Source organism: Acinonyx jubatus, chromosome C2 (genome assembly GCF_027475565.1).
Source record: "Acinonyx jubatus isolate Ajub_Pintada_27869175 chromosome C2, VMU_Ajub_asm_v1.0, whole genome shotgun sequence".
Taxonomy (NCBI): domain Eukaryota; kingdom Metazoa; phylum Chordata; class Mammalia; order Carnivora; family Felidae; genus Acinonyx; species Acinonyx jubatus.
The window spans coordinates 14,009,569-14,079,432 of NC_069384.1; the positions used below are offsets into that span (position 1 = coordinate 14,009,569).

At 39.1% G+C, this 69,864-nt stretch overlaps 12 protein-coding genes across 12 annotated transcripts; all 12 read left to right on the forward strand.

The window, feature by feature from the left end:
• Nucleotides 1–10,276: 10,276 nt before the first annotated feature.
• On the forward strand, nt 10,277–10,914 carry LOC113594426 (keratin-associated protein 6-2-like). The gene has a single exon (XM_027041793.2). The coding sequence runs from the start codon at nt 10,357–10,359 to the stop codon at nt 10,642–10,644; it is 288 nt and encodes a 95-aa protein (XP_026897594.1). The 5' UTR covers nt 10,277–10,356; the 3' UTR covers nt 10,645–10,914.
• Nucleotides 10,915–14,272: 3,358 nt separating this feature from the next.
• Nucleotides 14,273–14,851, forward strand: LOC113597238 (keratin-associated protein 21-1-like). Its single transcript, XM_027052996.2, has one exon. The coding sequence runs from the start codon at nt 14,312–14,314 to the stop codon at nt 14,555–14,557; it is 246 nt and encodes an 81-aa protein (XP_026908797.1). The 5' UTR covers nt 14,273–14,311; the 3' UTR covers nt 14,558–14,851.
• A 7,092-nt stretch (nt 14,852–21,943) lies between these two features.
• Nucleotides 21,944–23,716, forward strand: LOC128315037 (keratin-associated protein 21-1-like). The gene has a single exon (XM_053220371.1). The coding sequence runs from the start codon at nt 21,985–21,987 to the stop codon at nt 22,354–22,356; it is 372 nt and encodes a 123-aa protein (XP_053076346.1). The 5' UTR covers nt 21,944–21,984; the 3' UTR covers nt 22,357–23,716.
• Nucleotides 23,717–25,415: 1,699 nt separating this feature from the next.
• On the forward strand, nt 25,416–26,364 carry LOC128315038 (keratin-associated protein 21-1-like). The gene has a single exon (XM_053220372.1). It carries the CDS (start codon nt 25,959–25,961, stop codon nt 26,304–26,306), a length of 348 nt encoding a protein of 115 aa, XP_053076347.1. The 5' UTR covers nt 25,416–25,958; the 3' UTR covers nt 26,307–26,364.
• Nucleotides 26,365–30,000: 3,636 nt separating this feature from the next.
• LOC128315039 (keratin-associated protein 21-1-like) lies at nt 30,001–30,993 on the forward strand. Its single transcript, XM_053220373.1, has one exon. It carries the CDS (start codon nt 30,039–30,041, stop codon nt 30,258–30,260), a length of 222 nt encoding a protein of 73 aa, XP_053076348.1. The 5' UTR covers nt 30,001–30,038; the 3' UTR covers nt 30,261–30,993.
• A 3,121-nt stretch (nt 30,994–34,114) lies between these two features.
• Nucleotides 34,115–34,758, forward strand: LOC128315040 (keratin-associated protein 21-1-like). The gene has a single exon (XM_053220374.1). The coding sequence runs from the start codon at nt 34,213–34,215 to the stop codon at nt 34,444–34,446; it is 234 nt and encodes a 77-aa protein (XP_053076349.1). The 5' UTR covers nt 34,115–34,212; the 3' UTR covers nt 34,447–34,758.
• Nucleotides 34,759–37,768: 3,010 nt separating this feature from the next.
• LOC128315041 (keratin-associated protein 6-2-like) lies at nt 37,769–38,483 on the forward strand. The gene has a single exon (XM_053220375.1). It carries the CDS (start codon nt 37,940–37,942, stop codon nt 38,183–38,185), a length of 246 nt encoding a protein of 81 aa, XP_053076350.1. The 5' UTR covers nt 37,769–37,939; the 3' UTR covers nt 38,186–38,483.
• A 3,585-nt stretch (nt 38,484–42,068) lies between these two features.
• On the forward strand, nt 42,069–42,672 carry LOC128315042 (keratin-associated protein 21-1-like). Its single transcript, XM_053220376.1, has one exon. The coding sequence runs from the start codon at nt 42,162–42,164 to the stop codon at nt 42,393–42,395; it is 234 nt and encodes a 77-aa protein (XP_053076351.1). The 5' UTR covers nt 42,069–42,161; the 3' UTR covers nt 42,396–42,672.
• Nucleotides 42,673–45,906: 3,234 nt separating this feature from the next.
• Nucleotides 45,907–46,454, forward strand: LOC113597832 (keratin-associated protein 21-1-like). The gene has a single exon (XM_027054866.2). It carries the CDS (start codon nt 45,927–45,929, stop codon nt 46,146–46,148), a length of 222 nt encoding a protein of 73 aa, XP_026910667.2. The 5' UTR covers nt 45,907–45,926; the 3' UTR covers nt 46,149–46,454.
• Nucleotides 46,455–55,058: 8,604 nt separating this feature from the next.
• LOC113597209 (keratin-associated protein 21-1-like) lies at nt 55,059–55,946 on the forward strand. The gene has a single exon (XM_027052960.2). The coding sequence runs from the start codon at nt 55,066–55,068 to the stop codon at nt 55,438–55,440; it is 375 nt and encodes a 124-aa protein (XP_026908761.2). The 5' UTR covers nt 55,059–55,065; the 3' UTR covers nt 55,441–55,946.
• Nucleotides 55,947–59,088: 3,142 nt separating this feature from the next.
• On the forward strand, nt 59,089–59,376 carry LOC128315043 (keratin-associated protein 6-2-like). Its single transcript, XM_053220377.1, has one exon. The coding sequence runs from the start codon at nt 59,089–59,091 to the stop codon at nt 59,290–59,292; it is 204 nt and encodes a 67-aa protein (XP_053076352.1). The 3' UTR covers nt 59,293–59,376.
• A 7,436-nt stretch (nt 59,377–66,812) lies between these two features.
• Nucleotides 66,813–68,330, forward strand: LOC128315044 (keratin-associated protein 6-2-like). Its single transcript, XM_053220378.1, has one exon. The coding sequence runs from the start codon at nt 66,851–66,853 to the stop codon at nt 67,118–67,120; it is 270 nt and encodes an 89-aa protein (XP_053076353.1). The 5' UTR covers nt 66,813–66,850; the 3' UTR covers nt 67,121–68,330.
• The last annotated feature ends 1,534 nt before the right edge of the window (nt 68,331–69,864 follow it).

The following is a 69,864-nucleotide window of genomic DNA, read 5'->3' on the forward strand; positions in this document are numbered from 1 at the left end:
TTTGTTCACTGTTTAATGTCATGTGCTCTTGGGCACAGGGATACCTACTGAGGGAGGCTAGCCTCTCACAGAGCCTAGACCCCAACCTCTCCCATGCCTGTGCCCAGGCTCCCATGGAGGGAGGGGCAGAAGGTGGCAGCAGCCACTGGGTGGGACTGGGACAGTAGAAAACTGAGGAGGCATTTGGGGAGGGAGTAGGTGGTGGGAGGTGGGACTTCATATGAGAAGACACCACAAGTCCCTAGTCCCATTGTTCCAGCAGAGTTCACTTACAAACCACAAATTCAAAGACAGAAGTAGTAAGGACCTGTGTAGGTTGGCCTGACTGTGCTTCATATATAGCGTGTACTCAGTCCATGTGGGATAAATTGAATTGATTTGTTTAGTGACTATCTCGTGAAGAATCCAATTAAACTTGTGTCGGTAAACATCATCATTCTAGACTTGTCTGGGGAGAAGGCAGGCCAGACTTTGCCATGGGATGGGATCATAAAATTTTAAAGGATCACATGTGTATTGGAGATTTTGGGGGTAGGGTAGGAATGGCCACAGATACTCATGCTGGAAGTCCAAGCTTCAAGATGGCTTTTACTTTCTGGCTTAATTCTGTATGGTCACAATTAAAGTTAATATACTTTTACATAGGCTTAAATCCAGAATTAAAGCACTTATCAACAGCCATATTCATTCTCTCCTACATCCAAGTCTTCTGTGCGGGAAGAAGAATAGTAAGCAATTCTGATGTCAAGGGCCAAACCTTGAGGAATAGGTAATAATCGTACTTTGTTCATTGAGGGATGGAAGGCTCAGTGCAAACAGAGTAGTTTGAAGTTTGAAGTATAGTTAAAGTTGACTTGCATTTGGTGTATACAAATCTGTGAGGGTCAAAACACAATGTATGAAATGACCTACTAATATAAAATAGAAAGTTTATGGAGGTTGACAATTTATGAAATACAAATATTGGCATTTTGATTTTTAATGAGATCTAATTTATTGGATTCTGACTTTCTTTCAAGGTCAAACGTAAGCAGTATAGAATTTGAAGTCAAATAAGTAAGTTATATCTCTATCATTATACAAGTATGTGATTCTGGCCAAGTCACTTAAAATTTTTTTTAATGTTTATTTATTATTGAGAGACAGAGAGAGACAGAGCATGAGCATGGGAGAGGCAGAGAGAGGAGGAGACACAGAATCCAAAGCAGGCTCCAGGCTGTGAGCTGTTAGCACAGAGCCTGATGTGGGGCTCAAACCCACAAACCGCGAGATCATGACCTGAGCTGAAGTCGGACGCTTAACCGACTGAGCCACCCAGGCGCCCTCCCCAAGTCACTTTTTTAAATGTGAACACAGTAATATTGTTTTGTATAAAATGAGAATAATGATAGTAAGAATAGTCTTGCCTAACATGGATTAACACACACGTACATAACATACAAGCCCATATGTACACATGCACATACAATGTAAAAGTCACTGAATTTAATTAGAGGACAAAACGTCTATGTAAGGTCATGAGTCACATGAAAGATAGGTTTTTAGTAGAACTGGAGTGATGAAAAAGAAGTCAATTTTATTCCAGGCTCATTATTAACTGGAGATAAACCCTGGTTAAGAGCAAACCTAAGACTTCCTGACAGAATTGGAATGCCTAGTGAAATGAGCTCATTTGAAGCAAATTATTATGTGACTGAGTAGGCAGACTTCATGTTTCTCATCCACCTCTGACTGTATGTAAAGTTCTGAGACCATGAGTACCATTCAGGCTTGCAGAACCATCCTGCACCTGCTCTCCCCCTCTCATATACTTACACCTCATTGACATTTTCACCCTCTAAACGCCAGGGACTGCTACGGTTCTGGAGACTCCTGGAGAGGCTGCGGATGCAGCTGTGACTATGGCCGTGTCTGTGGGCACGGATATGGGATATGGGTCTGGCTATGGCTGTGGCCCAACGGGTCAAGCCCTGGTTCTGGCTGCAGTTGCCACAGCTCCCATTCATTTTGCTGCAGGAGATGCTTATTCCTTGCTGTTAGAAAATCACTACCGGAGCATCCTTTGCTGCTAAAGTGGCAGTAGGAAATCTGTTCCAAGGAGTAGTCATTGACGACTTTTATTCCTGTGAATGTTTTTGCCCTAGATGGGCTTTAAGGTCGATGGAAGAAAGAAGATAAAATTCCAATTGTTTTCTGAAATTTAACTCTTCCATCTCATGGTTTCTTTCCACACCATAGCCTTGGCCACAAGTACTAATGCTCCACATTTGGGCAAATCAGTTCCCCAGTGAAATGCTTCTTTGAATCTAGTAAGTCTGTCACCAGTTTTACTTTAAGTCATCAGTGAGTACAGATTTTGAAAGTTCCCTGTCTTTTTTTTTTCCCCTTTCCTGTGATGTTATGGGGTTTTCCAAACAGTTCTCAAATTTTTTTCTTCAATAATTTACTGTTAGTGATTAATCACATCTACAGTAACAAAAACCTCACCCACTTGTGTCTACATATGCACAGAAATCAGAGTTGTGTTTATGGAGAATGAAACTGGTAGTGTCTTGTTGAATCGTCTGGAAGAGGGAACAATACGAGTTGAGCGAATGCAGGGTAGATGTCACGTAGGTCTGAGTGGAGTATCGACACAAGTAAAGGGGAAGAAGTGATAGACTTCTGAACCCATCTGGAGGTCAAATCTCTGAATTCTGGGTATAATGAGGGGGAAGATAGAAGGAAGAGAAGCTTAGTGGAAATGTATGCTTAGAATATCTAGATTCGTGTGCCACTTGTATGGCACGAGTCGGTTGAGCATCTGACTCTTGATCTCAGCTCAGGTCATGATCTCAAGGTTCATGAGATTGACCCCAGTGTTGGGCTCTGTGCTGACAGTGCAGAGCCTCCCTGAGATTCTCTGTCTCCCCCTCTCTCTCTGCCCCTACTCACCTTGCATGTGCTCTCTCTCTCTCTCTCAAAAATAAATAAACATTAAAAAAGTTAAAAAAATATATAGTCTTCTGGATACTCAGCAGTGTAGAAAGGAGTTGTTATCTAGTTTAGAGACTAAGGAAAGAGATGAAAAGCTTGTATTAATGGTAGATATTGTGGATAATCTATCTATCTATTTATCTATCTATCTATCTATCTATCTATCTATCTATCTATGTATCTATCATCATCATCATCTATCATCTATCTTTCTATCATCTATTTATCTATCATCTATCTATCTATCATCTATCATCTATGTATCTATACCATCATCATCATCTATCTGTCTATCACCTATCTATTTATCATCTAAATGGACCCACTTCTCAGTGAATTCATAATCTCATGTAGGAGAAATATGGTAAGATTGACAATAGAATGAAGTGATTATTTTTATGGTTATATGCTATAGGAGATATACAATACAATGTGGTTATTTAGTAGTGTGAGAGTCAGGATTGTTCCAAGCAGAGGGGACGCTTGAGTTGAGGCCTGAGGCACGAATAGGACTTGGCCAGGCAGAAAGGAGAGCAGGACGAGCAATCTTCATATGCATTTATGATCACTGCTGGGGGAAGTGTAATCATGAAGCAGATCTGGAGAGGAATTCCCAGGCTTTCCCTCCTCTCCTAAGAGCATCTAGACAGCAGACATACATGAACAGGAGAGGGCAGGGCCAGGAAGAGCATAGGCTGATGAGCCTACCAGCAGAAGACTAAGAAGACGTGGCTGATACTCATCTGCTGTGTGACTTCAGACTAGTGACATAATCACTCTGATCCTCAGCTTTTTTCTGCAAACACTTGCATGTCAGGTAGATGCTCTATTCATTCCATAAGCATATGATAATGCATTGAGATAACGTGTAAAGACACTTTACAAAATACAATGTAGATGGACTGGTTAGCAGAGATTTTCCATTGTTTAATGAGAGTTTAGAGAAGAAGATTTTTTGTGATTAGAAGCTAGAAAAAATTGTATTATGAGGGGGAATTTATATTCATCACAGATTATGGGAATCTCTAGAATGTGTTTCACATGGATATTGAGGATTCACTGTTTAATAAATCTTTAATCTTGACTGAAATCTCTTATTATAAGATGATACTTAATCAAGCTATCTAAACAGACATAGTCCTAAAAATTAAGTACATTTCTGGGGCGCCCGGGGTGGCTCAGGCGGTTAAGCTGTCGACTTCTGTTCAGGTGATGATCTCACAGTTCCTGGGTTGGAGCCCTGTGTCAGGCTCTGTGCTGACAGCTTGGAGCCTGGAGCCTGCTTCAGATTCTGTGTCTCCCTCTCACTCTGCCCTTCTCCTGCTCACACTGTGTCTCTCTCAAAGATAAATAAACATTAAAAAAAAATTAAGTACATTTCTACTATGGACTGATCTTTTGACTCTTCTGGAATTTCAAAAAAACCCACATCACCTTTTTATATGGTATGTACTTAAACATGTTCCCAAAGGATATGCTTTGTAAATACAATATTGAATCGTTCTCTAATTGCTGAACTTGAAAATATGCATGATATCATATCCAATGATATTATGTTGACACTGTAGTTTTAGTAACAAATTACCATACAAAATAGTTAATTCAGGGTGTAAAAATGCCCCTAGGAGAGTAATTTATGTCCCTAGGGGTTTTGCTGTTTCATCATGAAGATGTTTTTAATTACAGCATATATATATATATATATATATATATATATATATATATATATATACATACACACACACACACACACACACACACACACATATATATATATATATATATATATATATATATTAGAACCTATTCCAAACTACAAAGTTATTATGTTAAGTGCAGACACAATCAGCATTTCTGCACAAATAAGTATAGATATTTGAAAAACAATTATTTTATGAGAGCTTAAAACTATGATGTGAGAAAAATAAGATGAAGGGAATAAAATTTATTGAGAACAATTCCTACCTAAAGCACTGAATAGGCATGAAACAAAGAAAACAATTCTGTAATGTGCTCAGACCCAATTTTAGAAAGAAGAAACTAGTGTTCAGAGGATTTAAGCATATATCCAAATCTTTTAAAGCTTATATGTGGCACACCAATATTTGAACATATGTTTGAATTAATCCATCCATTTTTTTTTATTGGAGAGATATTAAGTACAAATTACTGAAAGGCACTGTACTCAGAGCTGGTCATTCAGGGATGCACAGAATAGAGATTGTCTTTTTCATCACGGATCAGTATCCAGCATTGTGAATGGAAAGGTATTGAAAATAATGCAATATAGATGGAACAATGTTTCAATAACCTAGGGGTATTTTTGCATGAAAGAAGGTGTTGGCAGTGACCCTGAAAAGAAAATGGTCTATTCTAAAGAATTTGTGAAGCACAATTTATAATTTTGAATTTCAAGGATGAAAGATAAGGAAAGAAACTGAAGGTAAGTGGAATGGAATGTATTTTCTTTAAGTTTATTATTAAGGTGAAACATAGAGAGTGATCAGATTAGACCAGTGGAAAATATTCAAAAAAGAAAAAATGAAGGCTTATTGACTGAAGAAAAAATATTTATTAATAGAAGTTCTCAAAAAGTGAAATTGACAGTTTTGTAAAGATCCCTGTTGAAGGTTGTCAATGAAGTTCTGAATCGCCACTCTTCCCCTTGCCCTTGATGTTCGAGTATTCAATACAATGAATGATCTTTCATAGTTTGTACTCCTTTCCAACTTGGATTTAATAGTTGTTATAGTAAATTTAAATTTTGTATTCTGTTTGATTCTGAAAATGGTGATTTAAGTAAAATCTAGACAAGTAAGATAAGCTAAAAACTCTTCCACAAACAAACAAACAAACTAAATCCCACTTTTTTGTAAGATTAGCCAAAATATCTTCCACAAACAAAACCCCACTTTTTATGACTATATATATATATATATATATATATATATATATATTTAAAAGTGTGTTTGTTTATTTGGAGAGGGAGAGGGAGAGAGGGAGAGAGGGAGAGAGGGAGAGAGAGAGAGAGAGAGACTGTGAGCCCATGCATAAAAGCCAGTGGGGAAGGGGCAGAGAGAGAGAAAGAGAGATTGAGAGAGAGAAAGAGAATCCCAAACAGGCTTCGTGCTGTCAGCACAGATCCTGACACGGGGTTGAACTCACAAACCATGAGATCATGACCTGAGCTGAAGCCACACACTTAACTGACTGAGACATCCAGGCACCCCTATGATTGCATATTGTTTATAGAAAGGTCAGATGTTTGATATAGAATGAGAAGAAAGGGTATATTTGGATTTATACACTTACAGGTATAGAAGCTTATGAGTAGATGCATAACTATAAACCAGAGTTTCTAGATCCCAGTACTATTGATATTTTGGACCAGCTATTTCATTGTTGTTGGGGCTGTTCTGTGCCCTGAAGAATTTGCGGCATCCCCAGTTTCTACCACTACATGCCAGTAGCATCCAACCACACCCAAGCCTTGACAGTTGACCACCTGTCTAGATATTGTCAATTGTCTCCAAGATTCCAAGAGGCAAAATCACTCACAGGTTGACAACTACTGATACGGATGCGCTAATAGGTTTATAGTTTGTTTCTCTTGTGGTGTGGAAAGTGGATGAGTAGAGACAGTAGAGACAGTTAAAATGTAGGATGGCCCAGAGAGAACCACTAGATCTCCTTCTTTTGAGGAGTCTCTTTATATGTGCAGATGCTTAATCCTGGGATAAGAATGTGTGACCATCTTTGCAAATTCCCAGTTCCCAAGACAGCACCTTGGCTGTGGCATGTGCTTACTTAGTGTCTGTGGAATTCAGCTAAGTTGCTGAAGGAATGTTTCGCAAACAAAGCAGTCAACACAAATGCATAAGTTATTTACAAACTATTGTAATTTTAGAACTATGTGCAGAGATGAGAAAAACTCAATTAGAAAAATAATGGGATTCTGGTTAGGTCAAGTGAAAATTTAATATATTTCCCCTGGAAGATGGGATGCAGGTAAATATATTTGTAGTTCTGTTCTTTGGATTAAATATAGTGTTAGAATTTTTAGGGCTACAGAGTTTCTGGGACTAAAAAGCTGGGAGGGACTATGTATGCAAGGACCAAAGCACTGGAGGTCCTGATATTGTTTCTTTAACCCTCCACATCCTGCAGGTAGGGTGTGTGGTCTTCCTAAGTTTGCTTCAAGAACCAGTTGTCTTTATAATTTACATATATATATTTTAAAAGTTTATTTATTTATTTTGAAAGAGAGAGAGATAAAGCGTAAGTGGGAGAGGGGCAGAGAGAGATGAGAGCGAGAATCCCAAGCAGGCTCCACACTGTCAGCACAGAGTCTGAAGTGGGGCTTGAACTCACGAACCAAACCAGGAGATCAAGACTTGAGTGGAAATCAGACGCTTAACCAACTGAGCCACCCAGGTGACCCTAGAGTTTATATTCTTTTAAATGGAAGTTTATGGAGTTTAAATGCAAGTCCTTCTGAGATGGCAATTGAATGCAAGTGCAAAAGGAGGCAATAGAATAGGTATTTTCCCATTTGCTTGATTCCAACAAGATGTACCTACATGAGAAGTGTCATTGACAGTGGACTACCCCGTGGAAGAAACAAGGTGAGAAGGAAAGGCTGGGTAAGACATGATGCTGAGTCCTGCAGAGCACCTCATTTTCTGCTATGTTCTAAATCTTTTTCTGAAATGTCAAGAACTTGGAGTAAGTGTCCTTCTGATCACTTGCCACTAACCAAACCTAACCAGATCACCGTATGGAAAATCATACAGGATAACAAGTCTGAGGAAGGGGCCAGGGAGGGAAAAAAGGAGTCTGAGGAATTCTGAAAATCAGTATTCAACTCTAGTCTTTACTGTATTATGGATAGGGATGAATTTTGTAATTTTTTGGTGATAGAGATGCAGAATTGAGGTTCCTTGAAAGGTATATTTTTCCCATGAATTCTTTGCTTATCCCAGTCACTTTTAGGATATCAGGATATTTTGCTGTGGAGTGCTGAGTTGTGTTGCACATGGAATTTTGTAATTGAGGTAATGTATGGATGGTATTGAGGTTATACACACACACACACACACACACACACACACACACGTATGTATGTGTATGTATCTATACATCTACATGTATGTATATACGTATCTGATCCAAGTGCTAATTATAGGTGTCTTCTTGAAAAATGACAGTGGTTCAGATGAGGCTATGAAAATCAATCAAAAAATTAGAGAAAATAGGGAAAGAAGTCATACATAGTAGACATTTCTGGAACGTGGTAGAAATTTGAAGGCTAAAAATAAACAAGCAAGTGCTATTTTCTGTATCCTGGTCATTAAAAAAAATTATTGATTTACTTTGAGAGAAAGAGAGAGAGACAGTGTGAGTCGGGGAGGGGCAGAGAGAGAGGAGAAAGAGAATCCCAAGCAGGCTCCGTGCTGTCAGAGCAGAGCCCGACTCGGGGTTTCATCTCATGAAACATGAGATCATGACCTGAGCCGAAATCAAGAGTCAGACACTTAACCAACTGAGCCATTTAGGTGCCCCAATCCTGGTCATCTTTTGATCTTCAGTAGAAAGACTATTTATTCAGTGTGGCATCAAAACACCTTGCTACATTTCTTTCTCTCAGATGTGGCTGCGATTTGGGTTTATACTTTAACTTCCACTGATCCTTAAATCTGTCTTGTATAAAATGTGGACCAAACACCAGCTCTGCCCAAAGGTTCCAACATTGAAGGGACAGTGCTTCCTCTAGAATATCATTAGTAAAAAAAAAAAAAAAGTAGTTTCAAGAAATCTTGGCAAGTGCTATGACATATGTCTGCATATAGGAGCAAAGAGGAAGATCATTCAATCCAGACAGTAGCAGCAAGGAAAAGCTTTGTGTAGGAAGTGATTACAGACCTGAGTGTAAAGGAAAGTTTTATTAACTGAGGATTAAGGGTAGCCAGAAAATATTACTGGCATTAGAAAGGACACACACTTTCCTCTTTTGTATGTTGAGAAGGCAAGTATGATAGAGTAATTTGGAAGAAAGGGGACATACATATTGTATTTCAAAATCACAATGAGCATTTTTGTAAAAGACTGAGACCTTCTGTCAACCAGGTAATCTTGGGAACTTTGAATGAGTAGAGTGGAATCTACATATAAATAGGGGTAAAAGTTGATTTGTGTGCTACTTTATGTCATGACAGTGTCAGGAATTGAGAGCAGGCTCTTGCTGTAGGTATCTTAAAGTTATTCACTCTTCTGCTTCTGAACTAAATGTGCAATGAACAATAGTGGTAGGAGAAGGAAAAACTGGTTTATTAAATTGAAGGAAGGCACTGGTACCTCATGATATGAAACTCTGATAAGATCTGCACTGGAAAAAAAAGTTTCGTTTTTGGTTTAACTGAGGCATTCTGTTTTCTCATCCAAATAAACTGCAAGACACTTACGTAGCCACAGAAAATGAGACAGAAAAGGAGGGCTGCCCTACTCCCCAGGACCTCAGTTTGCCTGGTATATGGAAGAAGAACATATAAGAAGATACACGCATATATAGCACAGTTCTCCAAACTTATTAATAGTCAGTGTCCCAGTGAAAGTGAATGAATTATCAGATGTTGAACTGCTTCTTGGGATCTGAGGAGGATTGAACAAAAGGGTGGAGGAATGGAAGTTGAGGGTGAGTGGGAAAAGCCTGGCAGAAAGTAGCAAGGATTCCAGAAAGGAGATAGGAGTTATTTTCTTCCCTATTGGCAGAGGCAGCTAGCTATTTTACAAAAGAGAAGAGATCAGGAGTTACAGGTGCACCTGGGTGGCTCAGTTGGTTAAGTGTCTGACTTGGGCTCAGGTCATAATCTCAAGGTTTGTGAGTTCTAGCTTTGGGCTCTGTGATGACAGTGTAGAGGCTACTTCAGATTCTTTCTCTCCCTCTCTCTGCTTTCTCCTGCTTTCTCATTCTTTCTCAAAAATAAATGAATAAACTTAAAAAAAAAAGAGGGGCAGAATTTTTCTATTCCCCTCAGCCTTGTTATATATATTGAAGGATAGGAGGTTGTGAAGATGAGTATCAGTTTTATGGACAGCACATGATTCTAGTGAGACGATTCTTTGGCAGAGTGAATTAAAATGCTGTTCTTTAAAAAAAACAAGAGTGTCCAAAAATAATGAGCTCATTTTTTCCAAGCCATTATTGATTGTTCACGGTGCCTGGCACACCACAGCTACTTACATATTTGTTGGGAACGTCAAGGGATGAATGGCATGCTCTGCCAATCATTGACAGTATATAAAGGTCCAAGGCTAGTAGCAGACACACAGTTCACCACATCCTCTTGCAACCCACGTGAATTCTCTTCTCTTGACAACAACATGTGTTGCAACTACGGCAGCTCCTGTGGCTATGGCTGTGGATATGGCCCCTATTATGGCTGTGGTTATGGAACAGGCTATGGCTGTGGCTATGGTAGGGGATGTGGCTGTGGATATGGCTCCTGGTATGGCTGTGGCTCTGGCTGTGGATATGGCTCAGGTTACGGCTGTGGCTATGGCTCCTGCTGTGGCTATGCCACCAGATATGGCTGTGGCTGTGGCTATGGCTCTGGTTGCTGTGGCTACTGGCCATTTTGCTATAGAAGATGTTATTCTTCTTGCTGCTAGAACATCACTGTCCAAGCCACATTTGCTTCTGAAATGACACACCTTAATAGAGGGCTGAGTCAAGCATCCATACCCCAAGATTTCTATATGCAAGAAATTGTATGCTTCACAGAGGCTTTGACCACTGGTCAGCTATTGTAGGATGGCATCTTGAGGCTGTATAGTATCATCTTACTTTTTTTCATATATTGGTCTTTACTTCCTTAATCTGGATTCTGCATTGTGACCGTGGCAACAATCCTAACACCCCGCAGTTGGGCAAATCCTTTATTCTCAATAAAATGGTTCTTTGCCTCTAACACGTCTCTGTGTTCTTGCTTGTGAATTACTCCTTTTTTCAGGTGTTATGGCTTCTCTTGAAAATTGGGCTGACAGTGTTTCATGAACCTGGGGCTCTTCCTTGATATAATACAAGCATTTCTACTCATATGTGAATCAGAGAAAATGTCTTCTTCACCTTTCTCATATTCCTCTTGCTAAGGTCCTCAAAACCCAACACAAATCACATAGTATTTCAGAACTGTCACCTGGATATCACAGTGTATCTAGAATGGAGGTGGAGGGGAAAGATAAGGAGGAATGACATCTCTTCAGGAGGTTGTGACACAAGCTCAAGGGAGAGGAGGTGTGGCCTGAGTACTTAAAGGATGAATGGAGTGGAAGAGAGAGTTTCCAGGATTAATGAGAAATTAGAAATGGACTCAGGTGTCTAATGAACTAAGGAAAGGATAATTTAGAAGAAAGATGTGGTATTGTATCCTCTGTAATTTAATGGAAGTCCGGATGTATTTGTTGGCATATATTGAGAGTGAGGAAATTGATTTCAGTCACTTAACTCACAAATAGTTCAGAATGTTTATTAAAGGGAACTATCCTACATGCTGAAGATACAGGAGCAAAATTGTAGACAGGATTCCTGCTGTCAGAGCATTTCCATTCTAGTAAGTGAAAATTAAAAAAAAAAGAATTAATTTGGATAAATTTATAGAGATAATTCCTATGGAGGGAATAAAACAGCATCCTTGGGAAGAGAGTGCAGGATGAAGTATTGGAGAGTTAGTTCAAGGAGGTATTTTGACATTTTGTGTAAAATGAATTAATGCCCGTTGAAAGAAATACTAGAATGAACAGCTGTAGGTATAAAGAGGAAAGAGAAATTCATTAAGTTTTGGGTATGATCAGTGGTGCCACAATTTTTGGTAGAAAAGAGCAATGATCTAGTGCTTTAAATGAGCTCTCTTTGTTTGGGGCACATATAAGAATGAGATTAATAGTCCCAGTTGATTTTCTGAGTTTGAGGGCTGACTACTTTGTTAGGTTCTGACTTTAGTGTTCTATCCCTGTGTGACTTTCCAAATCTCTAACATTTGACCCTACATCAGAAAATGTCTTTTCAGACTCAATTTCCACCAATAGAAAAAATGACTCATTGTCTCATCTCCATGACAAGGGTCACTGCACAAAGTTTGGATCTGAGGAAATTGGAGCTAGGAGACTAAAACACGGCCAATTCCAAGGAAGATGGCTCTGTCATCAAGGACAGCCCTGAAGTGAGGTTATGCCCAGGATATAATGTGTCTTGCTGATGAATAAATAAGGCTTCTTTTAAGGGTTGAATAGTTTTCATAGATAGGATATTTGTAAGTCATTTCTGGGGACTGACTGTGCTCTGGGTTAATCTGAGGTGGGTACCACTTACAAACAGCAGAAAGGAATGCTAATAATTACAGTTTGTTAAAAATTTACTCATTGTTTCATTATGTTCTTGTCTTTGAAGGCTTTCTGAAAGAGGGAAGAATATCAAATTAGGCATGTGTATAATAATTTACAAATCCAGTAAAGGGTTAATCACTTATTAGGTATATAAGATAATTTATACAACAGGAAAAATGTGTTCATAAACCGACAACTATCTCCAAATGTGAAATTTGAGGCTCACTCAAAGAACATTTGTGACTCTCAGCTTGAATGGATTAAGAACATTGTGATAATACATTGAATTATCTTATAACTACTAAATGCACACCAACGTTTGAACACATTTTTGTTTTAATTCATTTTTTAATTGGGGAAATATTGACTGATTTCAAATTATGTGCCAGGAACTCTACCTACTGGTGATACTGATGATTTCTTCTGCCGTAATGGATCTGTATCCAGAGATCTGAATGGAAAGGTACTAGAAATAATGCAATTAAGCTAGAAAACTTTTCCAATAGTTCAGGAGTATTGTGACAAGAAAGAGGGTGTTAGAAAAACAAGTGTGTATTCTAGGGATTTTGTGCATTAGAGTTTATAGCTGTGAATTTCAAGCATGGTAGAAAAGTAGAGAAAATTAAGTCAAAGAACAATTGTAATGGATATAGTTTCCTTAAACTTCCTGTAAGGGATGAATCACAGCAGAGTGATCAGATAGACCAGTGACCAGTATTAGAAAAAGTAATAGGAAATACTGTCAAGTGAAGGAAAAATGTCTACTAAGGAAGGATCACAGGAAAGGAAATCAGCAGTTTTATGAAATTCCCAGTTGAAAGCATTTAATAAAAGACTGGATGTCACACATTTCTTTGTTGGGAAATTTTAGTGTGGAGTAGAGGGAATAATCTTCCTGAATTTGTACTCTCTTCCAGCTTGGATTTTATAGTTGTCACATTAAAAAGTAATGCAAATTTTGGATTCTGCCAGATTCATAAAATGGTGATTGATGTAAAGCCTAGACAATGAAGATAAGCAAAAACATCCGAAGAAACAACCATACAAACAAAAAACAGAGACACCTTCCTCTCTCCCTTCCCTCCTTCCTTCCCTCCTTCCTGCCCTCCTTCCTGCCCTTCCTCCCTCCTTCTTTCCTTCCTTCCTTCCTTCCTTCCTTCCTTCCTTCCTTCCTTTCTTTCTTTCTTTCTTTCTTTCTTTCTTTCTTCCTGTTTTTTTCTTGACTTCATGTCTGGTGATGGAATGCTTCTATATTTGGTTTACCTGAAGAGAAAGGAAATATTTGGAATTAGACACCAATAAATAGAGAAGCTATAGATGCAAGGTTATAAACCAAGGTTTCTAGATCTCAACACTACTGGCATAGTATAGCAGATATTTCATTGTTGTTGGGGTTTGTTCTGTGGCTGGGATTAGAGTCTTCCCTCATTTCTCCCACATGCAGCTAGTAGGTATCTGCAGTAGGTATCTGGATGTCAGAATCCTGGCAAGATGTTGCAATGTTTCCAGGAAGGAGATGAAGTATTTCTTTCCTTATGGGCAGAGGTAGATATTTTGGGAGTGTGGAAAGATCAAGGAGGACAAAACTTTCCAAAATTTCCCTCAGCCTTATTATATAAAGTATGTTAAAAGATAGGATGTTGTAAACATGATTCCAGTTTTACCTAAAGCAAATGATTCTCTTGAAATATTTTTTTTTGGCAGAGTGAATTAAAATGCTGTTCTTTAAATAAAACTGGAGTCTCCATATTAATGAGCTCACCTTACCCAAGACATTATTGTTTGTTGACAGTGACTGGAACAACACAGTTGCTTACATATTTGTTGGGTAAGTCAGGGGATGAGTGACATGCTCTGCTAATTACTGACAGTATATAAGGGTCCAAAGCAAGTAGAAGGCACGCACTTCACCACATCCTCTCACAACCCACGTGAATTCTCTTCTCTTGGCAAGATGTGTTGTAACTACAGCAACTCCTGTGGCTATGGCTGTGGATGTGGCTATGGCTGTGGATGCAGTCCCTATTATGGCTGTGGTTATGGCCTCCGTTATGGCTGTGGTTATGGCTCAGGATATGGCTGTGGCTATGGCTCCTGCTGTGGTTATGGCACTGGATATGGCTGTGGCTATGGCTATGGCTCCAACTTCTGTGGCTACCGGCCATTTTGGTATAGAAGATGTTATTCCTCTTGCTGGTAGAACATCACTGTCCAAGCCCCACTTGCTTCTGAAATGACATGCCTTAATAGAGGGCTGATTCATGGATCCATTCCCAAGATTTATATTTCCAAGTAATTGCATGCTTCATAGGAGTTTTGACCTCAGGTGAACATTTGTGGATGACATCTTCTGGCTTGAGGCTGTGTAGTATTATCTGACTATTTTCCAAATGTTAGTCTTTACTCCCCCAATCTAGATTCTGTGTTGTGACTGTGGCAATGATCCATTCATCCCACATTTAACAAATCCCATATTCTCAATAAAAATGGTTCTGTGTTTTTGTTTGTGAATTACTCCTTTTTTGAGATGTTGTATCCTCTCTTGATAATTGGACTGATGACATATTTCATGAATATGAAGGCTCTTCCTTGACATAATACAAGCATTTCTTCTCTTATGTGCATCAGAGAAAATGACTTCTCCAACTATTTCTTGTATCCCTAACACCACAACACAAATCACACAATATAAGAACTGTGTCCTTGAAATCACACTGTATTTACAATAGAGTTGAACAGGTAAGGGGGAGTTACAACACCTCTTCAGGAGATTGTGACACAAGTCGAAGGGAGAGGAGGTGTGGCCTGAGTGCTTCAAGGATGAATGGAATGGAAGAGAGAGTTTCTAGGATTAATGAGAAATTATAAGCAGCCTCAGCTGAGGTATAAAGAACTAAGGAAATGCAAAGTAAAAGAAAAATGTGGTATTGATCATCTGCATTATGAAGGAAGTCCAAATATATCTGTTGGCATATATTGAGTTTGAGTAAATTGATTTAAGTCCATTAATTGACAAATCGTTTTGAATGTTTTTGAAAGGGAACTGTCTTACACCCTGAAGGCACGGTAGAAAAGTTATAGGTGAATTTCTTGCTCTCAGAGTGGTTCCATTCTAGTAGGTTAATTAAAAAAAAAAGAAGAAGAAGAATTAATCAGATAAATTTAGAGAGATAATTTCTATGGTGTGAATAAAACACCATCCTTGGGAAGAGAGTGCAGATTTAAGTTTTGCAGAATTAATTTAAGGAGGTTTTCTGACATTTTGATCAAATGAACTGATGTCACTTTCAAGAAAATACTAGAAAGGACAGTTGTAAATGTAAAGGGGAAAGAGAAAATCATGAGTTTTGGGTATGATCAGTGGTGCCACAATTTTTAGTGCAAAAGAACAAAGGCTAGTGCTTTAAGTGGGCTCACTGATGGGGCAGATATAAAATGAGATTAATAGTTCCACTTGATTTTCTGAGTTTGAAGGAGTACTACTTTGTTGTACTACTTTGTTGTAGACCTCCAACATTTAGGTCCTACAACAAAAAATGTCTTTCAGACACAATTTCAACCAGCAGAATAAAAGACTCACTGTCTCATCTCCATGACAAGGGTCACTGCACAAAATCTGGGTCTGAGAACCCTTGCTCCTGGAGACTCCACGACATGGCCAATTCCAAGGAAGATGGCTCTGCCATCAGGGTCAGTCCTGGAGGGAAACTACACCCAGGATATAATGTGTCTTACTGACGAGGAAAGAGATGTTCTTTCAAGAGCTGGACAATTCTCACAGATGGGACATCTGTAAGTCATTTCTGGGGACTGACTGTGTTCTGGATAAATCAGAGGTGAGAAAATTGTATACACAGGGAGAGTCAATTCCAATCATTACAGTTTGTTGAACATAGAACTTACGGTTTCAGGAGGTTCATTTTCATTGAACACTACCTGAAAGAGGGCAGAATAGTATTTATTAGGCACGTATCTCATACTTTCCATTTCTAGTAAAGGGTTAATCATTTATTAGGTATGTGAGATAACTTGTATATCTGGAGAAATGACTTTGAAAACTAACAGATATCTTCCAAAGGTGAAATTTGTGACTGTTTTAGCCATGAACATTTGGAACTTTCGGCTTGAATGAATTGAGAACATTATGACCTATATCCACATTCTTATAGATTCTAAGTGATACCAACGTTTGAACATGGTTTTGTTTTAATATGTCTGTTTGTTATTGGCAGAAATATTGAGTTGAGATTATGTGCCAGGCACTATGCTTAGAACTAACTGATGATTCAAGGACACACAGAAGAAAAGATCTTTTTCTGCCATTAAACATCAGTGTCCCAAGCTCTTAATGGAAGTGTATAGAAATAAGGCAATAAAGATAGGAAGTGTTTTTCAATAGTTTGTGGGCATTGTGACCAGAGAGTGGCTGTTTAAAAAGTATCATGCCTATTCCAGGGAACTCATGCATTGGAATTTATGGTTTTGAATTTCAATAATGATGGAAAAGTAGGAAAATTAAAGGTAAAGAACATTTGTAAGGGGATATATATGTGTTATATTTGTTGTTAGAGATGACACATAGTGGAGTGATCAGATAACCCATGAGCAATATTAGAAAAAAAAAACAGTAGGAAATATTCTCAACCGGAGGAAAAATATCTAATAATGAAACTTCTCCGAAAAGGAAATCAGTTTTATTAAAATCTCCGTGGAAGTCATTCAATAAAGGACTGAATGACACTCGTTTCTTGATGTTGAAATTTGAGTGTGGAGTAGAAGAAATGATACCAGATTTGTACTCATTTCCAACTAGGATTTCATAGTTGTCACAGTGAAAAGTAATTTAAATTTTGGAATCTGCCTGGATGTGAACATAGTGACCTAGACAATGAAGATAAGCAAAAACATCACAAACAAACAAACAAACAATATCCCCCCTCCCCACCACTGTATGTCTGGTGAGTGAAAGGTTGGAGTTTCAGTTTAGTTGAGAAGAAAGGGAATATTTGGACTTAGACACTAGTAAAGAGAGAATCTCATTTATAGATGTGAGGCTACAAAGGTAGGTTTCTCGATCTCAGCACTTTTGCCAATAGAATTGAGGAATTTCAATGATGTTGAGGGCTCTTCTGTGTCCTGAAATGGGCATCATCCTAGGTTTTACCACACAGAGCCAGTAGGTATCTGCAGCAGGTATGTGGGTGCAAGAAGCCTGGTAAAATGTTGCAATGATTCCAGAAAGGAGATGAATTTTTCTTTCCTTATGGACAGAGGTAGATGTTTCACAAGTGTGGAGAGATCAAGAAGGAGAAAATTTTCCTAAAATCCCCTCAGCCTTCTTATTAAATGATTGAAGAGTGTGAACATGGAGTTTGGTTTTACTTAGAGTCCATGATTCTACCGAGAAATGTTTTTTGGCAGAATGAAATAAAATGCTGTTTTTAATAAACCTGGAGTCTCCTTAATAATGAGCTCACGTTGCCCAAGACATTGTTGATTGTTGACAGTGACCGGCACAGCACAGTTGCTTACTTATTTGTTGGGTAAGTCAGGGGATGAGTGACATGCTCTGCTAATTACTGACAGTATATAAGGGTCCAAAGCAAGTAGAAGACACGCACTTCACCACATCCTCTCACAACCCACGTGAATTCTCTTCTCTTGGCAAGATGTGTTGCAACTACGGCAACTCCTGTGGCTATGGCTGCGGATATGGCTATGGTTATGGATGTGGTCCCTATTATGGCTGTGGTTATGGCCTGCATTATGGCTGTGGCTATGGATCCTGCTGTGGCTATGGCACCAGATATGGCTGTGGCTATGGCTATGGCTCCAACTTCTGTGGCTACCGGCCATTTTTCTATAGATGATGTTATTCATCTTGCTGCTAGAACATCACTGTCCAAACCCCACTTGCTTCTGAAATGACACGTCTTAAGAGAAGGCTCATTCAAGGATCTATACCCCAAGATTTATATATCGGGAACACTTCATGTGTCATAGAAGATTTGACCTCCAGTAACATTTGTATCATGGCATCTTGTGGTTGAGGCTATGGAGTATCATCTAACAGTTTTCCAAAAAGTGTTGGTCTTACTCCCTTAATATGGATTCTGTGTTGTTACTGTGGCAAGGATCTGAACATCCCACATTTGAGCAAATCCCTTATTCTCAATAAAAATGTTTCATTCCTTCTATCAAATGTCTCTAGTCTCTTTTGAGAAAGCCTCATATCTTGAGGTGTTATGGCCTGTCTTGAAAATTGGGCTGACAATATATTTCATGTACCTGGGTCTCTTTCTTGATATCATACAAGCATTTCTTCTCTTACATGCATTGATATAATGTCTTCTCCACCTAGGTCTCATATCCCTAACACTCCAACACAAATCACACAGTATTCCAGAACTGTGCCCTGGAAATCACACTGTAGGTAGAATGCACGTGGAGGGAAAAGACGAGGATGAGGAGGGATGGCATCTCCTGGGAGGTTGTGACAGAAGCGAAAGGGGAAGGTGGTGTGGCCTAAGCACTTAAAGAATGAAAGTGATGGAGAGAGAGTTTCTGGTATTCATGAGAAATTGGAAGCTGCCTCAGCTGAAGTGTAAAGAACCAAGGAAAAGTTACTTTAGAAGCAAAGCGTGGTATCATATCATCTGAATTGGATGGATTTGCTGATATATTTGTTGGCATAAAATGAGTTTGAAGAAATTGATTTAAGTCACTTAATTGACAAATCCTTTTGAATGTGTTTGAAAGAGAACCATCCAAGACACTGAATACACAGTAGAAAAATTGTAGATGAATTTCCTACCCTCAGAGTGTGTACATTTTGTTGGTGTTAATAAATATGTTACAAATTAATTATGACAAATTTAGACACATAATTCGCTTGGAGCGAATAAAACAGCTTCCTGGGGAAGAGAATGAAGGTTCATTAAATATTGGAGAGATAGTTCGGGGTGGTACTTTGATGTTTGGTGTCAAACGAACTGATCAAGTTGAAAGAATGGCCAGAAAGGGCAGTACTAAGGAGAAAGGGGAAGAGGAATTCATTATGTGTTGGGTATGATCAATGGTGCCACAATTTTCAGTTGAAAAGAGGAAGGAGTAGGGCTTTAATGGTGTCCTTTAGTGTCTTCCCTGGTGCGTATACAAGAATGGGATGAGAAGCCCAGTCCTTTCTGAGTTTGAGAACCTTGCGTTTGTTGGGGTCTGACTTCAGTGTCCTTTCCTCGGGTGCCATTCCAGAACTCTCACCTTTAGATCCTATGATAGAAAATGTATTTCAGACTCAAATTCAACCAGCAGTGAAAAACCAATCACTGACTCATATGCATGGCAAAGGTGAGTGCACAAAGTCTGAGTGTGAGGATCCTAAGCCAGGACTCTAAACCATGTCAAAATCCAAGGAGGATGGCCTTGCCATTGAGGTCAGCCCTGGATGGAGGCTATGCCCCGTATAGTAAGTGTCCTGCTGATGAAGAATTAAGTCTTCTCTCAAGGGATGGAATTATCACACATGGGATAGTCTAAATCTGATGTGATGACTGAGTGTGCTCTGAGTTAGTCTAGGATGGGTACATCGTACAAACAGGGAAAAGAATTCTAATTAATACAGTTTGTTGAAAATCTATTCATTGTTTCATTATCTTCCTTGTCTTTGAAGGCTTCTGAAGGAGGGAAGAATATCATCAATTAGGCACGTATATCATAATTTACATATCTAGTAAAGGTCAGGTTATTTATAAGGCATAGAGGAACATATGGAACAATGCTTTCAGAAACAGACAACTATATTAATTAATTAATTAATTAATTAATTAGAAAATTTTTCATTTATTTATTTACTTTTTGAGAGACAGTGTCCGCGTGGGAGGGGCAGAGTGAGACGGTGACACAAATTGTGAATCAGGCTTCAGGCTCCTGGCTGTCAGCATAGAGCCCTACATGGGGCTCGAACTTACAAACCGTAAGATCATCAGATGAGCTGACGTTGGACTCTTAACCAACTGAGCCACCTGGGAACCCCCAAACAACTATCTTTAAAGTGTGAAATTTGAGACTCTCTTAGTCCAAGAATATTGGAGATTTTCAGGTTGAATGGAATGAGAATATTGCAATAATATATTGAATTATTTTATAACTTCTAAATGGCACACCAACATTTGAACACATTTTTGTCTTAATGCATTTTTTAATTGGAGAAATATTGACAGAATTCGAATTCTGTGCGAGGCTGTACGTCATCTGGAAAGAGGGGTGCACAGAATAAAAGACTTTTTTTTCTGCCATTATGCATCTGTATTCAGAAACCTGAATGGAAAGGGACTAGAAATAATGCAATAGAGCTAGAAAACTTTTTCAATAGGTCAGGAGTATTGTGACAAGAAAGGGGGTGTTAGAAAAGCAAAGTGTGTATTCTAGGGATTTTGTGCATTAGAGCTTATAGTTGTGAATTTCAAGAATGGTAGAAGAGTAGCAAAAATTAAGCTACAGAACAATTGTAGTGGGTATATTTTCCTTAAACTTCTTGTAAGGGATGAATCATAGCAGAGGGATCACATACCCCAGTCTAAAAGTCGTAGGAAATACTGTCAACTGAAGGAAAAATGTCTACTAAGGAAACATCACAAGAAAGGAAATCAGCAGTTTTATGAAATCCCAGTTGAAATCATTCAGGAAAAGAAAGGATGTCCTACATTTCTTTGATGGGAAATTTTAGTGAGGAGTAGAAGGAGTGATCTTCCTGAGTTTGTACTCCCTTCCAGCTTGGATTTTTTAGTTGTCATAGTAAAAAGTAATGCAAAGTTTGGATTCTGCCAGATTAATACAATGGTGATTGGTGTAAAGCCTAGACAACCAAGATAAGCAAAAACATCCCAAGAAACAACCATACAAACAAAAAACACAGACACCTTCCTCCCTCCCTCCCTTCCTTTGTTCCTTCCTTCCTTCCTTCCTTCCTTCCTTCCTTCCTTCCTTTCTTTTTGACTTCATGTCTGGTAATGAAATGATTGGATAAAGGGTTTAGTTGAGAAAAAAAGGAAGTATTTGCAATTAGACACCAATAAAGTGAGAATATATAGATGTGACATTCAAACCAAGGTTTCTAAATCTCAACACTATTGGCATTGTACAGCAGAAATTCCAGTGTTGTTGGGCTTTGTTCTGATGGCTGAATTAGCATCTTCCCTCGTTTATCACACATGGAGCTAGTAGGTATCTGCAGTAGGTATCTGGGTGTGAGCAGGCAGACAAAAATTTGCAATGATTCCAGAAAGAGGATGAGAGTTATTTCCTTCCCTATGGGGACAGCCATAGATAGCCTAGGTAGATAGCCTAGGAAAGAGGAGAGATCAATAGGACAAAATTTTCCTAAATGTCCCTCAATGATGATACATAAGGTAAATTAAATGACAACAAGTTGTGAAGGTGGGTACCAGTTTTACGTATGGCCCATGATTCTAGTGAGAGAATTCTTTGGCACAGCAGATTAAAATGCTGTTCTTTAAATGTAACTGGAGACTCCAACAGAATGAAGTCACATTTCCCAAGACTTTTATTGATTGTTGACAGTGAGTGGCATACCAGAAGTGCTTACATATTTGTTGGGTATGTCAGGGGATGAATGGTATGTTCTGCCAATTACTGACAGTATATAAAGGTCCAAGGCTAGTAGAAGACACACAGTTCACCACATCCTCTCGCAACCCACGTGAAATCTCTTCTCTTGACAAGATGTGTTGCAACTACAGCAACTCCTGTGGCTATGGCTATGGCTGTGGCTATGGCCCCTATTACAGCTGGAGTTATGGACCTGGCTATGGCTGTGGATATGGCTCCTGGTATGGCTGTGGCTCTGTTTGTGGATACGGCTGTGGATATGGCTCCTGCTGTGGCTACGGCCCCAGATATGGCTGTGGTTGTGGCTATGGCTCCGGCTGCTATGGTTACCGGCCATTTTGCTATAGAAGATGTTATTCTTCTTGCTGCTAGAACATCACCCCATTGTCCTCTAAATAAGACACATCTAATGAGAGGGCTGAGTCAAGGATTCATACCTCACATTTTCTATATCCACGAAATTGCATGCTTCACAGAGGCTCTCACCTCCAAGCAACATTTCTAGAATGGGATCTTGTGCCTCAAGGCTGTGTGGTTTCATCTGACTCTTTTCTAAATGTTGGTCTTTATTCCCCTACTCTGGATTCTGTCATCTGACTGTGGCAACTAGCCTAACACCCCACAGTTGGGGAAATTCCTTATTCTCAATAAAAATGATTCTTTGATTCTAATATATCTCTGTGTTCTTGCTTGTGAATTACTCCTTTTTCTGGAGTATTATGACTCCTCTTGAAAATCTAGGTGACAATATGTTTCATGAACATGAGGGCTCTTCCTTCATATAATGCAAAAGTATCTTATCTTATGTGCATCAGAGAAAATGCCTTTTCTGCCTGTGCCTTGCACCCCTCATGCCCAGGCCCTCACACCTCAACACAAATCACAGATATTTCAGAACTTTCATCTGGAAATCACACTCTATGTAGAATGGAGGTGGAGAGGAAAGACAAGGAGGGATGTTACCTCTTAGGAGGTTGTGACACATGCTACAGGGAGAGGAGGTGTGGCCTGAGTACTTCAAGGATGAATGGAATGGAAGCAGGAGTTTCCACATTAACGAGAAATTAGAAATGGACTCGGGTATCCAATGAACTAAGGAAAGGAAAATTTAGAAGAAAGATGTGGTATTGTATCATCTGTAATTTAATGGAAGTCAGGATGTATTTGTTGGCATATATTGAGAGTGAGGATATTGATTTGTGAGTCACTTAACTCACAAATAGTTTAGAATGTTCTTGAAAGGGAACTATCCTACACTCTGAAGATACAGGAGGAAAATTTGGAGTACTTTCTTGCTCTCAGAGTGTTGACATTCTCATGGCAATATTTAAAAATAAGTAGGAATTAGTTGAAATTAATTTGGAGAGATCATCCCTATGGAGGCAATAAAACATCTTACTGGGGAAGAGATTGCAGGCTGAAGGATTGAGAAGATAGTTCAAGGAGGTATTTTGACATTTTGTGTCAAATGCACTGATGCCATTTGAAAGAAATACTAGAAAGAACAGTTGTAAGTATAAAGGGGAAAGAGGAATTCATGAAGGTTGGGGTTTGATTGGTGGTGCCACAATTTGTAGTGGAAAAAAGCAAGGGATAGTTTGGGAGTTGCGAGGTTACTATTGTGTTGGGTTCTTACCAAAGTGTCTTTTCCTCATGTGCCTTCTAGAACTCTAACAGTTAAAGCGTACATCAGAAAAAAGTCTCTTCAGACTCAGTTTCTGCCAGCAGAAAAAATGACTCACTGTCTCATCTCCATGACAAAAGTCACTGAAGAAAGTCTGAGTCTGAGGACACTGAGCTAAAAGCCTCCATCCACAACATGGCCAATTCCAAGGAAGATAACCCTGCCATCAAGGTCAGCCCTGGCATGAGGCTGTGCCCAGGATATTAAGTGTCCTGCTGTGGAAGAAACAGAGCTTCTGTCAAGGGTTTGAAGTTTTCAATATGGAACACCCTAAGTGTGTTCTGAGGACTGCCTGTGCTCTGGGTTAGTCAAGGGTGGGTAAATCCTACAGACAGGGGAAGGAATTCCAATAATTACAGTTTGTTAAAAATCTACTCATTGTTCCATTATGTTCCTTGTCTTTGAAGGCTTTCTGAAGTAGGGAAGAACATCATTAGTTAGGCGTGTATATCACAATTTACATATCCATAAAGGGTCGAAAATTTTTTAGGTATATAAGATAACTTACACATATGTGACAAGGTGTTCATAAACGGACAAATATCCTCAAAATGTGATATTTGAGTCTCACTAGTTAAAATCTTTTGAGACTTTCAGGATGGAAAGAGTAGAATGGAATGAGAACATGGTGATAATATATTGAATCATCTTATAACTTCTAATGGCACACCAACATTTGAACACGATTTTGTTTTAATGCATTTCTTTACTGGGGAAATATTGACTGAATTCAAATTATGTGCCCGGCTCTACTTCATCTGGAAAGAGGGGTGCACAGAAGAGGAGATTATTTTTCTGCCATTATGGATCCTTATTCAGAACTGAATGGAAAGTTCAGGTTAGAAACACTGCAAGAAAGCTGGAAAACTTTTGCAATAGTTCAGGAGTATTGTGACAAGAAAGGGGTTGTTAGAAAAGCAACGTGTGTATTCTAGGTATTTTGTGCATTAGAGTTTATAGCTGTGAATTTCAAGAATGGTAGAAAAGTAGAGAAAATTAAGCCAAAGAACAATTGTAGTGGGTATATTTTCCTTAAACTTCTGGTAAGGGATGAATTAGAGCAGAGTGATCAGATAGAGTAGTCTAAAAGTCATAGGAAATACTGTCAACTGAAGGAAAAATCTCTAGAAAGGAAAGATCATAGGAAAGGAAGTCAGCAGTTTTATGAAATTCCCAGGTGAAAGCATTGAGTAAAAGACTGGATGTCACTCATTTCTTTGATGGGAAATTTTAGCATGGAGTAGAAGGAATGATCTTCCTGAGTTTGTACTCCCTTGCAGCTTGGATTTTAGAGTTGTCACAGTAAAAAGTAATACAAATTTTGGATTCTGCCAGATTCATAAAATGGTGATTGATGTAAAGAGTAGACAACGAATATGAGCAGAAACATCCTAAGAAACAACCATACAAACAAAAAACAGAGACACCTCCCTTCCTTCCTTCCTTCCTTCCTTCCTTCCTTCCTTCCTTCCTTCCTTCCTTCCTTTCTCTCTTTCTCTCTTTCTCTCTTTCTTTCTTTCTTTCTTTCTTTCTTTCTTTCTTTCTTTCTCTATTTCTTTGTCTCTTTCTTTCATTCTTTCTAATTTCTTCCTTCCTTCCTTCCTTCCTTCCTTCCTTCCTTCCTTCCTTCCTTCCTTTCTTCCTTCTTTCCTTGCTTGTTTTCTTTTTGACTTTATGTCTGGCGATGGAATGATTGATTAATGGGTTTAGTTGAGAAAAAAAGGAAGAATTTGGAATTAGACACCAACAAAGAGAGAATATATAGATGTGAGGTTACAAACCAAGGTTTCTAGATCTCAACACTATTGGCATTGTACAGCAGAAGTTTCAGTGTTGTTGGGCTTTGTTCTGATGACCGGAATTAGCATCTTCTCTCATTTATGACACTTGGAGCTAGTAGGTATCTGCAGTAGGTATCTGGGTGTGAGCAGGCAGACAAAAATTTGCAATGATTCCAGAAAGGAGATGGGAGTTATTTCCTTCCCTATGGGGACAGGTAGATAGTTTAGAAAAGAAGAGATATCAAGAGGACAAAATTTTCCTAAATGTCCCTCAATGATGATACATAAGGTAAATTAAATGACAACAAGTTGTGAAGGTGGGTACCAGTTTTACATATGGCACATGATTCTAGTGAGAGAATTCTTTGGCAGAGCAAATTAAAATGCCATTCTTTAAATATAACTGGAGACTCCAACAGAATGAAGTCACATTTCCCAAGACTTTTATTGATTGTTGACAGTGAGTGGCATACCAGAAGTGCTTACATATTTGTTGGGTATGTCAGGGGATGAATGGTATGTTCTGCCAATTACTGACAGTATATAAAGGTCCAAGGCTAGTAGAAGACACACAGTTCACCACATCCTCTCGCAACCCACGTGAAATCTCTTCTCTTGACAAGATGTGTTGCAACTACGGCAACTCCTGTGGCTATGGCTGTGGCTATGGCTATGGCTGTGGCTATGGGCCCTATTATGGCTGTAGTTATGGACCTGGCTATGGCTGTGCATATGGCTGTGGATACGGCTCCTGCTGTGGCTATGGCACCAGATATGGCTGTGGCTGTGGCTATGGCTCTGGTTGCTGTGGCTACCGGCCATTTTGGTATAGAAGATGTTATTCTTCTTGCTGCTAGAACATCACTGTCCAAGACACATTTGCTTCTGAAGTGGCACGGCTTAAGGGAGGGCTGATTCATTGAAATATACCCCAAGATTTCTATATCCAATGAATTGCATGCTTTCTGTAATTGTGACCTCTAGTTAGCATTTGTATGAAGGCTTCCTGTGGCTGAAGGCTATGTGGTATCTTCTGACTATTTTCCAAATGTTAGTCTTCACTTCCCTAATCTGGGTTCTTTGTTGAGTCTGTGGCAACATATCTAAAATCCCACAGTGAGGCAAATCCCTTATTCTCAATAAAAATGTTTCATTTTTTTCCTAAGTAATCTCTGTGTTCTGGCTAAAGAATGACTCCTTTTTGAGGTGTATGGCATCTTTGGAACTTGGGCAACAATGTATTTCATGAACCTGGGTCTCTTCCTAGATATAATATAAACCTTTCTTCTCTTATGTGCATCGGAGATAATGTCTTCTCATATTTCTTGTATCCATAACACCACAACATAAATCAAACTGTGTAAGAACTATGTCCTTGAGGTAACTCTGTATCTAGAATGGAGCTGAAGGCTGGAGGGGTAAGAGGAAGAGTTAGGACACCTCTTCGGGAAGTTGTGACACAAGCTCAAGGGGGAGGAAGTATGGCCTGAGTGCTTCGAGGATGAATGGGGTTGAAGAGAGAAATTTTGGGATTCATGAGAAATTGGGAGCTGCCTCTGTTGAGATGTAAAAAATTAAGGAAATGAGAAGCAAAAGAAAAACGTGATATTGTATTATCTGCATTTTGATGGAAGTGCAAATACATTTGTTGGCATATACTGAGTTTGAGTAAATTGATTTAAGTCAATTAATTGACAAGTCATTTTGAATGTTTTTGAAAGGGAACTGTCTTACATCCTGAATGCAGAGTAGAAAAATTATAGGTGAATTTCTTGCTGTCAGATGGTTTCATTCTAGTAGGTTAATAAAAAAAAGAGAATAATTAATTCAGATAAATTTAGAGAGATAATTCCTATGGTGTGAATAAAACAGCATCCTTGAGAAGACTGAAGTATTGCAGAGTTAGTTCAAGGATGTGTTTTGACATGTTCTGTCACATGAACTCATGTCAGTTTCCAGAAATACTAGAAAGGACAGTTGTAAATGTAAAGTAGAAAGAGAAATACGTAAGGTTTTGGGTATGATCAGTGGTGCCACGAGTTTTAGTGCAAAAGAACAATGGCTAGTGTCTTAAATGGGCTCTCTAATGGAGTAGATATAAAATGTAACTAATAGTTCCAGTTGATTTTCTGAGTTTGAATGCGTACTACTTTGATGGATTCTGATTTCAGTGTGCTTCTCTCATGTGCCTTTCCAGACCTCTAACATTTAGATCCTACAACAAAAATTGTCTTTCAGACACAATTTCAACCAGAAGAATAAAAGACTCACTGTCTCGTCTCCATGGCAAGGGTCACTGCACAAATTCTGGGTCTGAGAACCTTGGTCCTGGAGACTCCACCACATGGTCAATTCCAGGGAAGATGGCTCTGGCATCAAGTTCAGTCCTGGAGGGAAACTACACCCAGGATATAATGTGTCTTACTGACGAGGAAAGAGTTGTTCTTTCAATAGCTGGACGATTCTCCAGACGGAACATCTGTAAGTCATTTCTGGGGACTGACTGTGTTCTGGATAAATCAGAGGTGAGAAAATTGTATACACAGGGAGAGTCAATTCCAATCATTACAGTTTGTTGAACATCAAACTTATGGTTTCAGGAGGTTCATTTTCATTGAACACTACCTGAAAGAGGGCAGAATAGTATTTATTAGGCACGTATCTCATATGTTCTATTTCTAGTAAAGAGTTTATCATTTATTAGGCATATGACATAACTTGTATATCTGTAGAAATGACTTTGAAAACTAACAGATATCTTCCAAAGGTGAAATTTGTGACTGTTTTAGCCATGAACATTTGGGACTTTCGGCTTGAATGAATTGAGAACATTATGACCTATATCCACATTCTTATAGATTCTAAGTGATACCAACATTTGAACATGGTTTTGTTTTAATGTGTCTGTTTGTTATTGGCAGAAATATTGAGTTGAGATTATGTGCCAGGCACTATGCTTAGAACTAACCGATGATTCAAGGACACACAGTAGAAAAGATTTTTTTTTTTGCCATTAAACATCGGTGTCCCGAACTCTTAATGGAAGTGTATAGAAATAAGGCAATAAAGATAGGAAGTGTTTTTCAATAGTTTGTGGGCATTGTGACCAGAGAGTGGCTGTTTAAAAAGTATCATGTCTCATGCATTGGAATTTATGGTTTTGAATTTCTTTTTTTTTTTTAATTTTTTTTTCAACGTTTTTTTATTTATTTTTTGGGACAGAGAGAGACAGAGCATGAACGGGGGAGGGGCAGAGAGAGAGGGAGACACAGAATCGGAAACAGGCTCCAGGCTCCGAGCCATCAGCCCAGAGCCTGACGCGGGGCTCGAACTCACGGACCGCGAGATCGTGACCTGGCTGAAGTCGGATGCCTAACCGACTGCGCCACCCAGGCGCCCCTGAATTTTAATAATGATGGAAAAGTAGGAAAATTAAAGGTAAAGAACATTTGTAAGGGGATATATATGTTTTATATTTGTTGTTAGGGATGAAGCATAGTGGAGTGATAAGATAACCCATAAGCAATATTAGGAAAAAAAACAGTAAGAAATATTCTCAACCGAAGGAAAAATATCTAAAAATGAAACTTCTCCGAAAAGGAAATCAGCAGTTTGATTAAAATCCCTGTTGAAGTCATTCAATAAAGGACTGGATGACTCTCATTTCTTGGTGTTAAAATTTGAGTGTGGAGTAGAAGAAATGATACCTGAATTTGTACTCATTTCCAAATAGGATTTCATTGTTGTTACAGTGAAAAATCGTTTAAATTTTGGAATCTGCCTGCATATGAACATAGTGACCTGGACATTGAAGATAAGCAAAAACTTCACAAACAAATAAACAACATCCTCCCCCCCCCCCCCCCCCCGTATATCTGGTGATGAAAAGATTGGACTTTCAGTTTATTTGAGAAGGAGGGGAATCTTTGGATATAGACACGAGTAAAGAGAGAATCTAATTTATAGATGTGAGGCTATAAAGCTAGGTTTCTCGATCTCAGCACTTTTGACATTTGACATGAGGAATTTCAATGAAGTTGAGGGCTCTTCTGTGTCCTGAAATGGGCATCATCCTAGGTTTTACCACACAGAGCCAGTAGGTATCTGCAGCAGGTATGTGGGTGCAAGAAGCCTGGTAAAATGTTGCAATGATTCCAGAAAGGAGATGAATTTTTCTTTCCTTATGGACAGAGGTAGATGTTTCACAAGTGTGGAGAGATCAAGAAGGAGAAAATTTTCCTAAAAACCGTTCAGCCTTCTTATTAAATGATTGAAGAGTATGAACATGGAGTTTGGTTTTACTTAGAGTCCATGATTCTACCGAGAAATGTTTTTTGGCAGAATGAAATAAAATGCTGTTTTTAATAAACCTGGAGTCTCCTAAATAATGAGCTCACGTTGCCCAAGACATTGTTGATTGTTGACAGTGACTGGCACAGCACAGTTGCCTACATATTTGTTGGGTAAGTCAGGGGATGAGTGACATGCTCTGCTAATTACTGACAGTATATAAGGGTCCAAAGCAAGTAGAAGACACGCACTTCACCACATCCTCTCACAACCCACGTGAATTCTCTTCTCTTGGCAAGATGTGTTGCAACTACGGCAACTCCTGTGGCTATGGCTGCGGATATGGCTATGGTTGTGGATGCAGTCCCTATTATGGCTGTGGTTATGGCCTGCGTTATGGCTGTGGCTATGGCTCCTGCTGTGGCTATGGCACCGGATATGGCTGTGGCTATGGCTATGGCTCCAACTTCTGTGGCTACCGGCCATTTTTCTATAGAAGATGTTATTCCTCTTGCTGCTAGAACATCACTGTCCAAACCCCAATTGCTTCTGAAATGACACGCCTTAAGAGAAGGCTCATTCAAGGATCTATACCCCAAGATTTATATATCGGGAACACTTCATGTGTCATAGAAGATTTGACCTCCAGTAACATTTGTAATATGGCATCTTGTGGCTTGAGGCTATGGAGTATCATCTAACAGTTTCCCAAAAAGTGTTGGTCTTACTCCCTTAATATGGATTCTGTGTAGTGACTGTGGCAAGGATCTGAACATCCCACATTTGGGCAAATCCCTTATTCTCAATAAAAATGTTTCATTCCTTCTATCAAATGTCTCTAGTCTCTCTTGAGAAAGCCTCCTTTCTCTAGGTGTTATGGCCTCTCTTGAAAATTGGACGGACAATATATTTCATGTACCCGGGTCTCTTTCTTGATATCATACAAGCATTTCTTCTCTTACATGCATCGATATAATGTGTTCTCCACCTATTTTTCATATCTCTATCTCAGTACTGCAGAACTGTGCCCTGGAAATCACACTGTAGGTAGAATGGATGTGGAGGGAAAAGACGAGGATGAGGAGGGATTGCATCTCCTGGGAGGTTGTGACAGAAGCCCAAGGGGAAGGGGGTGTGGCCTGATCACTTAAAGAATGAATGTGATGGAAGAGAGAGTTTCTGGTATTCATGAGAAATTGGAAGCTGCCTCAGCTGAAGTGTAAAGAACCAAGGAAAAGGTACTTTAGAAGCAAAGCGTGGTATCGTATCATCTGAATTGGATGTAATTGCTAATATATTTGTTGGCATAAATTGAGTTTGAAGAAATTTATTTAAATCACTTAATTGAAAAATCCTTTTGAATGTGTTTGAAAGAGAACTATCCAACACAATGAATACATAGTAGAAAAATGGCAGATGAATTTCCTACTCTCAGAGTGTGTACATTTTGTTGGTGTTAATAAATATGTTACAAATTAATTATGACAAATTTAGACACATAATTTGCTTGGAGCGAATAAAACAGCTTCCTGGGGAAGAGAATGAAGGTTCATTAAATATTGGAGAGATAGTTCGGGGTGGTACTTTGATGTTTGGTGTCAAACGAACTGATCAAGTTGAAAGAATGGCCAGAAAGGGCAGTACTAAGGAGAAAGGGGAAGAGGAATTCATTATGTGTTGGGTATGATCAATGGTGCCACAATTTTCAGTTGAAAAGAGGAAGGAGTAGGGCTTTAATGGTGTCCTTTAGTGTCTTCCCTGGTGCGTATACAAGAATGGGATGAGAAGCCCAGTCCTTTCTGAGTTTGAGAACCTTGCGTTTGTTGGGGTCTGACTTCAGTGTCCTTTCCTCGGGTGCCATTCCAGAACTCTCACCTTTAGATCCTACGATAGAAAATGTATTTCAGACTCAAATTCAACCAGCAGTGAAAAACCAATCACTGACTCATATGCATGGCAAAGGTGAGTGCACAAAGTCTGAGTGTGAGGATCCTAGAGCCAGGAGACTCTAAACCATGTCAAATTCCAAGGAGGATGGCCTTGCCATTGAGGTCAGCCCTGGATGGAGGCTATGCCCCGTATAGTAAGTGTCCTGCTGATGAAGAATTAAGTCTTCTCTCAAGGGATGGAATTATCACACATGGGATAGTCTAAATCTGATGTGATGACTGAGTGTGCTCTGAGTTAGTCTAGGATGGGTACATCGTACAAACAGGGAAAAGAATTCTAATAATTACAGTTTGTTGAAAATCTGTTCATTGTTCCATTATGTTCCTTGTCTTTGAAGGCTTCTGAAGGAGGGAAGAATATCATCAAATAGGCACGTATATCATAATTTGCATATCTAGTAAAGTTCTGGTTATTTATAAGGCATAGAAGAACATATGGAACAATGTGTTCCCAAACAGACAACTTTATTTATTTATTTATTTATTTATTTATTTATTTATTCATTCATTCATTCATTCATTCATTCATTTATTCATTTATTCATTTATTTATTTGGATTTTTTTCATTTATTTATTTATTTTTTTGAGAGACAGAGTGTCAGCGTGGGAGGGGCAGAGTGAGAAAGCGACACAGAATCTGAATCAGGCTTCAGTCTCCAGGCTGTCAGCAGAGAGCACTACACGGGGCTCGAACTCACAAACCGTAAGATCATTCCCTGAGCTGAGGTTGGACACTTAACCAACTAGCCACCCAGGCACCCTCAGACAACTATCTTTAAGGTGTGAAATTTGAGACTCTCTTAGTCCAAGAATATTGGAGATTTTCGGGTTGAATGGAATGAGAATATTGCGATAATATATCGAATATTTTATAACTTCAAAATGGCACACCAACATTTGAACACGGTTTTGTTCTAATGCATTTTTTAATTGGACAAATACTGACGGAATTCAAATTATGTGCAGTGAGTGCTGTACTTTCTCTGAAAAGAAGGGTGCACAGAATAAGAGACTTTTTTTCCCTGCCATTATGCATCTGTATTCAGAAACCTGAATGGAAAGGGACTAGAAATAATGCAATAGAGCTAGAAAATCTTTTCAATAGGTCAGGAGTATTGTGACAAGAAAGAGGGTGTTAGAAAAGCAAAGTGTGTATTCTAGGGATTTTGTGCATTAGCGCTTATAGTTGTGAATTTCAAGAATGGTAGACAAGTAGCAAAAATTAAGCTACAGAACAATTGTAGTGGGCATATTTTCCTTAAACTTCTTGTAAGGGATGAATCACAGCAAAGGGATCACATACCCCAGTCTAAAAGTAGTAGGAAATACTGTCAACTGAAGGAAAAATGTCTACTAAGGAAAGATCACAGGAAAGGAAATCAGCAGTTTTATGAAATTCCCGGTTGAAAGCATTCAGGAAAAGACTGGATGTCCCACATTTCTTTGATGGAAAATTTTAGCGAGGAGTAGAAGGAATGATTTTCCTGAGTTTATACACCCTTCCAGCTTGGATTTTATAGTTGTCACAGTGAAAAGTAATGCAAATTTTGGATTCATAAAATGGTGATTGATGTAAAGCATAGGCAACCAAGAAGAGAGATCCCAAGAAACAACCATGCAAACAAAAAGGAGAGACACCTTTATTTCTCCCTTCCTTCCTTCCTTCCTTCCTTCCTTCCTTCCTTCCTTCCTTCCTTCATTCCTTCGTATCTTTCTTTCTTCTTTCTTTCTTTCTTTCTTTCTTTCTTTCTTTCTTTCTTTCTATTCCTTCCTTCCTTCCTTTCTTTCTGACTTCATGTCTGGTAATGGAATGATTGGATAAGTGTTTAGTTAAGAAAAAAAGGAAGTATTTGGAATTAGATACCAATAAAGAGAGAATATAGAGATGTGAGATTCAAACCAAGGTTTCTAGATCTCAACACTATTTGTATTGTACAGCAGAAGTTCCAGTGTTGGTGGGCTTTGTTCTGATGGCTGGAATTAGGATCTTCCTTCGATTATCATGCATGGAACTAGTAGGTATCTGCAGTAGGTATCTGGGTGTGAGCAGGCAGGCAAAAATTTGCAATGATTCCAGAAGGGAGATGGGAGTTATTTCCTTCCCTATGGGGACAGGTAGATAGCTTAGGAAAGAGGAGAGATGAAGCGGACAAAATGTTCCTAAATGTCCCTCAATGATGATACATAAGGTAAATTAATTAACAGTTAGTTGTGAAGGTGGGTACCAGTTTTACATATGGCACATGATTCTAGTGAGAGAATTCTTTGGCAGAGCAAATTAAAATGCCATTCTTTAAATATAACTGGAGACTCCAACAGAATGAAGTCACATTTCCCAAGACATTTATTGATCGTTGACAGTGAGTGGCATACCAGAAATGCTTACATATTTGTTGGGTATGTCAGGGGATGAATGGTATGTTCTGCCAATTACTGACAGTATATAAAGGTCCAAGGCTAGTAGAAGACACACAGTTCACCACATCCTCTCGCAACCCACGTGAAATCTCTTCTCTTGACAAGATGTGTTGCAACTACGGCAACTCCTGTGGCTATGGCTGTGGCTATGGCTATGGCTGTGGCTATGGGCCCTATTATGGCTGTAGTTATGGACCTGGCTATGGCTGTGGATATGGCTGTGGATACGGCTCCTGCTGTGGCTATGGCACCAGATATGGCTGTGGCTGTGGCTATGGCTCTGGTTGCTGTGGCTACCGGCCATTTTGGTATAGAAGATGTTATTCTTCTTGCTGCTAGAACATCACTGCCCAAGACACATTTGCTTCTGAAGTGGCACGGCTTAAGGGAGGGCTGATTCATTGAAATATACCCCAAGATTTCTATATCCAATGAATTGCATGCTTTCTGTAATTGTGACCTCTAGTTAGCATTTGTATGAAGGCTTCCTGTGGCTGAAGGCTATGTGGTATCCTCTGACTATTTTCCAAATGTTAGTCTTCACTTCCCTAATCTGGGTTCTTTGTTGAGTCTGTGGCAACATATCTAAAATCCCACAGTGAGGCAAATCCCTTATTCTCAATAAAAATGTTTCATTTTTTTCCTAAGTAATCTCTGTGTTCTGGCTAAAGAATGACTCCTTTTTGAGGTGTATGGCATCTTTTGAAACTCGGGCAACAATATATTCCATGAACCTGGGTCTCTTCCTAGATATAATATAAACCTTTCTTCTCTTATGTGCATCGGAGATAATGTCTTCTCCTATTTCTTGTATCCATAACTCCTCAACATAAATCACACTGTGTAAGAACTTTGTCCTTGAGGTAACACCGTATCTAAATGGAGCTGAAGGCTGGAGGGGTAAGAGGAAGAGTTAGGACACCTCTTTGGGAAGTTGTGACACAAGCTCAAGGGGGAAGAAGTATGGCCTGAGTGCTTCAAGGATGAATGGAGTTGAAGGGAGAATTTTTGGGATTAATGAGAAATTGGGAGCTGCCTCTGTTGAGATGTAAGAAACTAAGGAAATGAGAAGCAAAAGAAAAACGTGATATTTTATTATCTGCATTTTGATGGAAGTGCAAATACATTTGTTGGCATATACTGAGTTTCAGTATATTGATTTAAGTCCATTAATTGCCAAATAGTTTTGAATGTTTTTGAAAAGCAACTGTCACACACCCTGAAGGCTCAGTAGAAAAATTATAGGTGAATTTCTTGCTGTCAGATGGTTTCATTCTACTAGGTTAAAAAACAAAGAGAAGAATTAATTCAGATAAATTTAGAGAGATAATTCCTATGGTGTGAATAAAAGAGCATCCTTGAGAAGACTGAAGTATTGAAGAGTTAGTTCAAGGATGTGTTTTGACATGTTCTGTCACATGAACTCATGTCAGTTTCCAGAAATACTAGAAAGGACAGTTGTAAATGTAAAGTAGAAAGAGAAATACATAAGGTTTTGGGTATGATCAGTGGTGCCACGAGTTTTAGTGCAAAAGAACAATGGCTAGTGTCTTAAATGGGCTCTCTAATGGAGCAGATATAAAATGTAATTAATAGTTCCAGTTGATTTTCTGAGTTTGAATACGAACTGCTTTGATGGATTCTGATTTCAGTGTACTTCTCTCATATGCCTTTCCAGACCTCTAACATTTAGATCCTACAACAAAAATTGTCTTTCAGACACAATTTCAACCAGCAGAATAAAAGACTCACTGTCTCATCTCCATGACAAGGGTCACTGCACAAAGTCTGGGTCTGAGTACCCTTGGTCCTGGAGACTCCACAACTTGGCCAGTTTCAAGGAAGATGGCTCTGCCATCAAGGATGTCCTGGAGGGAAACTACGCCCAGGATATAATGTGTCTTACTGATGAGGAAAGAGATGTTCTTTCAATAGCTAGACAATTCTCACAGATGGAACATCTGTAAGTCATTTCTGGGGACTGACTGTGTTCTGGATAAATCAGAGGTGAGAAAATTGTATACACAGGGGAAGTCATTTCCAATCATTACAGTTTGTTGAACATAGAACTTAAGGTTTCATTAGGTTCCTTTTCATTGACCACTACTTGAAAGAGAGCAGAATAGTTTTTATTAGACACATATCTCATACTTTCTAGTAAAGAGTTTATCATTTATTAGGCATATGAGATAACTTGTATATCTGGAGAAATGACTTTGAACACTAACAGATATCTTCCAAAGGTGAAATTTGTGACTGTTTTAGCCATGAACATTTGGGACTTTTGGCTTGAATGAATTGAGAACATTATGACATATATTCACATTCTTATAGATTCTAAGTGATACCAACGTTTGAACATAGTTTTGTTTTAATGTGTCTGTTTGTTATTGGCAGAAATATTGAGTTGAGATTATGTGCCAGGCACTATGCTTAGAACTAACTGATGATTCAAGGACACACAGAAGAAAAGATTTTTTTCTGCCATTAAACATCAGTGTCCCGAGCTCTTAATGGAAGTGTATAGAAATAAGGCAATAAAGATAGGAAGTGTTTTTCATTAGTTCGTGGGTATTGTGAACAGAGAGTGGGTGTTTAAAAAGTATCATGTCTATTTCAGGGAGCTCGTGCATTGGAATTTATGGTTTTGAATTTCAATAATGATGGAAAAGTAGGAAAATTAAAGGTAAAGAACATATGTAAGGGGATATATGTGTTGTATTTGTTGTTAGGGATGACACATAGTGGAGTGATCAGATAACCCATGAGCAATATTAGAAAATAAAAAAAACATTAGAAATATTCTCAACCAAAGGAAACATATCGAATAATGAAACTTCTCTGAAAAGGAAATCAGCAGTTTTATTAAAATCCCTGTGGAAGTCATTCAATAAAGGACTGGATGACTCTCATTTCTTGGTGTTAAAATTTGAGTGTGGATTAGAAGAAATGATACCTGAATTTGTACTAGTTTCCAACTAGGATTTCATAGTTGTTACAGTGAAAAGTAGTTTAAATTTGGATTGCCTGGATATGGACATCGTGACCTGGACAATGAAGATAAGGAAACACATCACAAACAAATAAACAACATTTCCCCCCACCCCCCTGTATGTCTGGTGATGAATGGGTTGGACTTTCAGTTTAGTTGAGAAGAAGGGGAATCTTTGGACATAGACACGAGTAAAGAGAGAATATCATTTATAGATGTGAGGTTTCAAAGGTAGGTTTCTCGATCTCAGCACTTTTGTCATTTGACATGAGGCATTTCAATGGCATTGAGGACTTTTCTGTGTCGTGAAATGGGCATCATCCCTAGCTTTTACCACACAGAGCCAGTAGATATTTGCAGCAGGTATCTGGGTGCAAGAAGCCTGGTAAGATATTGCAATGATTCCAGAAAGGAGATGTATTTTTCTTTCCTTTTGGACAGAGGTAGATGTTTTATGAGTGTGGAGAGATCAAGAAGGAGAAATATTTCCTAAAAATCCCTCAGCCTTCTTGTTAAATGATTGGAGATTGTGAACATGGATTTTGGTTTTACTTAGAGTCCATGATTCTACTGAGAAATGTTTTTTTGGCAGAATGAAATAAAATGCTGTTTTTAATAAACCTGGAGTCTCCTTAATAATGAGCTCACATTGCCCAAGACATTGTTGATTGTTGACAGTGACTGGCACAGCACAGTTGCTTACATATTTGTTGGGTAAGTCAGGGGATGAGTGACATGCTCTGCTAATTACTGACAGTATATAAGGGTCCAAAGCAAGTAGAAGACACGCACTTCACCACATCCTCTCACAACCCACGTGAATTCCCTTCTCTTGACAAGATGTGTTGCAACTACAGCAACTCCTGTGGCTATGGCTGTGGATATGGCTATGGCTGTGGATGTGGTCCCTATTATGGCTGTGGTTATGGCCTGCGTTATGGCTGTGGCTATGGCTCAGGGTATGGCTGTGGCTATGGCTTCCGCTGTGGATATGGCTGTGGATATGGGTGTGGCTATGGCTATGGCTCCAACTGCTCTGGGTACCGGCCATTTTTCTATAGAAGATGTTATTCCTCTTGCTGTTAGAACATCACTGTCCAAGCCCCACTTGCTTCTGAAAAGACACACTTTAAGAGAAGACTCATTCAAGGATCTATACCCCAAGATATATATATCGAAAACATTGTATGTGTCATAGAAGATTTGACCTCCAGTAACATTTGTAAGATGGCAGCTTGTGGATGAGGCTATGGAGTATCATCTAACAGTTTTCCACAAAGTGTTGGTCTTACTCCCTTAATATGGATTCTGTGTTGTGACTGTGACAAGGATCCGAACATCCCACATTTGGGCAAATCCCTTATTCTCAATAAAAATGTTTCATTCCTTCTATCAAATGTCTCTCTTCTCTCTTGGGAAAGCCTCGTTTCTTGAGGTGTTATGGCCTGTCTTGAAAATTGGGCTGACAATATATTCCATGTACCCGGGTCTCTTTCTTGATATCATACAAGCATTTCTTCTCTTACATGCATCGATATAATGTCTTCTCCACCTAAATTTCACATCCCTAACACTCCAACACAAATTACACAGTATTCAGAACTGTGCCCTGGAAATCACACTGTAGGTAGAATGGAAGTGGAGGGAAAAGACGAGGACAGGGAGGGATGACACCTCCTGGGAGGTTGTGACAGAAGCCTAAGGGAAGGGGTGTGGCCTGATCACTTAAAGGATGAATGTGATGGAAGAGAGAGTTTCTGGCATTCATTAGAAATTGAAAGCTGCCTCAGCTGAAGTGTAAAGAAGCAAGGAAAGGGTACATTAGAAGCAAAGCGTGGTATCATATTGTCTGAATTGGACGGATTTACTAATATATATGTTGGCATAAATTGAGTTTGAAGAAATTGATTTAAGTCACTTAACTGACAAATACTTCTGAATGTGTTTGAAAGAGAACCATCCGACACACTGAATACATAGAAGAAAAATGGCAGATGAATTTCCTACTCTCAGAGTGTTTACATTTTGTTGGTGTTAATAAATATGTTACAAATTAATTATGACAAATTTAGACACATAATTCGCTTGGAGCGAATAAAACAGCTTCCTGGGGAAGAGAATGAAGGTTCATTAAATATTGGAGAGATAGTTCGGGGTGGTACTTTGATGTTTGGTGTCAAACGAACTGATCAAGTTGAAAGAATGGCCAGAAAGGGCAGTACTAAGGAGAAAGGGGAAGAGGAATTCATTATGTGTTGGGTATGATCAATGGTGCCACAATTTTCAGTTGAAAAGAGGAAGGAGTAGGGCTTTAATGGTGTCCTTTAGTGTCTTCCCTGGTGCGTATACAAGAATGGGATGAGAAGCCCGGTCCTTTCTGAGTTTGAGAACCTTGCGTTTGTTGGGGTCTGACTTCAGCGTGCTTTCCTCGGGTGCCATTCCAGAGCTCTCACCTTTAGATCCTATGATAGAAAATGTATTTCAGACTCAAATTCATCCAGCAGTGAAAAACCAATCACTGACTCATATGCATGGCAAAGATGAGTGCACAAAGTCTGAGTGTGAGGATCCTAGAGCCAAGAGACTCTAAACCATGTCAAATTCCAAGGAGGATGGCCTTGCCATCGAGGTCAGCCCTGGGTGGAGGCTATGCCCCGTATAGTAAGTGTCCTGCTGATGAAGAATTAAGTCTTCTCTCAAGGGATGGAATTATCACACATGGGATAGTCTAAATCTGATGTGATGACTGAGTGTGCTCTGAGTTAGTCTAGGATGGGTACATCGTACAAACAGGGAAAAGAATTCTAACAATTACAGTTTGTTGAAAATCTATTCATTGTTCCATTATGTTCCTTGTCTTTGAAGGCTTCTGAAGGAGGGAAGAATATCATCAAATAGGCACGTATATTATAATTTGCATATCTAGTACAGTTCTGGTTATTTATAAGGCATAGAAGAACATATGGAACAATGTGTTCCCAAACAGACAACTTTATTTATTTATTTATTTATTTATTTATTTATTTATTTACTCATTCATTCATTCATTCATTCATTCATTTATTCATTTATTCATTTATTTATTTGGATTTTTTTTCATTTATTTATTTATTTTTTTGAGAGACAGAGTGTCAGCGTGGGAGGGGCAGAGTGAGAAAGAGACACAGAATCTGAATCAGGCTGTCAGCACAGAGCACTACACAGGGCTCGATCTCACAAACCGTAAGATTATCACCTGAGGTGAGGTTGGACACTTAACCAACTAGCCACCCCGGCACCCTCAGAGAACTATCTTAAGGTGTGAAAATTGAGACTCTCTTAGTCCAAGAATATTGGAGATTTTCGGGTTGAATGGAATGAGAATATTGCGATAATATATTGAATGTTTTTATAACTTCTAAATGGCACACCAACATTTGAATACGGTTTTGTTCTAATGCATTTTTTAATTGGACAAATACTGACGGAATTCAAATTATGTGCGAGGCTGTAGTTTCTCTGGAAAGAAGGGTGCACAGAATAAGAGACTTTTTTTCCCCTGCCATTATGCATCTGTATTCAGAAACCTGAATGGAAAGTGACTAGAAATAATGCAGTAGAGCTAGAAAAGTTTTTCATTAGGTCAGGAGTATTGTGAGAAGAAAGGAGGTGTTAGAAAAGCAAAGTGTGTATTCTAGGGATTTTGTGCATTAGAGCTTATAGTTGTGAATTTCAAGAATGGTAGACAAGTAGCAAAAATTAAGGTAAAGAAAAATTGTAGTGGGCATATTTTCCTTAAACTTCTTGTAAGGGATGAATCACAGCAGAGGGATCACATACCCCAGTCTAAAAGTAGTAGGAAATACTGTCAAGCGAAGGAAAAATGTCTACTAAGGAAAGATCACAGGAAAGGAAATCAGTTTTATGAAATTCCCGGTTGAAAGCATTCAGGAAAAGACTGGATGTCCCACATTTCTTTGATGGAAAATTTTAGCGAGGAGTAGAAGGAATGATTTTCCTGAGTTTATACACCCTTCCAGCTTGGATTTTATAGTTGTCACAGTAAAAAGTAATGCAAATTTTGGATTCATAAAATGGTGATTGATGTAAAGCATAGACAACCAAGAAGAGCAGAAAGATCCCAAGAAACAACCATGCAAACAAAAAGCAGAGACACCTTTATTTCTCCCTTCCTTCCTTCCTTCCTTCCTTCCTTCCTTCCTTCGTATCTTTCTTTCTTCTTTCTCTTTCTTTCTTTCTTTCTTTCTTTCTTTCTTTCTTTCTTTCTTTCTTATTCCTTCCGTCCTTCCTTCCTTCCTTCCTTCCTTCCTTCCTTCCTTTCTTTTTGACTTCATATCTGGTAATGGAATCATTGGATAAAGGGTTTAGTTAAAAAAAAAAAGGAAGTATTTGGAATTAGATACCAATAAAGAGAGAATATAGAGATGTGAGATTCAAACCAAGGTTTCTAGATCTCAACACTATTTGTATTGTACAGCAGAAGTTCCAGTGTTGGTGGGCTTTGTTCTGATGGCTGGAATTAGCATCTTCCCTCGTTTATCACGCATGGAGCTAGTAGGTATCTGCAGTAGGTATCTGGGTGTGAGCAGGCAGGCAAAAATTTGCAATGATTCCAGAAGGGAGATGGGAGTTATTTCCTTCCCTATGGGGACAGGTAGATAGCTTAGGAGAGAGGAGAGATCAAGCAGACGAAATTTTCCTAAATGTCCCTCAATGATGATACATAAGGTAAATTAAAGGACAGTAAGTTGTGAAGGTGGGTACCAGTGTTACGTATGGCACATGATTCTAGTGAGAGAATTCTTTGGCAGAGCAAATTAAAATGCCGTTCTTTAAATATAACTGGAGACTCCAACCGAATGAAGTCACATTTCCCAAGACTTTTATTGATTGTTGACAGTGAGTGGCATACCAGAAATGCTTACATATTTGTTGGGTATGTCAGGGGATGAATGGTATGTTCTGCCAATTACTGACAGTATATAAAGGTCCAAGGCTAGTAGAAGACACACAGTTCACCACATCCTCTCGCAACCCACGTGAAATCTCTTCTCTTGACAAGATGTGTTGCAACTACGGCAACTCCTGTGGCTATGGCTGTGGCTATGGCTATGGCTGTGGCTATGGGCCCTATTATGGCTGTAGTTATGGACCTGGCTATGGCTGTGGATATGGCTGTGGATACGGCTCCTGCTGTGGCTATGGCACCAGATATGGCTGTGGCTGTGGCTATGGCTCTGGTTGCTGTGGCTACCGGCCATTTTGGTATAGAAGATGTTATTCTTCTTGCTGCTAGAACATCACTGTCCAAGACACATTTGCTTCTGAAGTGGCACGGCTTAAGGGAGGGCTGATTCATTGATTTATACTCCAAGATTTCTATATCCAAAAAATTGCATGCTTTGGGTAATTGTGACCTCAAGTTAGCATTTGTATGAAGGCATCCTGTGGCTGAAGGCTATGTGGTATCCTCTGACTATTTTCCAAATGTTAGTCTTTACTTCTATTCTGGGTTCTGTGTTGAGACTGTGGCAACATATCTAAAATCCCACAATTAGGCAAATCCCTTATTCTCAATAAAAATGTTTCATTTTTTTCTAACAAATCTTTGTGTTCTTGCTTGTGAATGACTCCTTTCTGAGGTCTTATGTTATCTTTTGAAAATTGGGTAACAATATATTTCATGAACCTGGGTCTCTTCCTAGATATAATATAAGCATTTCTTCTCTTATGTGCGTCAGACATAATGTCTTCACCTATTTCTTGTATCCATAACTCCTCAACATAAATCACACTGTGTAAGCAGTGTGTCATTGAGATAACACTGTATCTAGATTGGAGCTGAAGGCTGGAGGGGTAAGAGGAGGAGTTAGGACACCTCTTCGGGAAGTTGTGACACAAGCTCAAGGGGGAGGAAGTATGGCATGAGTGCTTCAAGGATGAATGGAGTTGAAGAGAGAATTTTTGGGATTCATGAGAAATTGGGAGCTGCCTCTGCTGAGATATAAAAAACTAAGGAAATGAGAAGCAAGAGAATAATGTGGTATTCTAACATGTGCATTTTTATGGTAGTGCAAATACATTTGTTGGCATATATTGAGTTTGAGAAAATTGATTTAAGTCAATTAACTGTCAAATCATTTTGAATGTTTTTGAAAGGGAATTGTCTTACACCCTGAAGGCACAGTAGAAAAGTTATAGGTGAATTTCTTGCTCTCAGAGTGGTTCCATTCTAGTAGGTTAATAAAAAAAAAAAGAAGAAGGTTTAATCTGATAAATTTAGAGAGATAATTCCTATGGTGCGAATACAATAGCATCTTTGGGAAGAGAGTGCAGGTTTAAGCTTTGGAGAATTAATTGAAGGAGGTTTTTTGACATTTGGTGTCAAATGAACTAATGTTACTTTCAAGAAAATACTAGAAAGACAGTTGTAAATGTAAAGGGGAAAGAGAAAATCATGAAGTTTTGGGTATGATCAGTGATGCCCCAATTTTTAGTGCAAAAGAACAATGGCTAGTGCCTTAAATGGGCTGTCTTTGTGTGGGGCAGAAATAGAATGAGATTAATAGTTCCAGATTGATTTTCTAAGTTTGATAGCTTACTACTTTGTTGGATTCTGATTTCAGTGTGCTTCTCACTTATGCCTTTCCAGACCTCTAACATTTAGATCCTACAACAAAAAAAGTCTTTCAGACACAATTTCAACCAGCAGAATAAAAGACTCAATGTCTCATCTCCATGACAAGTGTCACTGCACAAAGTCTGGGTCTGAGAACCCTTGGTCCTGGAGACTCCACCACATGGCCAATTCCAGGGAAGATGGCTCTGCCATCAAGTTCAGTCCTAGAGGGAAACTACACCCAGGATATAATGTGTCTTACTGATGAGGAAAGAGATGTTCTTTCAAGAGCTGGACAATTCTTACAGATGGGACATCTGTAAGTCATTTCTGGGGACTGAATGTGTTCTGGATAAATCAGAGGTGAGAAAATTGTATACACAGGGGAAGTCAATTCCAATCATTACAGTTTGTTGAACATCTAACTTATGGTTTCATCAGGTTCGTTTTCATTGAACACTACCTGAAAGAAGGCAGAATAGTATTCATTAGGCACCTATCTCATACATTCTATTTCTAGTAAAGGGTTTACCATTTATTACGCATATAAGATAACTTGTATATTGTAGAAATGACTTTGAAAACTAACAGATATCTTCCAAAGGTGAAATTTGTGACTGTTTTAGCAAAGAACATTGAGACTTTCGGCTTGAATGAATTGAGAACATTATGACCTATATCCACATTCTTATAGATTCTAAGTGATACCAACATTTGAACATGGTTTTGTTTTAATGTGTCTGTTTGTTATTGGCAGAAATATTGAGTTGAGATTGTGTGCCAGGCACTATGCTTAGAACTAACCGATGATTCAAGGACACACAGAAGAAAAGATCTTTTTCTGCCATTAAACATCAGTGTCCCAAGCTCTTAATGGAAGTGTATAGAAATAAGGCAATAAAGATAGGAAGTGTTTTTCAATAGTTTGTGGGCATTGTGACCAGAGAGTGGCTGTTTAAAAAGTATCATGCCTATTCCAGGGAACTCATGCATTGGAATTTATGGTTTTGAATTTCAATAATGATGGAAAAGTAGGAAAATTAAAGGTAAAGAACATTTGTAAGGGGATATATATGTTTTAAATTTGTTGTTAGGGATGAAGCACAGTGGACTGATCAGATAACCCATAAGCAATATTAGAAAAAAAAACAGTAGGAAATATTCTCAACCAAAGGAAAAATATCTAATAATGAAACTTCTCCGAAAAGGAAATCAGCAGTTTGATTAAAATCCCTGTGGAAGTCATTCAATAAAGGACTGGATGACTCTCATTTCTTGGTGTTGAAATTTGAGTGTGGAGTAGAAGAAATGATACCTGAATTTGTACTCGTTTCCAACTAGGATTTCATAGTTGTCACAGTGAAAAGTAATTTAAATTTTGGAATCTGCCTGGATGTGAACATAGTGACCTAGACAATGAAGATAAGCAAAAACATCACAAACAAACAAACAAACAAACAAACAAACAATATCCCCCCTCCCCACCACTGTATGTCTGGTGAGTGAAAGGTTGGAGTTTCAGTTTAGTTGAGAAGAAAGGGAATATTTGGACTTAGACACTAGTAAAGAGAGAATCTCATTTATAGATGTGAGGCTACAAAGGTAGGTTTCTCGATCTCAGCACTTTTGCCAATGGAATTGAGGAATTTCAATGATGTTGAGGGCTATTCTGTGTCCTGAAATGGGCGTCATCCTAGCTTTACCACACAGGGCCAGTAGGTATCTGCAGCAGGTATGTGGGTGCAAGAAGCCTGGTAAAATGTTGCAATGATTCCAGAAAGGAGATGAATTTTTCTTTCCTTATGGACAGAGGTAGATGTTTTACAAGTGTGGAGAGATCAAGAAGGAGAAAATTTTCCTAAAATCCCCTCAGCCTTCTTATTAAGTGATTGAAGAGTGTGAACATGGAGTTTGGTTTTACTTAGAGTCCATGATTCTACCGAGAAATGTTTTTTGGCAGAATGAAATAAAATGCTGTTTTTAATAAACCTGGAGTCTCCTAAATAATGAGCTCACGTTGCCCAAGACATTGTTGATTGTTGACAGTGACTGGCACAGCACAGTTGCCTACATATTTGTTGGGTAAGTCAGGGGATGAGTGACATGCTCTGCTAATTACTGACAGTATATAAGGGTCCAAAGCAAGTAGAAGACACGCACTTCACCACATCCTCTCACAACCCACGTGAATTCTCTTCTCTTGGCAAGATGTGTTGCAACTACGGCAACTCCTGTGGCTATGGCTGCGGATATGGCTATGGTTATGGATGTGGTCCCTATTATGGCTGTGGCTATGGCCTGCGTTATGGCTGTGGCTATGGCTCCTGCTGTGGCTATGGCACCAGATATGGCTGTGGCTATGGCTATGGCTCCAACTTCTGTGGCTACCGGCCATTTTTCTATAGAAGATGTTATTCCTCTTGCTGCTAGAATATCACTGTCCAAGCCCCACTTGCTTCTGAAATGACACGTCTTAAGAGAAGACTCATTCAAGGATCTATACCCCAAGATTTATACATCGGGAACACTTCATGTGTCATAGAAGATTTGACCTCCAGTAACATTTGTGGCATGTTATCTTGCGAATTGAGGCTATGGAGTATCATCTAACAGTTTTCCAAAAAGTGTTGGCCTTACTACCTTAATATGGATTCTGTGACGTGACTGTGGTGAGGATCTGAACATCCCACATTTGGGCAAATCCCTTATTCTCAATAAAAATGTTTCAGTCCTTCCATCAAATGTCTCTGTTCTTTCTTGTGAAAGCCTCCTTTCATGAGGTGTTATGGCCTCTCTTGAACATTGGGCTGACAATATATTCCGTGTACCCGGTCTCTTTCTTGATATAATACAAGCATTTATTCTCTCTTTTTCCCATCCACCATTTTTTTTTTAATTGGAAATTTATTGTCAAATTGGTTTTCCATACAACACCCAGTGTTCATCCCAAAAGTTGCCTTCCTCAATACCCATCACCCACCCTCCCCTCCCTCCTACCCCCCACCAACCCTCAGTTTTTTCTCTATTTTTAAGAGTCTCTTATGCTCTGGCTCTCTCCCTCTCTAACCTCTTTTTTGTCTCTTCCCCTCCTCCGTGGACTTCTGTTAAGTTTCTCAGGATCCACATAAGTGTGAAAACATATGGTATCTGTCTTTCTCTTTATGACTTATTTCACTTAGCATAACACTCTCTAGTTCCATCCATGTTGCTGCAAAAGGCCATATTTCATTCTTTCTCATTGTCAAGTAGTATTCTATTGTGTATATAAACCACAATATCTTTATCCATTCGTCAGTTGATGGACATTTAGGCTCTTTCCATAATTTGGCTATTGTTGAGAGTGTTGCTATACACATTGGGGTACAAGTGCGCCTATGCATCAGCACTCCTGTATCCCTTGAGTAAATTCCTAGCAGTGTTATTGCTGGGTCATAGGGTAGGACTACTGTTAAGTTTTTGAGGAACCTCCGCACACTTTTCCAGAGCGGCTGCAACAGTTTGCATTCCCATCAATGGTGCAAGAGGGTTCCCGTTTCTCCACATCCTCTCCAGCATCTATAGTCTCCTGATTTGTTCATTTTGGCCACTCTGACTGGCGTGATGTGATATCTGAGTGTGGTTTTGATTTGTATTTCCCTGATGAGGAGCGACGTTGAACATCTTTTCATGTGCCTGTTGGCCATCTGGATGTCTTCTTTAGAGAAGTGTCTATTCATGTTTTCTTCCTGTTTCTTCTCTGGATTATTTGTTTTTCGGGTGTGGAGTTTGGTGAGCTCTTTATAGGTTTTGGATCCTAGCCCTTTGTCTGATATGTCATTTGCAAATATCTTTTCCCATTCCATTGGTTGCCTTTTAGTTTTGTTGAGTGTTTCCCTTGCAGTGCAGAAGCTTCTTATCTTCATGAGGTCCCAATAGTTCATTTTTGCTTTTAATTCCCTTGCCTTTGGAGATGTATCAAGTAAGAAATTACTGCGGCTGAGGTCAGAGAGGTCTTTTCCTGCTTTCTCCTCTAGGGTTTTGATGGTTTCCTGTCTCACATTCAGGTCCTTTATCCATTTTGAGTTTGTTTTTGTGAATGGTGTAAGAAAGTGGTCTAGTTTCATCCTTCTGCATGTTGCTGTCCAGTTCTCCCAGCACCATTTGTTAAAGAGACTGTCTTTTTTCCACTGAATATTCTTTCCTGCTTTGTCAAAGATGAGTTGGCCATACGTTTGTGGGTCTAGTTCTGGGGTTTCTATTCTATTCCATTGGTCTATGTGTCTGTTTTTGTGTCAATACCATGCTGTCTTGATGATGACAGCTTTGTAGTAGAGGCTAAAGTCTGGGATTGTAATGCCTCGTGCTTTGCTCTTGTTCTTCAAAATTACTTGGCTATTTGGGGCCTTTTGTGGTTCCATACAAATTTTAAGATTGCTTGTTCTAGCTTTGAGAAGAATGCTGGTGCAATTTTGATTGGGATTGCATTGAATGTGTAGATAGCTTTGGGTAGTATTGACATTTTAACAATGTCTATTCTTCCAATCCATGAGCATGGAATGTTTTGCCATTTCTTTATATTCTTCAATTTCCTTCATAAGCTTTCTATAGTTTTCAGCATACAGATCTGTTACATCTTTGGTTAGGTTTATTCCTAGGTATTTTATGCTTCTTGGTGCAATTGTGAATGGGATCAGTTTCTTTATTTGCCTTTCTGTTGCTTCATTATTAGTGTATAAGAATGCAACTGATTTCTGTACATTGATTTTGTATCCTGCGACTTTGCTGAATTCCTGTATCAGTTCTAGCAGACTTTTGGTGGAGTCTATTGGATTTTCCATGTATAATATCATGTCATCTGCAAAAAGTGAAAGCTTAACTTCATCTTTGCTAATTTTGATGCCTTTGATTTCCTTGTGTTGTCTGATTGCTGATGCTAGAACTTCCGACACTATGTTAAGCAACAGCAGTGAGAGTGGACATCCCTGTCATGTTCCTGATCTCAGGGAGAAAGCTCTCAGTTTTTCCCCACTGAGGATGATATTAGCTCTGGGTTTTCATAAATGGCTTTTATGATGTTTAAGAATGTTCCTTCTATCCCGACTTTCTAGAGGGTTTTTATTAAGAAGGGATGCTTTATTTTGTCAAATGCTTTTTCTGCATCGATTGACAGGATCATATGGTTCTTATCTTTTCTTTTATTAATGTGATGTATCACATTGATTGATTTGCGAATGTGGAACCAGCCCTGCAGCCCAGGAACGAATCCCACTTGATCGTGGTGAATAATTCTTTTTATATGCTGTTGCATTCGATTTGCTAGTATCTTATTGAGGATTTTTGCATCCATATTCGTCAGGGATATTGGCCTGTAGTTCTCTTTTTTTACTGGGTCTCTGTCTGGTTTAGGAATCAAAGTAATACTGGCTTCATAGAATGAGTCTGGAAGTTTTCCTTCCCTTTCTATTTCTTGGAATAGCATAGAAGGATAGGTATTATCTCTGCTTTAAACATCTGGTAGAACTCCCCTGGGAAGCCATCTGGTCCTGGACTCTTATTTGTTGGGAGATTTTTGATAACTGATTCAATTTCTTCGGTGGTTATGGGTCTGTTCAAGCTTTCTGTTTCCTCCTGATTGAGTTTTGGAAGAGTGTGGGTGTTTAGGAATTTGTCCATTTCTTCCAGGTTGTCCAATTTGTTGGCATGTAATTTTTCATAGTATTCCCTGATAATTGTTTGTATCTCTGAGGGATTGGTTGTAATAATTCCATTTTCATTCATGATTTTATCTGTTTGGGTCATCTCCCTTTTCTTTTTGAGAAGCCTGGCTAGAGGTTTGTCAATTTTGTTTGTTTTTTCAAAAAACCAACTCTTGGTTTCGTTGATCTGCTCTACAGTTTTTTTAGATTCTATATTGTTTATTTCTGCTCTGATCTTTATTATTTCTCTTCTTCTGCTGGGTTTAGGCTGCCTTTGCTGTTCTGCTTCTATTTCCTTTAGGTGTGCTGTTAGATTTTGTATTTGGGATTTTTCTTGTTTCTTGAGATAGGCCTGGATTGCAATGTATTTTCCTCTCAGGACTGCCTTCGCTGCATCCCAAAGCGTTTGGATTGTTGTATTTTCACATTTGTTTGTTTCCCTATATTTTTAAATTTCTTCTCTAATTGCCTGGTTGACCATTCATTCTTTAGTAGGGTGTTCTTTAACCTCCATGCCTTTGGAGGTTTTCCAGACTTTTTCCTGTGGTTGATTTCAAGCTTTATAGCATTGTGGTCCGAAAGTATGCATGGTATAATTTCAATTCTTGTATGCTTATGAAGGGCTGTTTTGTGACCCAGTATATGATCTATCTTGGAGAATGTTCCATGTGCACTCGAGAAGAAAGTATATTCTGTTGCTTTGGGATGCAGAGTTCTAAATATATCTGTCAAGTCCATCTGAGCCAATGTATCGTTCAGGGCCCTTGTTTCTTCATTGATCCTGTGTCTAGATGATCTATCCATTTCTGTGAGTGGAGTGTTAAAGTCCCCTGCAATTACCACATTCTTATCAATAAGGTTGCTTATGTTTATGAGTAATTGTTTTATATATTTGGGGGCTCCCATATTCGGCGCATAGACATTTATAATTGTTAGCTCTTCCTGATGGATAGACCCTGTAATTAGTATATAATGCCCTTCTTCATCTCTTGTTACAGCCTTTAATTTAAAGTCTAGTTTGTCTGATATAAGTATGGCTACTCCAGCTTTCTTTTGGCTTCCAGTCGCATGATAAATAGTTCTCCGTCCCCTCACTCTCAATCTAAAGGTGACTTCAGGTCTAAAATGAGTCTCTTGTAGACAGAAAATAGATGGGTCTTGTGTTTTTATCCATTCTGATACCCTATGTCTTTTGGTTGGCACATTTAATCCATTTACATTCAGTGTTATTATAGAAAGATACGGGTTTAGAGTCATTGTGATGTCTGTATGTAGCGATGTCTCTGGTACTTTTTCTCACAGGATCCCCCTTAGGATCTCTTGTAGGCCTGGTTTAGTGGTGATGAATTCCTTCAGTTTTTGTTTTTTTGGGAAGACATTTATCTCTCCTTCTATTCTAAATGACAGACTTGCTGGATAAAGGATTCTCGGCTGCATATTTTTTCTGTTCAACACATTGAAGATCTGCTGCCAATCCTTTCTGGCCTGCCAAGTTTCAAAAGAGAGATCAGTCACGAGTCTTATAGGTCTCCCTTTATATGTGAGGGCAAGTTTATCCCTTGCTGCTTTCAGAATTTTCTCTTTATCCTTGTATTTTGCCAGTTTCACTATGATATGTTGTGCAGAAGATCGATTCAAGTTACATCTGAAGGGAGTTCTCTGTGCCTCTTGGATTTCAATGCCTTTTTCCTTCCCCAGTTCAGGGAAGTTCTCAGCTATTATTTCTTCAAGTACACCTTCAGCACGTTTCCCTCTCTCTTCCTCCTCTGGGATACCAATTATGCGTATATTATTTCTTTTTAGTGTATCACTTAGTTCTCTAATTTTCCCCTCATACTCCTGGATTTTTTTTATCTCTTTTTCTCAGCTTCCTCTTTTTCCATAATTTTATCTTCTAGTTCACCTATTCTCTCCTCTGCCTCTTCAGTCTGAGCCGTGGACGTTTCCATTTTATTTTGCATCTCATTTAAAGCGTTTTTCAGCTTCACCTGACTATTCCTTAGTCCCTTGATCTCTGTAGCAATAGAAATAGATTCTCTGCTGTCCTCTATTCTGTTTTCAAGCCCAGCGATTAATTTTATGACTATTATTCTAAATTCACTTCCTGTTATATTATTTAAATCCTTTTTGATCAGCTCATTAGCTGTTGTTATTTCCTGGAGATTCTTCTGAGGGGAATTCTACCGTTTGGTCATTTTGGATAGTCCCTGGAGTGGTGCGGACCTGCAGGGCACTTCCCCTGTGCTGTGGTGTATAACTGGAGTTGGTGGGCGGGCCACAGTCAGACCTGATGTCTGCCCCCAGCCCACCGCTGGGGCCATAGTCAGACTGGTGAGTGCCTTCTCTTCCCCTCTCCTAGGGGCGGGATTCACTGTGGGGTGGCGTGGTCCATCTGGACTACTTGCACACTGTCAGGCTTGTGGTGCTGGGGATCTGGCGTATTAGCTGGGGTGGGTAGGCAAGGTGCACGGGGGCAGGAGGGGCAGGCTTAGCTCGCTTCCCCTTAGGTGATCCACTTCAGGAGGGGCCCCTCTTCTGTGGGCCTCTCGTCTGCGCTTGGGTCCCGAGACCCCGTTCTGCTAGTCTTCTGGTGGTTTTCTGGGTTATTTAGGCAGGTGTAGGTGGAATCTAAATGATCAGCAGGGTGCGCGGTGAGCCCAGCGTCCTCCTACACCACCATCTTCTGCTGGTCCGACAAATATTTTTGAATGTGTTTGAAAGAGAACCATCCGACACACTGAATACATAGTAGAAAAATGGCAGATGAATTTCCTACTCTCAGAGTGTTTACATTTTGTTGGTGTTAGTAAATATGTTACAAATTAATTATGACAAATTTAGACACATAATTTGCTTGGAGAGAATAAAACAGCTTCCTGGGGAAGAGAATGAAAGTTCATTAAATATTGGAGTGATAGTTCGGGGTGGTACCTTGATGTTTGGTGTCAAACGAACTGATCAAGTTGAAAGAATGGCCAGAAAGGGCAGTACTAAGGAGAAAGGGGAAGAGGAATTCATTATGTGTTGGGTATGATCAATGATGCCACAATTTTCAGTTGAAAAGAGGAAGGAGTAGGGCTTTAATGGTGTCCTTTAGTGTCTTCCCTGGTGCGTATACAAGAATGGGATGAGAAGCCCAGTCCTTTCTGAGTTTGAGAACCTTGCGTTTGTTGGGGTCTGACTTCAGTGTCCTTTCCTCGGGTGCCATTCCAGAGCTCTCACCTTTAGATCCTACGATAGAAAATGTATTTCAGACTCAAATTCATCCAGCAGTGAATAACCAATCACTGACTCATATGCATGGCAAAGGTGAGTGCACAAAGTCTGAGTGTGAGGATCCTAGAGCCAAGAGACTCTAAACCATGTCAAATTCCAAGGAGGATGGCCTTGCCATCGAGGTCAGCCCTGGATGGAGGCTATGCCCTGTATAGTAAGTGTCCTGCTGATGAAGAATTAAGCCTTCTCTCAAGGGATGGAATTATCACACATGGGATAGTCTAAATCTGATGTGATGACTGAGTGTGCTCTGAGTTAGTCTAGGATGGGTACATCGTACAAACAGGGAAAAGAATTCTAACAATTACAGTTTGTTGAAAATCTATTCATTGTTCCATTATGTTCCTTGTCTTTGAAGGCTTCTGGAGGGAAGAATATCATGAATTAGGCATGTATATCATAATTTACATACCTAGTAACGGTCTGGTTATTTATAAGGCATAGAAGAACATAAGGAACAATGTGTTCCCAAACAGACTACTATATTTATTTTTTTATTCATTTGAATTTTTTCTTTTTTATTTTTTTGACAGACAGAGTGTCAGGGTGGGAAGGGCAGAGTGAGAAAGAGGCACAGAATCTGAATCAGGCTTCAGTGTCCAGGTTGTCAGCACAGAGCTCTACATGGGGCTCTAACTCACAAACCATTAGACATCACCTGAGCTGAGGTTGGACACTTAACCAATGAACCACCCGGGAACCCCCAGACAACTATCTTCAAAGTGTGAAATCTGAGACTCTCTTAGTCCAAGAATATTGGGGATTTTCAGGTTGAATGGAGTGAGATTATTGCGATAATATATTGAATTATTTTATAACTTCTAAATGGCACACCAACATTTCAACACGGTTTTTTAAATGCATTTTTTAATTGGAGAAATGTTGAAGGAATTCAAATTATGTGCCAGGCTGTACTTCATCGGGAAACAGGGTTGCACAGAATAAAAGACTTTTTTTTCTGCCATTATGCATCTGTATTCAGAAACCTGAATGGAAAGGTACTGGAAATAATGTAATAGAGCTAGAAAACTTTTCCAATAGTTCAGGCGTATTGTGACAAGAAAGGGGGTGTTAGAAAAGCAAAGTGTGTATTCAGGGATTTTGTGCATTAGAGATTATGGTTGTCAATTTCAAGAATGGTAGAAAAGTAGGGAAAATTAAGCTACAGAACAATTGTAGTGGGTATATTTTCCTTAAACTTCTTGTAAGGGATGAATCACAGCAGAGGGACCACATACCCCAGTCTAAAAGTCGTAGGAAATACTGTCAACTGAAGGAAAAATGTCTACTAAGGAAAGATCACAGGAAAGGAAATCAGCAGTTGTATGAAATTCCCAGGTGAAAGTATTCAGTAAAAGACTGGATGTCATTCATTTTTTGATGGGAAATTTTAGCATGGAGTAGAAGGAATGATCTTCCTGAGTTTATACTCCCTTCCATGTTGGATTTTAAAGTTCACAGTAAAAAGTAATACAAATTTTGGATTCTGCCAGATTCGTAAAATGGTGATTGATGTAAAGCGTAGACAACGAAGACCAGCAGAAACATCCCAAGAAACAACCATACAAACAAAAAGCAGAGACACCTGCATTTCTTCCTTCCTTCCTTCCTTCCTTCCTTCCTTCCTTCCTTCCTTCCTTCCTTCTTTCCTTCCTTCCTCCCGACCACCTTTCTTTCTTTCTTTCTTTCTTTCTTTCTTTCTTTCTTTCTAACTCCTTCCTTCCTTCCTTCCTTCCTTCCTTCCTTCCTTCCTTCCTTCTTTTCTTTTGACTTTATGTCTGGCAATAGAATGATTGGATAAAGGGTTTAATTGAGAAAAAAAGGAAGTATTTGGAATTAGACACCAATAAAGTGAGAATATATAGATGTTAGATTCAAACCAAAGTTTCTAGATGTCAACACTATTGGCATTGTACAGCAGAAGTTCCAGTGTTGTTGGGCTTTGTGCTGATGACTGGAATTAGCATCCTCCCTCGTTTATCACACATGGAGCTACTAGGTATCTGCAGTAGGTATGTGGGTGTGAGCAGGCAGACAAAAATTTGCAATGATGCCAGAAAGGAGATGGGAGTTATTTCCTTCGCTATGGGGACAGGTAGGTAGTTTAGGAAAGAGGAGAGATCAAGCAGACAAGATTTCCCTAAATGTCCCTCAACGATGATACATAAGGTAAATTAAATGACAACAAGTTGTGAAGGTGGGTACCAGTTTTACGTATGGCCCATGATTCTACGAGAGAATTCTTTGGCAGGGCAATTAAAATGATGTTCTTTAAATATAACTGGAGACTCCAACAGAATGAAGTCACATTTCCCAAGACATTTATTGATTGTTGACAGTGAGTGGCATACCAGAAGTGCTTACATATTTGTTGGGTATGTCAGGGGATGAATGGTATGTTCTGCCAATTACTGACAGTATATAAAGGTCCAAGGCTAGTGGAAGACACACAGTTCACCACATCCTCTCGCAACCCACGTGAAATCTCTTCTCTTGACAAGATGTGTTGCAACTACGGTAACTCTTGTGGCTATGGCTGTGGCTATGGCTACGGCTGCGGCTATGGCCCCTATTACAGCTGGAGTTATGGACCTGGCTATGGATGTGGATATGGCTCCCGGTATGGCTGTGGCTCTGGTTGTGGATATGGCTGGGGATATGGCTCCTGCTGTGGCTACGGCCCCAGATATGGCTGTGGTTATGGCTATGGCTCCGGCTGCTATGGTTACCGGCCATATTGGTATAGAAGATGTTATTCTTCTTGCTGTTAGAACATCACCCCATTGTCCTCTAAATAAGACACATCTAATGAGAGGTCTGAATCAAGGATTCATACCTCACATTTTCTATGTCCACGAAATTGCATGCTTCTCAGAGGCTCACTCCTTCAAGCAACATTTCTGGAATGGCATGTTGTGCCTGAAGGCTGTGTGGTATCATCTGACTCTTTTCTAAATGTTGGTGTTTATTCCCTTACTCTGGATTCTGTCATCTGACTGTGGCAACAAGCCTAATACCCCACAGTTGGGCAAATTCCTTATTCTCAATAAAAATGATTCTTTGCTTCTAATATATCTCTATGTTCTTGCTTGTGAATTACTCCTTTTTTTGAGGTATTATGAATTCTCTTGAAAATCTACGTGACAATATTTTTCATGCACATGAGGGCTCTTCCTTCATATAATGGGAGCCTTTCTTCTCTTATGTGCATCAGAGAAAATGCCTTTTCTGCCTGTGCCTTGCACCCCTCATGCCCAGGCCCTCACAACTCAACACAAATCACAGATATTTCAGAACTTTCATCTGGAAATCAACTCTATGTAAAATGGAGGTGGAGGGGAAAGGCAAGGAGGGATGTTATCTCTTTAGGAGGTTGTGACACATGCTCCAGGGAAAGGAGGTGTGGCCTGAGTACTTCAAGAATGGATGGAATGGGAGAGAGAGTTTCCAGATTAATGAGAAATTAGAAATGGAATCGGGTGTCTAATGAACTAAGGAAAGGAAAATTTAGAACAAAGATGTGGTATTGTATCATCTGTAATTTAATGGAAGTCTGGATGTATTTGTTGTCATATATTGAGAGTGAGGAAATTGATTTCAGTCACTTAACTCACAAATAGTCTAGAATGATTTGAAAGGGAACTATCCTACACTCTGAAGATACAGGAAGAAAATTGTGGAGTACTTTCTTGCTCTCAGAGTGTTGACATTCTCATGGTGATATTTAAAAATAAGTAGGAATTGTTGAAATTAATTTGGAGAGATCCTCCCTATGAAGGCAATACAACATCTTACTGGGGAAGAGATTGCAGGCTGAAGGATTGCGGAGATAGTTCAAGGATGTATTTTGACATTTTGTGTCAAATGCACTGATGCCATTTGAAAGAAATACTAGAAAGAACAGTTGTAAGTATAAAGGAGAAAGAGAAATTCATGAAGGTTGGGTTTGAGTGGTGGTGCCACAATTTGTAGTGGAAAAAAGCAAGGGATAGTTTGGGAGTTGCGAGGTTACTATTGTGTTGGGTTCTTACCAAAGTGTCTTTTCCTCATGTGCCTTCTAGAACTGTAACAGTTAAAGCGTACATCAGAAAAAAGTGTCTTCAGACTCAATTTCTACCAGCAGAAAGAATGACTCACTGTCTCATCTCCATGACAAAAGTCACTGAAGAAAGTCTGAGTCTGAGGACACTGGAGCTAAAAGACTCCATCCACAACATGGCCAATTCTAAGGAAAATAACCCTGCCATCAAGGTCAGCCCTGGCATGAGGCTATGCCCAGGATATTAAGTGTCCTGCTGTGGAAGGATCAGGGCTTCTGTCACGGGTTGGAAGTTTTCAATATGGAACATCCTAAGTCTGTTCTGAGGACTTCCTGTGTCTGGGTTAGTCAAGGGTGGGTAAATCCAACAGACAGGGGAAGGATTTCTAATAATTACAGTTTGTTAAAATCTACTCAGTGTTCCATTATGTTCCTTGTCTTTGAAGGCTTTCTGAAAGAGGGAAGAACATCATCAGATAGGCATGTGTATCACAATTTACATATCCATAAAGGGTTGAAAATTTATTAGGTATATAAGATACCTTGCACGTCTGTGACAAGGTGTTCATAAACTGACAAGTATCCTCAAAATGTGATATTTGAGTCTCACTAGTTAAAAACTTTTGAGACTTTCAGGATGGAAAGAGTAGAATGGAATGAGAACATGGTGATAATATATTGAATCATCTTATAACTTCTAATGGCACACCAACATTTGAACACGATTTTGTTTTAATGCATTTCTTTACTGGGGAAATATTGACTGAATTCAAATTATGTGCCAGGCTCTACTTCATCTGGAAAGAGGGGTGCACAGAAGAGGAGATTATTTTTCTGCCATTATGGATCTGTATTCAGAAACCTGAATGGAAAGTTACTAGAAATAATGCAAGAAAGCTGGAAAACTTTTGCAATAGTTCAGGAGTATTGTGACAAGAAAGGGGTTGTTAGAAAAGCAAAGTGTGTATTCTAGGGATTTTGTGCATTAGAGTTTATAGCTGTGAATTTCAAGAATGGTAGAAAAGTAGAGAAAATTAAGCCAAAGAACAATTGTAGTGGGTATATTTTCCTTAAACTTCTGGTAAGGGATGAATTAGAGCAGAGTGATCAGATAGAGTAGTCTTAAAGTCATAGGAAATACTGTCAACTGAAAGAAAAATGTCTACAAAGGAAAGATCACAGGTTAGGAAATCAGCAGTTTTATGAAATTCCCGGTTGAAAGCATTCAGGAAAAGACTGGATGTCACTCATTTCTTTGATGGGAAATTTTAGCGTGGAGTAGAAGGAATGATCTTCCTGAGTTTGTACTCCCTTACAGCTTGGATTTTAGAGTTGTCACAGTAAAATGTAATACAAATTTTGGATCCTGGCAGATTCATAAAATGGTGATTGATGTAAAGAGTAGACAACAAAGATGAGCAGAAACATCCCAAGAAACAACCATACAAACAAAAAACAGAGACACCTTCCTTTCTTCCTTCCTTTCTTTCCCTTCTCTTTCTTTCTTTCTTTCTTTCTTTCTTTCTTTCTTTCTTTCTTTCTTTCTTTCTTCTCTCTTTGTTTCTTTCTTTCTTTCTACTCTCTCTTTCTTTCTTTCATTGTTTCTAAATTCTTCCTTCCTTCTTTCCTTCCTTGTTTTCTTTTTGACTTTATGTCTGTCAATGGAATGATTGAATAATGGGTTTAGTTGAGAAAAAAAGGAAGAATTTGGAATTAGACACCAATAAAGAGAGAATATATAGATGTGAGGTTACAAACCAAGGTTTCTAGATCTCAACACTATGGGCATTATACAGCAGATGTTTCAGTATTGTTGGGCTTTGTTCTGTTGGCTGGAATTAGCATCTTCCCTCGTTTATCACACATGGAGCTACTAGGTATGTGCAATAGGTATCTGGGTGTGAGCAGGCAGGCAAAAATTTGCAATGATTCCAGAAAGGAGATGGGAGTTATTTCCTTTCCAATGGGGACAGGTAGATAGTTTAGGAAAGAGGAGAGATCAAGAGGACAAAATTTTCCTAAATGTCCCTCAACGATGATACATAAGGTAAATTAAATGACAACAAGTTGTGAAGGTGGGTACCAGTTTTACATATGGTGCATGATTCTAGTGAGAGATTCTTTGGCAGAGCAAATTAAAATGCCGTTCTTTAAATATAACTGGAGACTCCAACAGAACGAAGTCACATTTCCCAAGACTTTTATTGATTGTTGACAGTGAGTGGCATACCAGAAGTGCTTACATATTTGTTGGGTATGTCAGGGGATGAATGGTATGTTCTGCCAATTACTGACAGTATATAAAGGTCCAAGGCCAGTAGAAGACACACAGTTCACCACATCCTCTCGCAACCCACGTGAAATCTCTTCTCTTGACAAGATGTGTTGCAACTACGGCAACTCCTGTGGCTATGGCTGTGGCTATGGGCCCTATTATGGCTGTAGTTATGGACCTGGCTATGGCTGTGGATACGGCTCCTGCTGTGGCTATGGCACCAGATATGGCTGTGGCTGTGGCTATGGCTCTGGTTGCTGTGGCTACCGGCCATTTTGGTATAGAAGATGTTATTCTTCTTGCTGCTAGAACATCACTGTCCAAGACACATTTGCTTCTGAAGTGGCATGGCTTAAGGGAGGGCTGATTCATTGATTTATACCCCAAGATTTCTATATCCAATGAATGCATGCTTTCTGTAATTGTGACCTCTAGTTAGCATTTGTATGAAGGCTTCCTGTGGCTGAAGGCTATGTGGTATCCTCTGACTATTTTCCAAATGTTAGTCTTTACTTCTATTCTGGGTTCTGTGTTGAGACTGTGGCAACATATTTAAAATCCCACAGTGAGGCAAATCCCTTATTCTCAATAAAAATGTTTCATTTTTTTTCTAAGTAATCTCTGTGTTCTGGCTAATGAATGACTCCTTTTTGAGGTGTATGGCATCTCTTAAACTCAGGCAACAATATATTTCATGAACCTGGGTCTCTTCCTAGATATAATATAAACATTTCTCCTCTTATGTGCATCGGACATAATGTCTTCTCCTATTTCTTGTATCCATAACACCTCAACATAAATCACACTGTGTAAGAACTATGTCCTTGAGGTAACACCGTATCTAAATGGAGCTGAAGGCTGGAAGGTAAGAGGAAGAGTTAGGACACCTCTTCGGGAAGTTGTGACACAAGCTCAAGGGGGAGGAAGTATGGCTTGAGTGCTTCGAGGATGAATGGGGTTGACGAGAGAATTTTTGGGATTAATGAGAAATTGGGAGCTGCCTCTGTTGAGATGTAAGAAACTAAGGAAATGAGAAACAAAAGAAAAATGTGATATTGTATTATCTGTATTTTGATGGATGTGCAAATACATTTGTTGGCATATACTGAGTTTCAGTATATTGATTTAAGTCCATTAATTGCCAAATAGTTTTGAATGTTTTTGAAAGGCCACTGTCACACACCCTGAAGGCTCAGTAGAAAAATTATAGGTGAATTTCTTGCTGTCAGAGTGGTTTCATTCTAGTAGGTTAATAAAAAAAAGAGAATAATTAATTCAGATAAATTTAGAGAGATAATTCCTATGGTGTGAATAAAACAGCATCCTTGAGAAGACTGAAGTATTGCAGAGTTAGTTCAAGGATGTGTTTTGACATGTTCTGTCACATGAACTCATGTCAGTTTCCAGAAATACTAGAAAGGACAGTTGTAAATGTAAAGTAGAAAGAGAAATACGTAAGGTTTTGGGTATGATCAGTGGTGCCACGAGTTTTAGTGCAAAAGAACAATGGCTAGTGCCTTAAATGGGCTCTCTAATGGGGCAGATATAAAATGAGATTAGTAGTTCCAGTTGATTTTCTGAGTTTGAAGGTGTACTACCTTGTTGGATTCTGGTTTCAGTGTGCTTCTCTCATGTGCCTTTCCAGACCTCTAACATTTAGATCCTACAACAAAAAAAGTCTTTCAGACACAATTTCAACCAGCAGAATAAAAGACTCACTGTCTCATCTCCATGACAAGGGTCACTGCACAAAATCTGGGTCTGAGAACCCTTGGTCCTGGAGACTCCACCACATGGCCAATTCCAGGGAAGATGGCTCTGGCATCAAGTTCAGTCCTGGAGGGAAACTACACCCAGGATATAATGTGTCTTACTGATGAGGAAATGATGTTCTTTCAATAGCTGGACAATTCTCACAGAAGGAACATCTGTAAGTCATTTCTGGGGACTGACTGTGTTCTGGATAAATCAGAGGTGAGAAAATTGTATACACAGGGGAAGTCAATTCCAATCATTACAGTTTGTTGAACATCTAACTTATGGTTTCATTAGGTTCCTTTTCATTGAACACTACTTGAAAGAGAGCAGAATAGTATTTATTAGGCACATATCTCATACTTTCTATTTCTAGTAAAGAGTTTATCATTTATTAGACATATGAGATAACTTGTATATCTGGAGAAATGACTTTGAACACTAACAGATATCTTCCAAAGGTGAAATATGTGACTGTTTTAGCCATGAACATTTGGGACTTTCGGCTTGAATGGATTGAGAACATTATGACCTATATCCACATTCTTATAGATTCTAAGTGATACCAACATTTGAACATGGTTTTGTTTTAATGTGTCTGTTTGTTATTGGCAGAAATATTGAGTTGAGATTATGTGTCAGGCACTATGCTTAGAACTAACCGATGATTCAAGGACACACAGAAGAAAAGATCTTTTTCTGCCATTAAACATCAGTGTCCCAAGCTCTTAATGGAAGTGTATAGAAATAAGGCAATAAAGATAGGAAGTGTTTTTCAATAGTTTGTGAGCATTGTGACCAGAGAGTGGCTGTTTAAAAAGTATCATGCCTATTCCAGGGAACTCATGTATTGGAATTTATGGTTTTGAATTTCAATAATGATGGAAAAGTAGGAAAATTAAAGGTAAAGAACATTTGTAAAGGGATATATGTATTGAATTTGTTGTTAGGGATGACACATAGTGGAGTGAGCAGATAACCCATGAGCAATATAGAAAAAAAAACAGTAGGAAATATTCTCAACCAAAGGAAACATATCGAATAATGAAACTTCTCTGAAAAGGAAATCAGCAGTTTTATTATAATGCCTGTTGAAGTCATTCAATAAAGGACTGGATGACACTCATTTCTTGGTGTTGAAATTTGAGTGTGGAGTAGAAGAAATGATACCTGAATTTGTACTCGTTTCCAACTAGTATTTCATAGTTCTTACAGTGAAAAGTAGTTTAAATTTGGATTCTGCCTGGATATGAACATAGTTACCTGGACAATGAAGATAAGCAAAAACATCACAAACAAAGAAACCACATTCCCCCCCGCCCCCACTGTGTGTCTGGTGATGAATGGGTTGGACTTTCAGTTTAGTTGAGAAGAAGGGGAATCTTTGGACATAGACACGAGTAAAGAGAGAATCTCATTTATAGATGTGAGGCTACAAAGGTAGGTTTATTGATCTCAGCACTTTTTGCCATTGACATGAGGCATATCAACGGCGTTGAGGACTTTTCTGTGTCGTGAAATGGGCATCATCCCTAGCTTTTACCACACAGAGCCAGTAGATATCTGTAGCAGGTATCTGGGTGCAAGAAGCCTGGTAAGATATTGCAATGATTCCAGAAAGGAGATGTATTTTTCTTTCCTTTTGGACAGAGGTAGATGTTTTACGAGTGTGGAGAGATCAAGAAGGAGAAATATTTCCTAAAAATCCCTCAGCCTTCTTGTTAAATGATTGGAGATTGTGAACATGGATTTTGGTTTTACTTAGAGTCCATGATTCTACTGAGAAATGTTTTTTTGGCAGAATGAAATAAAATGCTGTTTTTAATAAACCTGGAGTCTCCTTAATAATGAGCTCACATTGCCCAAGACATTGTTGATTGTTGACAGTGACTGGCACAGCACAGTTGCTTACATATTTGTTGGGTAAGTCAGGGGATGAGTGACATGCTCTGCTAATTACTGACAGTATATAAGGGTCCAAAGCAAGTAGAAGACACGCACTTCACCACATCCTCTCACAACCCACGTGAATTCTCTTCTCTTGGCAAGATGTGTTGCAACTACAGCAACTCCTGTGGCTATCGCTGCGGATATGGCTATGGCTGTGGATTTAGTCCCTATTATGGCTCTGGTTATGGCCTGCGTTATGGCTGTGGCTATGGCTCCTGCTGTGGATATGGCTGTGGCTATGGCTGTGGCTCCAACTTCTGTGGCTACCGGCCATTTTTTTATAGAAGATATTATTCCTCTTGCTGTTAGAACATCACTGTCCAAGCCCCACTTGCTTCTGAAAAGACACGCCTTAAGAGAAGACTCATTCAAGGATCTTTACCCCAAGATTTATATATTGAAAACACTGTATGTGGTATAGAAGATTTGACCTCCAGTAACATTTGTAAGATGGCAGCTTGTGGCTTGAGGCTATGGAGTATCATCTAACAGTTTTCCACAAAGTGTTGGTGTTACTCCCTTAATATGGATTCTGTGTTGTGACTGTGGCAAGGATCTGAATATCCCACATTTGGGAAAATCCCTTATTCTCAATAAAAATGTTTGATTCCTTCTATCAAATATCTCTGTTCTCTCTTGAGAAAGACTCATTTCTTGAGGTGTTATGGCCTGTCTTGAAAATTGGGCTGACAATATATTCCATGTACCCGGGTCTCTTTCTTGATATCATACAAGTATTCCTTCTCTTACATGCATCAATATAATGTCTTCTCTACCTAAATCTCATATCCTTAACACTCCAACACAAATCACACAGTATTGCAGAACTGTGCCCTGGAAATCACACTGTAGGTAGAATGGAAGTGGAGGGAAAAGACGAGGACAGGGAGGGATGGCACCTCCTGGGAGGTTGTGACAGAAGCCCAAGGGGAAGGGGGTGTGGCCTAAAGGATGAATGTGATGGAAGAGAGAGTTTCTGGTATTCATGAGAAATTGGAAACTGCCTCAGCTGAAGTGTAAAGAAGCAAGGAAAGGGTATGTTAGAAGAAAAGCGTAGTATCATATCATCTGAATTGGATGGATTTGCTAATATATATGTCGGCATAAATTGAGTTTCAAGAAATTGATTTAAGTCACTTAATTGAGAAATACTCTTGAATGTGTTTGAAAGAGTACCATCCGACACACTGAATACATAGTAGAAAAATGGCAGATGAATTTCCTACTCTCAGGGTGTTTACATTTTGTTGGTGTTAATAAATATGTTACAAATTAATTATGACAAATTTGGACACATAATTTGCTTGGAGAGAATAAAACAGCTTCCTGGGGAAGAGAATGAAAGTTCATTAAATATTGGAGAGATAGTTCAGGGTGGTACTTTGATGTTTGGTGTCAAACGAACTGATCAAGTTGAAAGAATGGCTAGAATGGGCAGTACCAAGGAGAAAGGGGAAGAGGAATTCATTATGTGTTGGGTATGATCAATGGTGCCACAATTTTCAGTTGAAAAGAGGAAGGAGTAGGGCTTTAATGGTGTCCTTTAGTGTCTTCCCTGGTGCGTATACAAGAATGGGATGAGAAGCCCAGTCCTTTCTGAGTTTGAGAACCTTGCGTTTGTTGGGGTCTGACTTCAGTGTGCTTTCTCAGGTGCCATTCCAGAGCTCTCACCTTTAGATCCTACAATAGAAAATGTATTTCAGACTCAAATTCAACCAGCAGTGAAAAACCAATCACTGACTCATATGCATGACAAAGGTGAGTGCACAAAGTCTGAGTGTGAGGATCCTAGAGCCAGGAGACTCTAAACCATGTCAAATTCCAAGGAGGATGGCCTTGCCATCGAGGTCAGCCCTGGATGGAGGCTATGCCCCGTATAGTAAGTGTCCTGCTGATGAAGAATTAAGGCTTCTCTCAAGAAATGGAATTATCACACATGGGATATTCTAAATCTGATGTGATGACTGAGTGTGCTCTGAGTTAGCCTAGGATGGGTACATCCTACAACAGGGAAAAGAATTCTAATAATTACAGTTTGTTGAAAATCTATTCATTGTTCCATTATGTTCCTTGTCTTTGAAGGCTTTCTGAAGGAGGGAAGAATATCATCAATTAGGCATGTATATTATAATTTACATATCTAGTGAAGTTCTGCATATTTATAAGGCATAGAGAACATATGGAACAATGTGTTCCCAAACAGACAACTTTATTTATTTATTTATTTATTTATTTATTTATTTATTTAATCGTTTGGATTTTTTTTCATTTATTTATTATTTATTTATTTATTTATTTTTTGAGAGACAGAGTGTCAGTGTGGGAGGGGCAGAGTGAGAAAGAGACACAGAATCTGAATCAGGCTTCAGTCTCCAGGCTGTCAGCACAGAGCACTACACGGGCTTGAACTCACAAACCGTAAGATCATCACCTGAGCTGAGGTTGGACACTTAACCAACTAGCCACCCTGGCACCCCCAGACAACTATCTTTAAGGTGTGAAATTTGAGACTCTCTTAGTCCAAGAATATTGGAGATTTTCGGGTTGAATGGAATGAGAATATTGCGATAATACATTGAATTATTTTATAACTTCTAAATGGCACACCAACATTTGAATACGGTTTTGTTCTAATGCATTTTTTAATTGGACAAATACTGACGGAATTCAAATTATGTGTGAGGCTGTAGTTTCTCTGGAAAGAAGGGTGCACAGAATAAGAGACTTTTTTTTCTGCCATTATGCATCTGTATTCAGAAACCTGAATGGAAAGGTACTAGACATAATGCAGTAGAGCTAGAAAACTTTTTCAATAGGTCAGGAGTATTGTGACAAGAAAGAGGGTGTTAGAAAAGCAAAGTGTGTATTCTAGGGATTTTGTGCATCAGAGCTTATAGTTGTGAATTTCAAGAATGGTAGACAAGTAGCGAAAATTAAGCTACAGAACAATTGTAGTGGGCATATTTTCCTTAAACTTCTTGTAAAGGATGAATCACAGCAGAGGGATCACATACCCCAGTCTAAAAGTAGTAGGAAATACTGTCAACCGAAGGAAAAATGTCTACTAAGGAAAGATCACAGGAAAGGAAATCAACAGTTTTATGAAATTCCCGGTTAAAAGCATTCAGGAAAAGACTGGATGTCCCACATTTCTTTGATGGGAAATTTTAGTGAGGAGTAGAAGGAATGATTCTCCTGGGTTTGTACTCCCTTGCAACTTGCATTTTTTAGTTGTCACAGTCAAAAGTAATCCAAATTTTGGATTCTGCCAGATTCATAAAATGGTGATTGATGTAAAGCATAGACAACCAAGAAGAGCAGAAATATCCCAAGAAACAACCATACAAACAAAAAGCAGAGACACCTCCATTTCTTCCTTCCTTCCTTCCTTCCTTCCTTCCTTCCTTCCTTCCTTCCTTCCTTCCTTTTTGACTTCATTTCTGGTAATGGAATGATTCCATAAAGGGTTTATTAAGAAAAAAAGGAAGTATTTGGAATTAGACACCAATAAAGAGAGAATATAGAGATGTGAGATTCAAACCAAGGTTTCTAGATCTCAACACTATTGGCATTGTACAGAGGAAGTTCCAGTGTTGTTGGGCTTTGTTCTGCTGGCTGGAATTAGCATCTTCCCTCGTTTATCACACATGGAGCTACTAGGTATCTGCAGTAGGTATGTGGGTGTGAGCAGGCAGGCAAAAATTTACAATGATTCCAGAAAGGAGATGGGAGTTATTTCCTTCCCTATGGGGACAGGTAGATAGTTTAGGAAAGAGGAGAGATCAAGAGGACAAAATTTTCCTAAATGTCCCTCAACCATGAACATAAGGTAAATTAAATGACAACAAGTTGTGAAGGTGGGTACCAGTTTTACGTATGGCCCATGATTCTGGTGAGAGAATTCTTTGGCAGAGCAAATTAAAATGCTGTTCTTTAAATATAAGTGGAGACTCCAACAGAATGAAGTCACATTTCCCAAGACATTTATTGATTGTTGACAGTGAGTGGCATACCAGAAGTGCTTACATATTTGTTGGGTATGTCAGGGGATGAATGGTATGTTCTGCCAATTACTGACGGTATATAAAGGTCCAAGGCTAGTGGAAGACACTCAGTTCACCACATCCTCTCACACCCACGTGAATTCTCTTCTCTTGACAAGATGTGTTGCAACTACGGCAACTCCTGTGGCTATGGCTGTGGCTATGGCTACGACTGTGGCTATGGCCCCTATTACAGCTGGAGTTATGGACCTGGCTATGGATGTGGATATGGCTCCCGGTATGGCTGTGGCTCTGGTTGTGGATATGGCTGGGGATATGGCTCCTGCTGTGGCTACGGCCCCAGATATGGCTGTGGTTGTGGCTATGGCTCCGGCTGCTATGGTTACCGGCCATTTTGCTATAGAAGATGTTATTCTTCTTGCTGCTAGAACATCACCCCATTGTCCCCTAAATAAGACACATCTAATGAGAGGGCTGAATCAAGGATTCATACCTCACATTTTCTATATCCACAAAATTGCATGCTTCACAGAGGCTCTCACTTCCAAGCAACATTTCTAGAATGGCATCTTGTGCCTCAAGGCTGTGTGGTATCATCTGACTGTTTTCTAAATGTTGGTGTTTATTCCCTTACTCTGGATTCTGTCATCTGACTGTGGCAACAAGCCTAACACCCCACAGTTGGGCAAATTCCTTATTCTCAATAAAAATGATTCTTTGCTTCTAATATATCTCTGTGATTTTGCTTATGAATTACTCCTTTTTTGAGGTATTATGATGCCACTTGAATATCTAGGTGACAATATGTTTCATGAACATGAGGGCTCTTCCTTCATATAATGGGAGCCTTTCTTCTCTTATGTGCATCAGAGAAAATGCCTTTTCTACTAGTGCCTTGCACCCCTCAAGCCCAGGCCCTCACAACTCAACACAAATGACAGAGTATTTCAGAACTTTCATCTGGAAATCACACTCCATGTAGAATGGAGGTGGAGGGGAAAGGCAAGGAGGGATGTTACCTCTTTTGGAGGTTGTGAGACAAGGTCCAGGGAGAGGAGGTGTGTCCTGAGTACTTCAAGGATGAATGGAATGGAAGAGAGAGTTTCCAGATCAATGAGAAATTAGAAATGGACTCAGGTGTCTAATGAACTAAGGAAAGGATAATTTAGAAAAAAGATGTATTGTATCATCTGTAATTTAATGGAAGTCCGGATGTATTTGTTGTCATATATTGAGAGTGAGGAAATTGATTTCAGTCACTTAAGTCACAAATAGTTTAGAATGCTTTTGAAAGGGAACTATCTTACACACTGAAGATACAGGAGGAATATTGTGGAGTATTTTCTTGCTCTCAGAGTGTTGACATTCTAATGGTGATATTTAAAAATAAGTAGGAATTAGTTGAAGTTAATTTGGAGAGATCATCCTTATGGAGGCAATAAGACATCTTACTGGGGAAGAGATTGCAGGCTGAAGGATTGAGAAGATAGTTCAAGGAGGTATTTTAACATTTTGTGTCAAATGAACTGATGCCATTTGAAAGAAATACTAGAAAGAACAGTTGTAAGTATAAAGGGAAAGGGAAATTCATGAAGGTTGGGGTTTGATTGGTGATGCCACAATTTGTAGTGGAAAAAAGCAAGGGATAGATTGGGAGTTTGCGAGCTTACGATTGTGTTGGGTTCTTACCAAAGTGTCTTTTCCTCATGTGCCTTCCAGAACTCTAACAGTTAGAGCATACATCAGAAAAAAGTCTCTTCAGACTTAATTTCTACCAGCAGAAAAAATGACTCACTGTCTCATCTCCATGACAAAAGTCACTGAAGAAAGTCTGAGTCTGAGGACACTGGAACTAAAAGCTTCCATCCACAACATGGCCAATTCCAAGGAAGATAACCCTGCCATCAAGTTCAGCCCTGGCATGAGGCTATGCCCAGGATATTAAGTGTCCTGCTGTGGAAGAAACAGAGCTTCTGTCAAGGGTTTGAAGTTTTCAATATGGAACATCGTAAGTCTGTTCTGAGGACTGCCTGTGCTCTGGGTTAGTCAAGGGTGGGTAAATCCTACAGACAGGGGAAAGGAATTCTAATAATTACAGTTTGTTAAAATCTACTCATTGTTCCATATTGTTCCTTGTCTTTGAAGGCTTTCTGAAGGAGGGAAGAACATCATCAGTTAGGCATTTATATCACAATTTACATATCCATAAAGTGTCAAAAATTTATTAGGTATAAGATAACTTGCACATCTGTCACAAGGTGTTCATAAACTGACAAGTATCCTCAAAATGTGATATTTGAGTCTCACTAGTTAAAAACTTTTGAGACTTTCAGGATGGAAAGAGTAGATTGGAATGAGAACATTGTGATAATACATAGAATCATCTTATAACTTCTAATGGCACACCAACACTTGAACACCTTTTTGTTTTAATGCATTTCTTTACTGGGGAAATATTGACGGAATTCAAATTATGTGCCCGGCTCTACTTCATCGGTAAAGAGGGGTGCACAGAATAAGAGATTATTTTTCTGTCATTATGGATCTGTTTTCAGAAACCTGAATGGAAAGTTACTAGATACTGCAAGAAAGCTAGACAACTTTTCCAATAGTTCGGGAGTATTGTGACAAGAAAGAGCATGCTAGAAAAGTAAAGTGTGTATTCTAGGTATTTTGTGCATTAGAGCTTATAGTTATGAATTTCAAGAATGGTAGAAAAGTAGAAAACATTAATCTAAAGAACAATTGTAGTGGGTATATTTTCCTTAAACTTCTGGTAAGGGGTGAATTACAGCAGAGTGATCAGATAGACCAGTCTAAATGTAGTAGGAAATACTGTCAACCAAGAAAAGATCACAGGAAAGGAAATCAGCAGTTTTATGAAATTCCCAGGTGAAAGCATTGAGTAAAAGACTGGATGTCACACATTTCTTTGATGGGAAATTTTAGCGTGGAGTAGAAGGAATGATCTTCCTGAGTTTGTTCTCCCTTCCAGCTTGGATTTTATAGTTGTCACAGTAAAAAGTAATACAAATTTGGATTCTGCCAGATTCATGGAAAGGTGATTGATGTAAAGCCAGGACACCCAAGATGAGCAGAAATATCCCAAGAAACAACCATACAAACAAAAAACAGGGACACCTTCCTTCCTTCCTTCCTTCCTTCCTTCCTT

Coding starts and splice junctions, on each gene's coding strand:
- LOC113594426 (XM_027041793.2), top strand. CDS start 10,357: ATGTGTTGCAACTACGGCAGCTCCTGTGGCTATGGCTGTGGATATGGC.
- LOC113597238 (XM_027052996.2), top strand. CDS start 14,312: ATGTGTTGTAACTACAGCAACTCCTGTGGCTATGGCTGTGGATGTGGC.
- LOC128315037 (XM_053220371.1), top strand. CDS start 21,985: ATGAATGGTATGTTCTGCCAATTACTGACAGTATATAAAGGTCCAAGG.
- LOC128315038 (XM_053220372.1), top strand. CDS start 25,959: ATGAATGGTATGTTCTGCCAATTACTGACAGTATATAAAGGTCCAAGG.
- LOC128315039 (XM_053220373.1), top strand. CDS start 30,039: ATGTGTTGCAACTACGGCAACTCCTGTGGCTATGGCTGCGGATATGGC.
- LOC128315040 (XM_053220374.1), top strand. CDS start 34,213: ATGTGTTGCAACTACGGCAACTCCTGTGGCTATGGCTGTGGCTATGGC.
- LOC128315041 (XM_053220375.1), top strand. CDS start 37,940: ATGTGTTGCAACTACAGCAACTCCTGTGGCTATGGCTGTGGATATGGC.
- LOC128315042 (XM_053220376.1), top strand. CDS start 42,162: ATGTGTTGCAACTACGGCAACTCCTGTGGCTATGGCTGTGGCTATGGC.
- LOC113597832 (XM_027054866.2), top strand. CDS start 45,927: ATGTGTTGCAACTACGGCAACTCCTGTGGCTATGGCTGCGGATATGGC.
- LOC113597209 (XM_027052960.2), top strand. CDS start 55,066: ATGTTCTGCCAATTACTGACAGTATATAAAGGTCCAAGGCTAGTGGAA.
- LOC128315043 (XM_053220377.1), top strand. CDS start 59,089: ATGTGTTGCAACTACGGCAACTCCTGTGGCTATGGCTGTGGCTATGGG.
- LOC128315044 (XM_053220378.1), top strand. CDS start 66,851: ATGTGTTGCAACTACGGCAACTCCTGTGGCTATGGCTGTGGCTATGGC.